Here is a 72,089-nt window from a genome sequence, read left to right as displayed (position 1 = left end):
TTGCTTAGCGTAAAACTCACTAGCTCAATGTTGCACATGGCAAGATTTAATTCTTTTTTGTCTTTTCATGCGTTGAGAATTGTATAATTTAAATCATTTAAAATTTATTGAGATTTGGTTTATGGTCCAAAATATATCCTATTATGGTAAATGTTCCATATGCAATTGAAAGGAATATGTTTTATACTGTATTTGACTGACACATGACTAGTCAAACTGGTCCATAGTGTTCTCAAAGTCATCTAATCATACTGATTTTATGCCTATTTGTTCTGAAGGAAACAAAGGTATTAATTGTATTAATTGTAATCGCACAATGTTTTGTTTTTTATTTCTTTTTTGATTTGTCTATTTCTCCTTGCTGTTCTCTGTTGTTGCTTCATATCTTTTGAAGCTATGTTATTAGATACATAAACATTTAGTATTGCTGTATCCTCTTACTGAATTACCCCATTTATCATCATGAAATGCTTGTTTCTTTATTACAGGTAATATTCTTACCTTTACTTCTGAAAGTAGTACCTGAAGCTTATTTTGATTGATATTAACACAAGCATTCTAGCTTTATTTGGTATTAAAATGTATCATTTTCCAACCTTCAATTTTAACCTATTTGTGTCTTTACATTTAAACCATATGTAGGCAACATATAATTTTTGCTTTATTAACCATTTTGACAATATTTGCCTTTATTGTGTAGTGTTTAGGCCATTTGCATTTAATGTGATTATTGATATAGTAGCTTAAGTTTATCATCTTGCTGAGTTTTTTTAACTTTTTTAATTTTAATTTTAGAGAGAGCAAGATTGTGCACGCATGGGGGAGGGGCAGAGGGAGAGCAAGCGAGAGAGAGAGAGAGAGAGAGAGAGAGAGAATCCCAAGCAGGCTCCATGCTCAGAACATGTCACAGACTTTGAGTCTGGAGTTCTCTCTTGTCCAGCAAGACTGTGGACACAGAATTAAATGTGAGAGAGGGTAATGGCTGGGATGAGACAAGAGCCCCGAGTAAGGGTCCTGGCTCCATTTTTATTAGGATCAGAAGGCTTACAAACATGATAGATGTGCAGAAAGAGACAATGAAACAGTGAACACTAATTCATGTGTGAGAGATAAAGGGGGTTTTGAAGATATCCAATGTGAGGGGCTTGGGTCAATACAAAACAAAATCCCGGGCCTGAGCAGATGGTTGTTTAGGAGCAGATGGTTGTTTATGGCAGGCATGAGGTGCCATGTCTGTTTATCTTAACTTGCCTAGGGAATAAGACAGATAGAGCCTGTTACCTCAGGGTCAACAAGGCACCTTTCTTTTGTTAATTAGTTCCACTGTAAGCAATTTCACCCTGCTATGGTTGTCTGTTTACCTGTTACCTATTCTGGAGCTGCTTTTGTACTATGCTAGGGGTTATTTAACCCTGTTTACCTACCTTGGATGTTTTCATCCTGTGGCTTCCTATTCCTATGCTTTTGTTCTATGCTGGGGGTACTTTTGCTCTGTTTACTTAATCTTGGATGCTTTAATCCTAAACCTTGTTAACTCATTAGTGCAGGCTCAGGGAATTCCTAAATTTATTCCCCATAAGCACTGAGACTGATGACTTGAGATCCCATGACCCTGGGATAATGACCTGAACTGAAGTCAAGAGTCACTCACTCAACTGACTGAGCCACCCATGCACCCCTAATCTTGCTATTTTTAATTTGGCTGTGATTTGGAAAATGAGAAAGCCCATAGGAAGAATGTCTCTCATAATTCTACCATCCAGTGAAAACTACGTTTAGTGCTATCATTTCATTCCTTGAGTGTATGCATATAGGAAAAAATATATTTTATTTCTGGTATATTATAGCATCATTCTATTTTTATGCAATATTTTGTTTAAGAATTGTATATTATACTAAAACACTTTGAAAATATCAAATTTTAAAATATTGATATTGAAAATATTAAATGAAATCGTAAGTTCACACTTTATATTATATCTGGCACAAACAGGCGTAAAACTATATATCTTTGTATTACTTTTTACTCATTTAAATTATGTCCAAACTTCATAAATATTACAAAGAAACTTCTTCCACAAAATTCACCCCTCTCATATCTTTGTATTTCTGTAGGATAAATTCCTAAGTGCTAAGTTACTAGTCAAATCTTTGAACTTTCTATACTGCCCAGGGTTTTATTTATTAAACATAAAGAAAAAAAATCTTAGGACCTTTGAGAGATGAAAATATTGAATTTTATTGTAAAGTCGGAAAAAAGAATTAGGAGAGCAGGTCACTGCTTTGAATACAAAGCAGAAAAAAGAAACAAAAAATTGAACTCTCACTTCCTTAGTTTCCGTCTACAGTGAAGACCAATGACTAGCCAATCCCTGATCTATGTCAGAGTCAAAAGCTGGCATCAGCACAGTTGTTACACTCCATGGACACTTTCTAAACATTGTTTGACTTATTTTTAATTTTACTGTTACTTTGCAATGTATATTTTCTCACATTCTTGAATCCATAATTTAATAGTAGTAGCCTGCTTACACCACAACATTCACCTAGAAACTTACTGAACTCTGTTCTTGCCTTTCATCACGATTTAGTTCAACTTCTAGGGTTTGAGTCATTTTATTGTTCATAGGGATTACCTATTTAAAGCCCTTTCATCACATTTTCTTTATCCTTCAACTCCAGTGCCCAACTATAGGGCTACATTTTGCATATTGTTAAAGATCCAGATCCAATGTAAGTCTAGATCTATGAAAGTACTTCCATATCCTCAGCTCCAAACAGTTATCTCTTAATATTTTTCTCTCTAGACTTATTTTTCAAAGTGACTTAAATCTCCTTTATTTTCTTTCATGGTAACTGCTTCTATTACATTTTCTTCCCTTTCTATTCATTCTTCTCTATCTTCTGACATGAGTCTTAGCCATACCAGCATCCTGGAATCACTTTTTCTTCCACTCTCTATCTCAGAAACACAGCAGAATTCCTGCCCTGAAACCATGTTAAACACCACTATTTGTCTCCTCTGTTCGTATATGATGTGGAAACGCAACCAAATGGATAGATTGATTCTTCCATAAAGGCACAGTCTCAAACCTCAGCAGAACCTTCAAGGCCAATCAGCAACCTATTTACTTTTCCATGATCAGCTCTAATGTGCTCTCCTCTTGAGGATTATTCTAAATCGTAATGAATCTTCATAAGTGCCATACTCAATCTCCACTCTATCATTCACAGCAGACAATTGTGCTTCTTATTATATGGAGAAAATTAAGACTATTGATGTGTTTTTCTTCAATGTCCCTCCTCCTACCTACAGAAAAGTATTAATTCTACAGGCCTGCTGCTAACCCACTCCTGCTCAGTAGGCCTTTTCTCTGCTTTATTGGTAATCTATGAGGAAATGGAAATCATATTTCTGTGGATGATGTGAAATAGCCTATAGTTTATGTATTAGAATTGAAATATGGAAAATAAAGTATAATGAATATACTGCTAACAGTATTCTGACTGTGCCCTTACCTACAGTTGAATACACATTTTATGGTTTCATACCATTGCCAATCTCATTTCTTCTAAATAATTGTGAAAAAGATGTAATTTTAGTTACAGAGCAGTCAGGAGCAATAAATTTAGCTTGGCCACCTTATAGAGCTACTGCAGATGACAGATAATGGCTCATGCCCAACCCTCTGACATGGTAACATTCAGCAGAAACAATGAACCATTCCCTTTCCTGTGTCTACGGATAGGCGCTTCCAAAAAACTTTTTTCCCCTCAAATCTGGATTTTACTAATTATACTGGGAGCTGGATTCTGAAGAAAATGATGAATACTTAACTACCGTTACCAATTTACATCATTTTTCTTCATTCTTACAATTTTTCTGTAATGGTGAATGAGAGCTAACCAAAATCCAAACTCACAGAGGTCAGTAGTCTTATGTTTTAACTTATAGTAAATAAAATTAGGTTCTGAAAGAAAATGCAGTTTCAGGTTTACATTAATTTTTCATGCAGGTATTTGGATAATTCTACTGATTCACTAGATATTTTATATAGTTATACATTATTCATAAATAAAAGAAAATGAAAGCCTCAGGGACTAGCATTATCTTAACTATAGCACACGCAAATAGATGTTTATTTATTTTTTGTGTGGCTTTATTTTTAATCTGATTCATTTATCAAACACAAAACAACAGATTTCTTATCCTATTTTCAAAGTAAACTGAAACCAATGATAACTCTTATTTGAAGAGAAAGTTGGGTAGTGCCTTTTTCAGAAATTTTACGTGTGTATTCTGGTCTCTGCTATATCACCAACCAGCCATTACCTTGAGTAAGTCAACTAATCTCTAAAGTACTTGGGTTCTTTATGAACAAATGAGAAAGTTGGCCTGGATAATCTCTGAGGTCCTATTCAGTTCTAACATTTCATGACTATATTTACTTTAATGTTTCCTGTGTGACAGTACCATCAATACACAAAAGGCACTGACATGAATACCTATTTTTATATGGAAAAAGCAAGCATATTTTTACTGGAATTCCAACCAAATCTGTGATGTAACCAGGAACACTGCAGAAGTTTCAACTATACACTAACACTTCTGTTTCAGTGTTAAAGTTTCTCATTTTCTTTGATCTTTGATGCTGCGATAGTGACATAAACTCCCATAAATGATTCATTATGTTATGCATTATTTAAAGGAGCAATTTTCTTTTTTTTTCTATTTAAGAACATAAAATCTGAAAAATACTACCCATAATACTTAAGCACCAGTAGGAAATACCTAAAGTCAAGTCACAGATACTATACTTTTTATTAAAGTAAACTTAGTAAATTCTAAGATCTAATTCCTCAGCATATTAATAATTTCCCAATATTCAATGAATAACTCTTTTAATGTACCTAATAAAAATTCAATATTTAGAATATTTGTATAACTTTTCCAAATGATCATGTCATGATGTTATAATGTACATGGCTAAAAGATGCATTCAAACTGCATAGATAGATAGATAGATAAATGGATTTTAATATAAGAGAGTATGAAAAGGTTATGGGAGGGGTTTCAGAATGCACACTGCAACCAACTATCACTTGTCAGTGTTGGTTTAGTAACAAAGATAAATATTCCCAATTATGTGAAAATGTTAAAATATAACTACGTTTTCCTTCTTATCTGGATAAAAATGAATTTTCTTCATATTATTCAGCCAAATATCATATTGAAACATATTTGAATGCAGAAGCAGATATTTGAACCTAGCTGTTTTTGTTAAGCCACACATTAAAGAGATTTACAAAAACTGAAAACAATGCCATGAAAAATAATATGACTTATTTATATTAACATGAAAAAAGGTTATTATTATCTTAAAATGAATTTGCTAAGATGTATTTTGTATTTTCTCAGTTTTTTTATAATATGTTATCAATATACAAGATACAAAAGCTTTTTGACATTCTAAAAAAATTAATATAAAGAAATCTTGAAACCAAAGAATTTCACAACCACTAACCTTCAGTCTAAAAGAATATTTTGTATAATTTGATATAGTATTTAATATGCAGAGGGTATAACAAAGAACCTGACATTTACATAAATATAGCATGCATATTAGCTATAATTATGTGCCATATATGATAGGTGTGTGACTAGAAATGCAGTAAAACATTGATATTTGCAAGAAGAACTGCCACAAACAGAAAGCTCACACTACTCGGTGAGCCATGCCTAATGAAGTCATCTCTGACCAGGCGTTCCAGATCTCTGACAGAAGCCATGTGACTAACTTTTCACAGTCAGGCTAACTTTTCACTCACAGGTATAGTAAATTCTCATACCTTTCAATGGTCTCAATAGTGGTTTCAATCTTTTCATTTAAATACTTAGATATATTTAGAATAGCTACTTTAAAGGCTATATCTGCTACTTCCAATGTCTCTGTCAAACTCTGAATCTGTTTTTGCTGACTTCTTCCAGTGGTATGGTTACAATTTCCTACTTTTCTTGTCTATAGTTTGTAGATGTTATATTATTAAGAGTTTTATTTTATTGTTCCGTTGTCTTCTTTGAATGTATAATGAGGTTTTTGTGGGAGTTTTTGTTTTGTTTTGTTTTGTTTTCCTCCAGAGGAAAACTAATTTACTATCAATCCTGTCATATTTTGTTTATGCCCATCCTCTGAAAACAGTGGCCTTCTGGAGTCTCTTGTACGCTGGGGAGATCAGTTAGGTCTTTACTCTGACTTGTTAGAACTCAAATGTTGGTGAGCACCATGCAGCTTTAGAATCTCTCCTCAGCTCAGAAGCCTGCATTGCCCTTTTCTGCTAGGCTTATCGCAGGATCTAGTGCTAAGCATGCATAATTTAATAGTCTGTCAAACAGTCACAGACATCATCGTATTGATGCTTGGTTCCCCTTTTGTGCAGTATTCTCCTCACTGGTGCCCAGTTCTACAAATTAGTCTTGTGAACTGCTCCAAACTTCTACTTCAGTTTCCTATATTTAATAAGTCTGTTGCTCACTGTTTGGGCACCACTTACCTGTTTTGTCATTTGGAAACTGACCTTTAGGCAGGAAAGTATGACTTTGGAGTTCACTCCATGTGCTATTCATCTCCTGATTATGGCAATCCTGCATTGTCTATTGTCTAATTCCTGAAAATAATTAACATCTATTTTTTTCCATTTCTAAAAATTTGATCTGAAGATGGTTATTTCCAATTGTTATCCAGTCATTGCTGGAGTGGATTCAGTTTTTTCATTGTAAAATTGTATATTGTTTTCAATTAAAAGTAGTTTTCAGGATTCTAGTTTCTAGATTACTATGATTGACTTATTTTTAAACATCGATATCAAATGTAATAAACTTCCCAAAGATAATTCAACTGGGATTAAATAGAACCTTTATTTTTTCTATGACCTAACGGTATAAAAATATATCTATTAATTCATACATATACACATATACATATATATGTGTATATACATGTATACATATATATACATATATATACATGTATAAATATACATATATATATACACATATATAATATATGTGTGTATATGTATATATACATATATATATACACATATATATGTGTGTATATGTATATATACATATATATATACACATATATAATATACATATGTGTATATATATATTCTCTTCCAAGTCTTTATTTAAATTTCAGTTAGTTAACATACAATATATTATTAATTTCAGGAGTAGAATTTAGTGATCTAGTGATTCATCACTTACATACAACACCCAGTGCTCATCACTACAAGTGCCCTCCTTAATACTTATCACCCTAATGTCATACTTAATAGATGTTAAAGGACTTTTAGCTGAGGCATGAAAATATGTTTCCAAAAACCCACATATAAACATTTTGAAGCTCACATTTTTGCAATATACTATTATAAGAACAATTTTGAAACAATCATAAAATAGAATAAACTTATCAAACATATTAGGCCAATTACAACAGCTTTAGATGAATAATTTGATATTTAGCTACTAGAGAGGACACTTACTAGCATTCACAAATATCCCGTTTTCATCACAGAAAGATATTAATCAGCCAACTTCAAGCATAGAAATAAGAACATTCCATGAAAAATTACTGGGAAAAAAAGGAAGAAAAAAAACCACCACAAACACTTAGCTATTCTCTGATGGCCAGGTCAAGATCCATTCTGGGAAGAAGAGACTACTGTTCTCATTGCTTAGCTATGCACCGAATGGAGTGGTAATTTTCAAGATACATGATATATATAAGGTCATGTGGATGGGGGAATGATGCCAGGAATAGAAACTATTTTAACTCTGATACCAGCACTGTGGCTTAATCTACTAGAGACAAACATCCAATGTTGCTTCCTCTCGGAGACTAGGATCAACAATGCAAAATGAAATTGCAAATTATTTGAAATTAACAATTTTCTAAAGACATTTTCTCGCTGTCCCCAAGGTGTAAAGACAGTTAAATTGTAAATATTTGGGGGGGTCCCGAAACATTGCAAAAATATATACTATTTATTTACAACTCCATTAGCTGATGTTGCTGTGTAATAAAAAGGCACAATTCATTGTGAATAGAGACAAAAAAAGAGTATTAATGGTTTTAAAATGTACAAAATATTTTGTTTCATTTAAAAAACAAACAGGAGTATCTAAATATACATGTTACTTGAATGTTATTACAAAATTAGATTTAAAATCTATCAAGCATTTCTCTTTCTTTCTTTCTTTTTTTTTAATTTTTTTTAGCAGCAGAACTCAAAATGGAAGAATAAGTGCCATGGAAAGAATCAGCAAAATGGCTAAGTTGTATAAATCTGGACAGTGGTTGAAATGTCCACATGTAGGATGTAGGTTACACAGCAAAGTGCTCATTCCAGACTCAGGTATTGAAAAATTTGGGGTCTGGGTGGTTTACTTGGTTAAGCATCTGACTTGGGCTCAGGTTATGATCTCGTAGTTCATGAGTTCAAGCCCGGCGTTGGACTCTGTGCTGTCAGCTCAGAGCCTGGAGCCTGCTTCAGATTCTGTCTCCCTCTCTCTCTGCTCCTCTCTCACTCACACTCTGTCTCTGTCTCTGTCTCTCTCTCTCTCAAAAAAATAAATAAACATTAAACAACCTCTAACAGTAGCTGTGTCTTCATCTCCAGAGGCAAGGGAAACAGAAGCAAAAATGAACTATTGGGACCTCATCAAAATAAAAATCTTCTGCAGAGCAAAGGAAACAATCAACAAAACTAAAAGGCAACAGACAGAATGGGAGAAGATATTTGCAAATGACATATCAGATAAAGGGTTAGTATCCAGAATCTATAAAGAGCTTATCAAACTCAACACCCAAAAACCAAATAATCTTTTGCCATGGGCCAAAAAAATAATCTTTTGCCATGGGCAAAAGACATGAAGAGACACTTCTCCAAAGAAGACATCCAGATGGCCAACAGACACATGAAAAAATGCTCAATTTCACTCATCATCAGGGAAATACAAATCAAACCACAATGAGATACCACCTTACACCTGCCAGAATGGCTAACATTAACAACTCAGGCAACAACAGATATTGGTGAGGATGTGGAGAAAGAGGATCTCTTTTGCAGTGCTGGTGGGAATGCAAATTAGTGCAGCCACTCTGGAAAACAGTATGGAGGTTCCTCAAAAAATTAAAAATAGAACTATCTTATGAACCAGCAATTGCACTACTAGGAATTTATCCAAGGGACACAGGTGTGCTGTCTCGAAGGGACACATGCACCCCGATGTTTATAGCAGTACTATCAATAGCCAAAGTATGGAAGGAGCCCAAATGTCCATCGATAGATGAATGGATAAAGAAGATGTGGTATATATATACAATGGAGTATTACTTGGCAATCAAAAAGAATGAAATCTTGCCATTTGCAACTACGTGGATGGAACTGGAGGGTATTATGCTAAGTGAAATTAGTCAGAGAAAGACAAATACCATGATTTCACTCATATGAGGACTTTAAGACACAGAACAGATGAACATAAGGGAAGGGAAGCAAAACTAATGTGAAAACAGGGAGGGGAACAAAACATAAGAGACTCTTAAATATGGAGAACAAACAGAGGGTTGTGGGAGGGGGGATGGGCTAAATGGGTAAGGAGCATCAAGGAATCTACCCCTGAAATTATTGTTGCACTATATGCTAACTAACTTGGATGTAAATTTAAAACAAACAAACAAACAAACAAACAAACAAAAAGAATAGCTGTGTCTTTAAAAAAAAGAAAGAAAATTTATTGAATAATTTAGAGTACAAAATAAAAAAGTGTGATTATTAGATTTTACAGGTACTTAAAGCATTGAAAATTGAGGTATTCGGTGATGATGATGATGATGATGATGATAGTAGCTACTGTTTATTACATGCTTCTGTGGCAGGCATTATACCAAGTGCTTTATGTGAATGTTCTATTTTAATACTCACGACGACTCTGTGGCATAGTTGCTAACATCAAAAACATTGTATAGTTGTGGAAATTTAAAAAGTTTCCCCAGCAAGTGGTGAAACAAGTGCCATAATCCAGAAACTCTCTCTTTTAAGATCCCAGACTCCTAAGGGCACTGCCTGTTGTGGCATATGCTTTTGGAAAGCTAAGACTGGAAAATAGGGGAAATAATAACTGTTAAAAAGAACACAGACCCAAAATAGAGTTACTTATGTTAAGGCCCCAAGTCAACAAACAAAACTTAATACCTAACTTAACTGTAATTTCAACCCCAACCTCACACCCCAAGTATGCAATCTCTAACCAGTCAATATGTAATTTCCTAGTCTTCACTAGGATGTGTATTGATAGCCCCTTTCCATTCCCATTAGGAGGGTAACCTTGCCTAAAAATACGCATTTTGTTTTGCTAATAATTTCCTTTTTTTTCCTTTCAATCTCAGCTTTAAAAACTTTCTTTTTTCTGCAGCTCCATAGAGCTCCTTTCTATTGGCTAGAAGAGATGCTGCGGGATTCATGAATGGTTCAATAAAGCCAATTTTATCTTTTAACCTACTCAGCTGGATTTTTTTGTTGTTTAATAATAACCAATCATCAAAAAAATTTAAAAGTGGATAGTAAAAACAAATCCAGCTTAATAAACAAGGGAGAGAACCTGCAAAAAATTAAGAGAGGACGAATTTTGCTGAAGTACAGCATACAAAACTCAAAAGATATAATAGACCATAAACATCAAAAATCAAATTATTTACACTTGAGTTTCCTAAACTGAGTAAATGGATATAGATCAGAGTGTTCATGTTATCTCTTGAAATTTTTTGTAAAACACAATGTAGGTGGGTAATACTTAAAATTTTTCAGAAGTAAAAATTTTGTAGCTCTCATCAGTTTCTGAAAGAAATACTATAGCATAAAATAGATAATTAATCTAACAACTTTTATTTTTCTTTAAAAATGGCTAATGTAAAGAATGGAATATGGGAAACAGAATAAAATAAAATTTTAAGAGAATGTAACAAAAAACCACAATAAATGTTGATCTTTAAGCTATTATCATACCCATGTGCCTGGAAATAATTATTTGAATGTCATAAGTCAGCTACTTAGACATAAAAACATCAAGAATATCTGACTCATTTTTTTGTGTGTCGTTTCATTTCAAAGGATGGAGTTTTTTTTCTTTAAAATAATTATATAATGGAATGGTGATTGGCCAAAGGTGCTTTTAATTTTTTTTTTTTCCTCAGGTTTGTAGACTAATGGGAGAAATATCTATCTTGGGCTCTCTTTTTAGTAGTTTTTGCTTGGTTTTCTGGTTTATGTTATATGATGCAGTAACGATTATCACTCTAAAATTGTGATATTTGTGCCTACATGTGACATGAATGCATTTCCCCAAAGGCTAACACAAAATATATTTATAAACTATGTAATTTCTAGTTCTATAACATTTTTCTATGAAAAAAATTATATATACATACAAAAAGAAATTAGTCATGCAATAAATGCATTAAGATACACACAGTTTCCAAAATTTCTTCCAAAGATGAACATGTGCATTTTAAAGTTTTTAACTGGTCTCTATTCTCATTAATTCGATAGTTTTATTTAATACTATATTTTTAATTTTTTTTAACGTGTATTTATTATTGAGAGACAGAGAGAGACAGAGCGTGAGCAGGGGAGGGGCAGAGAGAAAGGGAGACACAGAATCTGAAGCAGGCTCCAGCCTCTGGGCTGTCAGCACAGAGCCCTACACAGGGCTCAAACTCACAAACTGCGAGATCATGACCTGAGCTGAAGTCGGTCGCTTAACCGACTAAGCCACCCAGGCGCCCCTACTTAATACTATATTTAAATTGGCAAATATGTATATACTTCCTAGGTCCTTAAGTTTCACTGAATAAAATTTAAATTCAAAAATAAACCGGGGGTAAAATATGGGAATAACTAATACCCATAATTTATTTTTCTATATTATTCCCTTTTCAAGAGTTTTCAAATAGGTCTTTCTGTGTTATTTACTTTGTTCTGCGTTAATTCTGCACCTGTGCTTTTCATTATCAATTTGCTGGCTTTAATTTATGTTTTGAAAATTGTGTAATTGAATTTAAGCTTCATGACTATATAAAATAAGTTATTCAGATTGACTGCGAATATAGCTATATATTCATGAAAATAAATGTAAAGAAACATTTGATTGTTCAAACCTTAATTCTTTGAAATGCAGTGATTTGATTTCCCAAAGTAATATTTCCTGAATATTTTATGATATACAATTTTTAGATCTGTAAAGCTTAAGTAAATTATCTATGAAAGTGCCTTAAAAACTGGACTGGCAATGGAGAAGTTCATGCACTAAATAACTCATTTTCTCGTTGATCATATTAGCCAGATATCTGTCAAGTTTCTGTTTTACTTTGAACTCTTTAGACACAGCAATGCTGATTCATCATGCAAGGAATAAATATTAAATGCATTTCTTCTCTGCCGCAAGGCATTAGGAATAGCCAATTACATGCCATACAGATTAATGCAAATCAAAATTACAGGATGGATGTAACACTCCACTGATTTTATTTCAGTGCATCTATGGAAATAAAGCATTTCAGTGATTTCAGATGCCTTACCTACAAATATTCTGAATGCTTAACAGAATAGGGTGGGTGGAAAATGCTCACTATGAATATTAGATGAAAAGGGTTGTCTCTATTGTGGCTGTGATCATATTAGGTCCTGGAGGATATGCAAACACAACTTTCAGGGGAATTAAAAGGCCATTGATAACTAAACAAGGATTGTATTACTACTGCTACATTCCTTCTGCATTCCCTTGATCTTTCTAGATCTTTTGGCAATAATCGAAAGTGGGGGAAAAAAACTTGTTGTTAATTAAGAAATGATGGCAGGAGAAAAGAAGACTTTTTGATGTTTAACTAAAAAGACTGTACTAAGTGGGAAGGCCAGATGCTATAGATTAAGCATACAGCTACACTAAATCAACAATTCTCTTTGTTAAAATACCTTTTCTTTTCTGAGCCCATTTGGTAATGCTTGTCAAAACTCCCTGATGTTAACATTTTTGAATAGATAATTATTTTACAGATTTCATGCTTGTAATTTATTTAGGTGACTCTGTCACAGATGGAAGGGTTCTGATTTTGTACAAAGATATCTTTTTGTTGATTGATAGTAACACAGTCACTTGATTAGTTCTTTTTTGTTTTTTGTTTTGTTTTGTTTGGGTTTGGTTTTTGTCCTTTTTCATCGAAAGTAATGTCAAGACGTCTAATCTTTCTCTAAGAAAATGCAGAGGGTGGACAGTAGTAATTAAGATTCAGATCACACTTCCTTCTGGGCTTATGTAAAATCTTCAATTTCTGACGTATTTACTAAAATTTCTCCTCTCTCTTAGTTTGCTAATTACTAAGGACTGCTAGGTTGGCAGAGCTTTACTGTGATCGAAAGATTGTATTCAGTGGCAAGAAACAAACCAGGCAAGAAAAAGCTAGGTTTTGCTGCAGCAGGCATTATTTAATTTAGCTCTCTGGGGCTTCCAGAAAATCCTCCTCATTCTGGGCTGTTGTAAAGATTACCCTTCTGGAAACAAGAGAGAGAAGGGAAGAAATTTCAGATGTGGTTGTTTAGCTTTTCACACAAAAAAGTTACCTGCACTTTGCTCTTGTCTTCCTTTGCTTGATTATGTGGCTCTTAGGTTAGTGGTTTGATCTAAGCCTCTTTGATCTGATGGCTTTTTATTATTGATTATATTCAAAACACACCTGTAAGGTCATTGAATTAATTCATGTAAGGAGGGATAGAAGACAGAAATAATTTCAGTGTTGTAAAATAACATATAAAAAGAAATAAAAATATGAGGTGAATCCTTATAATTTTTTTAATTTAAAAAAAATTTTTTTTCAATATATGAAATTTATTGTCAAGTTAGTTTCCATACAACACCCAGTGCTCATCCCAAAAGGTGCCCTCCTCAATACCCATCACCCACCCTCCTCTCCCTCCCACCCCCCATCAACCCTCAGTTTGTTCTCAGTTTTTAACAGTCTCTTATGCTTTGGCTCTCTCCCACTCTAACCTCTTTTTTATTTTTTCCTTCCCCTCCCCCATGGGTTTCTGTTAAGTTTCTCAGGATCCACATAAGAGTGAAAACATATGGTTTCTGTCTTTCTCTGTACGACTTATTTCACTTAGCATCACACTCTCCAGTTCCATCCACGTTGCTACAAAGGGCCATATTTCATTCTTTCTCATTGCCATGTAGAACTCCATTGTGTATAGAAACCACATTTTCTTTATCCTTTCATCAGTTGATGGACATTTAGGCTCTTGCTGAAATTTGGCTATTGTTGAAAGTGCTGCTATAAACATTGAGGTACAAGTGCCCCTATGCATCAGCACTTCTGTATCCCTTGGGTAAATTCCTAGCAGTGCTATTGCTGGGTCATAGGGTAGATCTATTTTTAATTTTTTGAGGATCTTACACACTGTTTTCCAGAGCAGCTGTACCAGTTTGCATCCCCACCAACAGTGCAAGAGGGTTCCCGTTTCTCCACATCCTCTCCAGCATCTATAGTGTCCTGATTTGTTCATTTTGGCCCCTCTGACTGGCGTGAGGTGATATCTGAGTGTGGTTTTGATTTGTATTTCCCTGATGAGGAGCGACGTTGAGCATCTTTTCATGTGCCTGTTGGCCATCCGGATGTCTTCTTTAGAGAAGTATCTATTTATGTTTTCTGCCTATTTCTTCACTGGGTTATTTGTTTTTCGGGTGTGGAGTTTAGTAAGCTCTTTATAGATTTTGGATACTAGCCCTTTGTCCCATGTCATTTGCAAATATCTTTTCCCATTCCGTTGGTTGCCTTTTAGTTTTGTTGGTTGTTTCCTTTGCTGTGCAGAAACTTTTTATCTTCATGAGGTCCCAATAGTTCATTTTTGCTTTTAATTCCCTTGCCTTTGGGGATGTGTCAAGTAAGAGATTGCTACGGCTGAGGTCAGAGAGGTCTTTTCCTGCTTTCTCCTCTAAAGTTTTGATGGTTTCCTGTCTCACATTCAGGTCCTTTATCCATTTTGAGTTTATTTTTGTGAATGGTGTGAGAAAGTGCTCTAGTTTCAATCTTCTGCATGTTGCTGTCCAGTTCTCCCAGTACCATTTGTTAAAGAGACTGTCTTTTTTCCATTGGATGTTCTTTCCTGCTTTGTCAAAGATGAGTTGGCCATACGTTTGTGGGTCTAGTTCTGGGGTTTCTATTCTATTCCATTGGTCTATGTGTCTGTTTTTGTGCCAAAACCATGCTGTCTTGATGATTACAGCTTTGTAGTAGAGGCTAAAGTCTGGGATTGTGATGCCTCCTGCTTTGAGGTGAATCCTTATGTAACCTAAGAAGCAGAATGACAATTGCTTCCTGTAAAAGGAAGGGAGTGCAGACAAGAGTTTGTATTTCTAGAGTTATAGTATTATTTAGACTAGAGTTATAGTATTATATATACTATATGTAGAGTTATATATATATCTATATATAGAGAGAGAGTTTCTAGAGTTATAGTATTATTTAGAGTTATAGTATTATATAGACTTCTTTGTGTGGAAAACGGAGCCACTAACAGATATCTGAAGTCAAAAAAATGGGGCACTTGGGTAGCTCAGTTGGTTGAGTGTCTGACTTCGGCTCCTGTCATGATCTCACATTTCATGAGTTTGAGCCCAGCATCAGGCTTTTCTGCTGTCTTCACAGAGCCCACTTTGGATCCTCTGTTCCCCTCTCTCACTGTCCCTACCCTCCTCCTGTGTGCGCTCTCTCTCTCTCAAAAATAAAATAAACATTAACAAAAATCAAGAGAGAGGAGAATAAACGTGTTAGCTAGAATTGTAGGCATAATGGCCAAAGTAGACAAAAACACAAATATTCAAAAGAAATAAAGAGTAAAGAAGGACAGATTGTAGACTATAACATTTTCCTTAATCTGTGTATTCTTTTACAAATACCACACCATCTGAATTACTGTAGTTTTATAAAAAGGCTTGAAATCAACTAGTGTAAGTCCCTCTATTTTTTTTTAGTATTTTATTGATTATTCAAAGTCATTTATCTTTCCATAAAAACATTTGAATCATTTCACTGATATTTACAAAATAGTTTGCTGAAATTTTGATTGGAGTTGCATTGAATCCATAGATTAAGTTTGGAGAAACTGAGATCTTGACAATATTGAATCTTCCAATCCACAAATGTAGTATTTCTCCATTTGTTGAGATCTTGATTTTTTTTCCCCCACCGGAGTTTTGTAGCTTTCTGCATATAGATCCTATACATATTTGGTAGATTTGTACCCATTATTTCATTTTTCTTGGTGTTATAATTTGGAAAGTCAAATCCCAGATGTTCCTTGCTGGCATATAAAAAAGCAATTGACTTCTGTATACTAGCCTGCATTCTGACACTATTCTCTGGAGATTTTTGTCAATTCTTTCAGATTTCCTATATAGACAGTTATGTCACCTGTGAACAAAAATAGCTTGATTTCTCCTGCCCAATCTGTGTACTTTCTGTTTCATATTGCACGAGATGAGATTTCTTGTATGATGTTGAAGAACAGTAGTAAGAGGACACACCCTTGCCTTGTTCCTGATGTAAGAGGGAAGCATCCAATTTCTCACTACTAAGTATGGTTACCAGGTCGCTCGGTTTTGGTTCTTGTCCTAGATGCACCAAATAATTGAATATCCCAGACCAGAATGGGGGAATAGGGTTTATTGAGTAGATAAGTGTAGTGCACTTTCAAGAGTGGGAAGTGAGCCACTGCTGGAGCAAGAGTGGCAATAGCCCCAAGAAGCTCTAGCTGCATTCTCTTAAACCTGCTTTCTGCATATGTAAATTTGGCTTTGATTGACATTTTTGATCAACAGCAGGTGGTTATATAACATTTTGGCTTATGCACATGTGCCTACCCATGATGCATTCTATTATAATTGCATTTATTTATGTGTTGTATATTTATGTGTTTTTAATGAGCTTTTGCTGTGACCTTAAGGGTAAGTTGCACATTTTGTGTCTATGCTCAGCTCTCGAAAGTCCCCATGTAGCTTTTGAGCAAGTTCTGTGGCTAGACCTTTCTTGTTATGTTAGCCCTTAGAGGTGGCTCTGAAGGTTGTGACTATTAACCCTGGGTGGGGCGGGGCCGGGGGGGGGGGTGGCTCTGGTGTGTGGCCAGCATCTGCTTTATCCCTCCTTCCTCATGCCTAACTAACAGTATATGATGTTACCTGTGGGCTTTTCATAGATGCCCTTTATCAGGTTAAGGAAGTTCCCTCTACTCCTAGTTGGCTGAGGGTTTTTATTTAGAATGTACAAATGTATGTTGGATCTTGCCAAGTGTAAGATGTATTAGAGCATTCTCATTTAAAATGATTACTGATAGTTGTATTATCATCTATTCTGTTAGTTGCATTTGTTCTTTGTTTTCTTTTTCTCACTCTTTCCACATTCTCATTTTAACTATTTATATGATGACATTTTATCTCTCATTTTTTTCTTACTCAAATATAAGTAACATGAAGTGTTATATTAGTTTTGGGTGTACAATATAATTATTCAACATTTCTATGCATTACTCAGTGTTCTTCACGATAAGTGTACTCTAAGTTCCCTTTATTTCATCCATTCCTCCCACCTCCCTCTGGTAACCACCAGTTTATTCTCTCTTTTATTTTGTTTCTGTTTTTAAAAAATATATTTGTCCTAAAGTTTTCAATACATATTTATAGCTAATATAAGTCCTCCTTCAAGTAATATTATATCACTTTACACATAGTAAAGGTACCTTACAACAGTATTCCCACACCCTCCATTCCATCTCTTGTGACATTGTTTTTTATTTATTTTAGTTATTTATATAATTACCCAATGCATTGTCATTATTATTAATTTAAACAAACTGTTAACAATCAATTAAGAATAAGAAAATACCACCTCATACCCACAAGAATGGTTATATCAAGTATAAAACAAAAACCAGAACAAACACTGACAAGGATGTGGAAAATTTGGAATCCTTGTGCGTGGCTGGTGAGAATATAAAATGGTGCAGCTGCTATGGAAAACAGTATTGCAGTTACTCAAAAACTTAAAAATAGAATTACCATATGTTCCAGCATTTTCACTTCTGATATGTACCCAAAGGAATGGAAAGCAAGGAAATAAACAGATATTTGTACACTCGTTTTCATAGCAGTATTATTCACAATAGCCAAAAAAGTGAAAGCAACCCAGGTACTCATTGATAGATGAATGAATAAACAATGTGTGGTATACGCATACATACAATGAAATATTAGCCTTAAAAAGAAAAGAAATGCTGACATGTACTACAACATAGAAGAATCTTGTGGATATTATACTAAGTGAAATAATCCAGTCACAAAAAGACAAGTACTATATGATTCTACTTATTTAGGGAACCACCTAGAGTAGTTCAAATTTATACAGATGGAAAGTAGAGTTGTGGTTGTCTACTTGTGAGGCCAATGAGACTGGGAAGTTATTGCTTAATGGATGGATATAGAGTTTCAATTTTACAAAACGAAGTGAGTTCTAAAGATTGGCTATACAACAATGTGAATGTACTTACTACTACTGAATTGTACACTTAAAAATTTCTAGAAAATTTTATGTTATTATATTTTGCTACCATTTAAGCTTTTTAAAAAAGAATAAGAAAATAAAATATTTTATTTTATTGTTATTTATTTCTTCTCTGATGCTCTTCTTTTCTAATAATAGGCCTGAATCTTTTACCTATATCATTTTTCTTTCCTACCTGAAGAATTTTCTCCCATACCTGAAGAACTTGTAGTGTCTTTTGCAGGGTAGCTCTGCTGGTAATAAATTGTAATAGTTTTGATTCACGAAGAGATTATGTATTTCTCCGTCATTTCGAAGGATAATTTCACTGTAATTACAATTATAGATTGCAGTCCTTTTTTTAATCTTCTTTCAACTCTTTAAGTATTTTATTCCATTCTGTTCTTATTTGCATGGCTTCTGATGACAGTCATCTGCAATTCTTATCCTTGTTCCCCTACAAGTTAATTTTTTTGACTCCTTTGGTTTCCTCCAAGACTTTTTCTTTGCATTTGATTTTCTGCAGTTTGCATATTATATGCATGGGTACAGATTTATTTGTTTAGTATTTATACTGCATGATCTTCTCTAAAATTCCTGGTTTTGAGATATTGTTTCTGTCATTAATTTTGAAAACATTCTTGGTCATTAATATTTCATGGATTTCTTCTCTTCCCTCTTCTTCTGGTATTTCAATTATATATATGTTAAACATTTTGAAATTGCCCAAGAGTCCTTGGATATTCTGTTCTTTTTCTTGTGCACTCTTGTTTCTCCTTGCATTTTGGTTTGTATAGTTTCCAGTGATGTATCTTTAAGCTTACTGATTCTTTCCTTGATTGTGCCCAGTCTATAGATGAGCCCACCAAAGACATTCTTCATATATGTTACAGTTTTTTTTCTAGTATTATATTTGGATTGGTTTTGAGTTTTCATCTTTGCTTACATTTACCCATGTATTCTGGCATGTTGTCTGCAGTTATCATTATAAGCCTTAACATATTAATCATAGTTGTTTTATTTTTTAATTATTTGGAAATCATAGTTGTTTTAAATTTCTGATATAATATTCCCCCAGGTTTCATATTTGAGTCTTATTCTCTAGTCTGTGCTTTTTTCATGTCTTTTGGTATGCCATGTGTGTGTGTGTATATATATATATATATATATATATATATATATATATATATATATATATATATCCGGTTGTGAAAAGTCAGATATGATGTAATAGATAACAGGAACTGAGGTAAACAGAACTTTAATGTAAGATTTTATGTTAATCTGACCAGGAATTAGGCTGTGTTTAATATTTGCTGTAGCTCCAGGTACCAAATAATTCAAATCCTTCCAGTGTTTTTATTTTTGTCTCCATGATTTTCTTGGGCATCCCCTAAGAGCTCCTCTTTAGATAAGGTCTGTCTTACAGGTCTTTTAGCTGTAACCCACTGTTATTATATAGAAGCCCTTTGAGGTGGTGGTATGGTTCAGGGGAGGGAAAATGATCTCTTATATTATGATTATATCTCAGTTTTTAGTAGACCTGTGCCCTTGGGCTGTGTCTCTCAGTAGCCCCCTATCTGCCCCCACCCTTAGGTGAGATAGGAAGGCTAGAGGAGGCTGGATTCTTGCAACTGCCTTTCATTTAGATAGGTTAAATCTTTGGCAAGATTTTACCAAGGAGAGTAAGCTACTGTTATTGGTGTATTTCAAAATCCTTATTTTTTTCTCCTTCCTTCTGCTAGAGCCATAAGGGAATATTTCTTGGCTCTTCAACATGACAACTGGTAGGGTCTCTGGATGTGAAAGCCATGAATGTGTGGGGACCCCTAAGACTACGGTGTCTATGGGTTTCACATTTTCTTGCTAGTTCGCACTCAGTTTCCAGTAATTTGTCAAAATTTCCATATAAATCTTCCTGCCAATTAATGGCACCAGTGGTCTCTGGTCCAGGTTCATGAATGTTGATTGTGACTCTCTGTATTCACCTGTCTTTTCAGATATTGGAGTGGTGGTTTGCCTTGTGATATCAGTTCTCTGGTGCATCCAAGTCAGTGGTTTCCATTTTGCTCAGCTTGTGGTGTATGAATGGTAGTGATTTCTTTCAAGATCTTTACTGAGCTGAAACAAGAAGTCTTGATATAACTTTATATCCTTTTAGACTACCTGATTTGTTATGATAATCCTTTGTCAAAAAAAAAAATTGAGAGAGAATAAAGGTACCTAGTGGAGTAACAGATGATATAACAGAGTGAAACAGATGGTGTGACAGAGAGAAAATCATATGAAGAACTATTGATCATTTATTTTTTTTTCCCCTCAGCTTTTCTGTGTTATGGGAAATATACATTCCAGTGTTAATTCTTCTACTGGCTCTCTGTGTGAATTTCAGCAAGTTACATAATCTATCCTGAACTCAGTTTTCTCATGCATAAAATGAGTCACTTTTATTAAAGGACTCTAAGATATATCCTAGCTATAATACTCTAGGTTCTCTAATATATGAGTCATCACCTGCAAAGTGATTTATTTCTTTATTCAATCATTCATTCAACAAGTATTTATTGATTTTCAATTCTGTGCCAAGATAAACATCACAGTTAAGGTTCCTGTTTAGTACAATGTATATTCTATTGTGGAAAGATTGCACATAAAGTAAAAATTAAAAAAAAAAAACACATGAGAATGTAAGATAGTTACATCATTACCAAAATAGTAAAGACTTAACATGAAGCAATTGGGCTTATAGGAGTGAGGATGTGGACAGTAGTTGGTAGGTAGAGCAGTCAAAAAGCTATTCCAGGTCACATGTGAGCTGAAGCCTGCCATAGCAAGAAAGGATCAGCCAAGCAAAGTTAGGAACAGAGCATCCGTGACAGAAAGATCAAGAAGGGTAAGACTATGTATTAGAAATAAGTTTAATACATTTTTGTAAAGCAGTAAAAACAACAAACAAATGAACAAAAAACAAAAACTCATGTGGCTAAGAGTGGCAGGAAATGTGTGAAGAGAAAAAGCAGGAGCCAGTTTATATATAGAGAAGACAAATTTGGATTTAAATTCACATACAGTGGGAATTTTTTGGAACAACAACAACAAAAAAAGCAGCTATGCTCTTGCAATTTGGGCCCAAGAGATAATGGAATGAACTGGAGAGTAGAAACAAAGGCAGCTCAAGGTGAATGGTGCTGACATTTATTTTAGAATTAAAGGACATGGAAGTTTTGCATGTAAGTGATGAGAAAAGAAGTGATAAATGGCTTCTAAGTTTTGTCTTGAGCAGTTAGGTGGATTGAGGTGCCATTTAGTGAGATGTCAAGACAGAATGAGGAGTAAGTTCAGGAGGAAATAGACTTTTATTTGAGCTATGTTAGGTTTGTGATTCCTTTCAACACTAAGAAAAAAAAGTGAGAGATGTGAGGAAAATTGCAAAGACATCGGCAGCCCCTTTGCTAGGTGAGAATGCGTAGGGTGAAAACATCAGTGAGCAACAAAGGGGAGAAGATTGTGATCGAAATGTGAGGATGCCTACTGCAAAAACATTTTAAATAAAGTAAATGTGGGGAAAATTTAAAAGAATAAAAACCTATTTCAAGCGTTCCCTTCTAGAGAAGTGAACTATAGGGCAGAAATGGTAATTATGAATGAGCGCAGCTTAGATATCTGTGAAAATTATATGGAAATCAGAACTGAAGGACCTAAAATAAACTTAGAGACTGAACAGGAAGAGGTAAAGGTACTGTGTGTCTCCTCTGGGACAAATATGTTAAAGTTTAATTCAATAGGCATATAACCAACTCCAAAAAATGAAAGAAAACAAGGGACCAAATAGGAAAAATTTACAAAAGCAGGCATGAAGCCATTGCTTTCAGGGCATCCCAGCTGTCCTTTTTGCCTCTTCAGATGACTAAAGAGGCAGAAGCTGCAGCAGCCCTGGATCTTAACGGAAAGAACCATGTGAGCCATTTATGGGGAATTAGTCAGACTTTGTGGGAAGGACACCTGCACCAAGACCTCTGTGTTAACATTTGTTAAGCCAAATCAATACTTTCCATTCCTAAAAATAACACTTGAGGCCCAATATTGTTTCTTGCTAATTGTCATTCATTTAGATGAATGTAATTTTTCTTCTTAATTATAAATAAACAAATTTGGAATGTACATTTAAGACAATTCACTGAAACACCCTCATTTTTTTTAAACTAGCTGAGGTGCAACAAAAGAGCTGTACTAAAGCCACAGAGCTACTTACCGGGTAACTTTAATTCAGAATATAGGATTTCTAAACACCATGTTGGGATTTTTGAAAATGTATAGCCTTTCATTACAGGGAAATTCAGAAAGATTAAGAATATATATCTGTCCTTTATAGCCAACATTTTTATATGACTCATTCATCAAATTTGTTTTATAAATGATTTTTTTATTAAACCATAGAAAATTAATATATATATTTTTTCTTTGATTAAATGTGAATATTTAAACAATGGGACTTGAGAAAATGAGTGGCTTAATATTGTTGTCAGTTACTGGCAATGTACTGTATAGGGCTTTATTTTCAAAATTATTTTTTTATGTATACTGCTATCTTAGAGAGAAACATATATTTTCCAAGTCATCTTCTTTGGAGGGTGGCTAGTGTAATAAATCAATTAAAGGAGGTCACTCTTGATCTCTGCTTTGGGAAATACTTTTTTAAGGCTGCTATTTCTTCTAGATTTAATATTCATCAATAGTTTGTAAAAAGATGTATATATCCAAGGCTTTCAAGATGTGATCAATGCAAAGCTTTTCCTGAAGCAAACACCAATCTTATTAAAAAAAAATGATGTGAGACAGATTTTTATCCTAGCCCTGTGAAGCCAAGAAGATAGGTTTCTCTCAAACATTTCACCACATAGGGCCTGCATCATATAATTTTCATGGTTAGTAATGTAGGAAATGGTTCATGCTGCCAAATCTAATGAGTTATTTTCTAGAAATGGCATGTCTATATCAGGTTTTCAACTATAGCATACCTAAGAGTTGGAAATGTTTAATCCATGCAGCCTTTATAATACAAGGAGAATTGTGAGCATGCCTTGTAAATTCTGCTTCTCAATACTCAGCATAGCAGAGATGGAGTAATTAACTCTGCCTTTTACGTACGTTTTCTTTCGCATCTGAGTCAGTATCACGTTAATGTTTCTGTCTTAATGAGTTATAGCCTTTCTCCTGATAAATATGACTCTGGTTGCTCAGAGTATTTGAGATTGGTTAAGCTGAAGCTCATCCAGTGCTCCCGTATTTTTTTAGACAATCAGTTATTAGTATGGTGGTCCAAAATACTTAAGATGAATACATTCCATATAATTCACATAGTTTCTGGGGAATAAGAGATCCCTGGCATTGGTGATATTATTAAAATATGAAGGCCTTTCTTTTACTGTGGAATTTATAAACCTGAGCCTATATTTATGTTGGCAAATAAGTTTCTTTAACATGACAGTAACAACAAGCTATGCTTTTATTATAACTATATGTTAATTCTATAATATTAATGTGATATTAACTTATTTCAAAAGGAGTTATTGAAGAAACTCCATTTAAAGTTACACAGAGATTGCATAGGAAAGCAAAATAGCAGAGGTAAGGTAAATAAAAAAAGTAACACATATCAATAATTTAGGGTATTTGTAGGTGTGTTGCCGTTTTGAGTACATACATTAGAGTATGTCGTGGTCTTCAAAGATTTCTGGGAGGGAGATTAAGCAACTAAGAAAGTGATGTTTAAGTGTCAGGAGACCGGATTCTAGCACTACCCTACCATTCATTTATATTGCACTGAGAACATATTTATGTTCATCTGAAAAATGAAAAATAAATAAAAATGGTCTAGCACATGTCTAAGTTCCATTTTTTAATCTGAAATTTTGTAAATTAAAAAAAATCTGCATCTTTAACTCTCAACAAAAAGTGAATTACTTCCAGGAAACAATCATTTCTTTGAAAAACATCTACTGACCACTTTGGTTAGATACTGTATACATAGTGGTTCCAAACAAGGGTAAAATTTCAACTCTCAGGCAGCTTATAATCCTTACTGGAAACATCACCACATAGGTAATCATCCAATTATAATTGTGGGCAGTGCTTTTCACTTTTTCTCATTTCCCAGATATATAGTGAGTGTATATTATGTGCTAGAATCTGTGGTAGATGCTGGAAATAAAATGGTAAGCAAAAGAAAAATAAACAGACAAGCAAGAAAACAAAGAAATAAACAAGGTTCTTATTTTCATTGACAAAAGATTTCTGGATAAGAAACACATTAACCAGATCATTACACAAATAAATACAAAAGGACAAAGTGAGACAGGTGTTCTGAGTAAAAGGAACCCAATTATTTATGGTGGCATATTAACAACAATAAAAATGAAGCTGTGGTCCTAAGAAAGTTTTCTTAAAGGAAGTGAGATAGGCTATGAGTAGACATTAAGACAAAAAACGGGGCAGTTATCAGAATTTGATAGAGCGTGAGCAAAGGTCTTGTGATGAACAGTAACACAGCACATTGGAGAAACAGATAAAATGACACTGGAATTGACAGCAAGCAATTTTTTAAAAATGACTCAAAAAGATACCAGAGAGCAAAACTAACCTAGTGTACTGCATTGGGAGGGAGTCACTTTAAATCAGTTATAAAGTAAGTAAGAGTACAGAAAGAACATACCAGGAAGAATACAACAATTTTAGAAGATTTTGGGGAGAGAAGAAAGAAGAGCATTGTTATTAATATATAAAAGGATAAGGATATACCTAGAGTAGTCGTTTTCAACTATAGTGATTTGACCCTGATGGGACATTTGGCAATATCTGGGGATATTTTTTCACAACTAGGGCAATGCCACTAGAATCTAGTGAGTAGGGGACAGAGATGCCACTAAATATAATGCCAAGACAATTTCTCACAACAAGAAAAATATGGTACAAAATGCCAATACTTCCAAGGTTGTACAACCAAGAGCTAGAATGCTGACAGCTATGAGGATAAAGATATGAATTATGGTTTGAAATTTAGGAAGTAACCATGTTATTTTAGAATTTATAAGAAAGTCAATGTGTAACTATTGAATTTTCTGTAAAAGAGTGACAGTGAGAATTACACTTTTAAAATATTATTTTGACTAATATGATGAACAGATTATAGCAGGAGAAGATGAATTCAGAAATCATTACAGAAAGTTTCAATAATCCTAGTGAAAGGTAATATTAAATCCATCAACATTAGCCAAGTAATGTGGAGGAAAGTGGACAGATATGAGAGATATTTTTGAAAGGTCTCTGTGATGGACCAGACATGTGTTTCAAAGTAGGGAGTGTCTTCCATATTTCGGATTTGAGCAGCATGACACCTGGTGGTGACATTTCTTGAAGAGTTCTTAGAAGCTTGTATAAACGTTTTAGGGTAATTCTGCCTGTTTATGTTCTCTTCCAGAAAACCAGGATGGAAGAAATAAAGTAAAATTCTATAGAAACAGATGCAGACATAGGGCACAACTAAGAATTCTGACAAAAATATCCCAACTTAAGTTGTCACTCTTGATTTCAAAGAGATAGAAAACCACTAGTTTTCAGAAAAGAGGGGAATTAATTCAAATAACATGAAATGAATTTAAGAACTCATAACCTTGCTTTTCCTGTTTCTATCCACACAAAATATCAGATTGCTGCTCCCCTAACTCCCAAGTTTGTATGTCTACAGGTTAAGTAATTAATAGGAAAAGTTTAATATCTGTGAACCTGAAATACAAATTCCCAAAATACAATCTTACTGGTTAATTGGAAATAACTTATTCAGTCCTCACCTGGTCAACTATGGCTAGAATGGTTGGGTCATGCAGATGACATGTGGTTTCTGTAACACATGTTGTATAACACAACACATACATAGAGTAACATCCATTGATGCTACTATAGGTCTCATAAGGAAAAATTCTAGGTTGAGTAGATTGCACAAGTTGTCCAGGATCGTTGATCCATTGTTTTTACAGTCAACACTTTTTGACTTCTAGAGATGATTTGAACCCAATATAACCAAATTATTTCCTGTATAATTAAAAAATCTCCCTTCTCTAGTGTGACCTCTAGATACTGTATGTGGATTCAATGCTAGGAGATAGTATATGCAGATTACACCACTAAATAATGCCCATTTCTTCCCTTGTTGATAGATTTCAAGACAAATGTGACTCTTCATAATTTCACAAACTTTGTGTATAGGATTCCTCTTTTGTAACATTTCAGATTATCATGGTCTCACCTCTTTATTCCTATTCCCACTCATGCTGAAATGACTACTGTGAAGGCACAGACTAGCTACATGGAGTTTTGATATGACAGCACATTAACTCACATGCACTCTCAGAATTAGTAATCAGAGTGATCAACATCGCTAACACTCGATTCCACATTTCTAGCAGAAAATATCTATTTGCAATACAATATGGACTGGATTTTATAGGATTTATAGGATTTCTGAGGCTTCTACATTTGGAAGCAGTGGGTAGGGGTGATAGGGACAATAAATTTCTCAATACGTTAAAGAAGGAATCTTTAGCTGAGAAAGGCACCCAAGAATAAACCTTTAATACCCCAGAATGTGAGAACTATTATAAAATTTTATTCTCTTAAACAGGAAATATATTCATGATATCAAATATTAAAACATGCTTTGTTCCCAAATAAGTGAACACTGATTAGAAGATATAGTTTCCTACTTGTTTAAAGAAAAAAAAAACGTAAAACCTGATTTAGGACATTTAGACACTTATATAAGATTCTACTTATTTTTTTAATTTTTTTAAATTTTAATTTCAGGGTAGTTAACATATAGTGCTGTATTAGTTTCAGGTGGACAATATAGTGATTCAACAGTTCCATATATTACTCAGGGTTCATAATGATAAGTGTAATCCTAATCTCTTCACCTATTTCACCCAGCGCCCCATCCACTTCAGCTCTGATAACCATCTGTTTCTTCTCTATAGTTAAGAATCTGTTTTTTGGTTTCTATCTCTCTCTTTCCCCCTTGTTCATTTTATTTTTATTTCCACAGATGAGTGCAATCGTATGGTATTTGCCTTTCTGACTGACTCATTTTGCCTAGTGTTATACTGTCTAGATCCATGCATGGCATTCCAAATGGCAACATTGTGTTCATTTTTATGGCTGTAACATTCCATTGTATATATATACCACTTCTTCTTTATCCATTTATCTATCAGTGGACACTTGGGCTGTTTCCATTGTTTGACTGTTGTAAATAATGCTGCAATAAGCGTAGGGGTGGATATATCCCTTCAAATTAGTGTTTCTGCATTCTTTGGGTAAATACCCAGTACTGTGATTCCTGGATTATAGGGTAGTTCTATCTTTAATTTTTTAAGGAACTTCCATACTCTTTTCCAGAGTGGCTGCCCCAATTTGCATTTACACCAAGATGAGGTTCCATCTTCTCCATGTCCTTTGCAACACTTGTTGTTTCTTGTTTGTTTTATTTTAGCCACTCTGACAGGTGTGAGGTGGTATCTCATTGTGGTTTTGATTTACATATCCCGATTGTGAGTGATGTTGAGAATCTTTCATGTGTCTGTTGGCCATCTTTGGAGAGATGTCTGTTCATGTCTTCTACTCATTTTTAATTGTATAATTTGTGTTTTGTTGCCTGTTGTGTTGTTTGTTGTGTTGTGTTGTGTGTTTGTTCCGTATAGATTTTGAATAGTAACCCTCTATCAGATATGTCATTTGCGAATTTCTAATCCCATAGGTTGTCTTTTAGTTTTGATGGTTGTTTCCTTTGTTCTACAGAAGCTTTATATTTTAATGTAGTCCTAATGGTTTTTTGGTTATTTATTTTCCCTTGCCTCAAAAGACATATCTAGAAGGAAGCTGGTATGACCAACGTTAGAGAAATTGTTGCCTGTGCTCTCTTATAGGACTTTTATGGTTTGAGTTCTCACATTTAGTTTCTTAATCCATTTTGAGTTTACTTTTTTTTAAACTCAGTTTAGGACATTTAGGCACTTATGTATATTTCTACTTACTTTGGAAAATTTTCCATACCTACAAATGAAACAATCAATTATGTATGCATTATCAAAATACCGTAATATAGGTAATTGTATATTTTTTAACCTAAAAAAGATTTCTGAGCACCATATTTTCACTTGTTATAAGAAAAAACTAATGAGGAATGTCAGTAATTTTCAAAAGAAAGGGACTAATGCAAAAACGAAATAATGTTTTACAAGCTGGATATTTGGAACTCCTTTTCTCTCATCATTTTTATTTGTATTATTTTGTGCTCATGCATAAGTCAATAATTCATAAGTAGTTCTGGCATCATAAAAATTTCAGTTTTCATACAAACTACCTGCTTAGTGCATGTTGATAACAGAATTTTATAATCATCTCCCATAAATTTGCTTTCTGACATCTGAGTTAAAGTAACAAGTTGATGAAAGTTTTAGTTTCACTATGTACACCAAATTTGATGAAATATTTAACTGATAGAACTAATTGTTTTGTCTAGATTATGTCAAATTTTAGACTAATCTTACTATATAGACTTGATTTAATTGGCTTAATTCAGTCCATCAACTTTAAACTCCAGAAAATCAAATTACACCTTCTATATTATAAGAGTACAGCAAAAGCAATTATAAATTGCTTCTAGCTTGGAAGAGTTAACACAATTTTCACACTGTATTACTTCATCCAAAATTTTTTTTAATGGTAATACTGTTTTTGTTTTGTTTCTGTAGTCTCATTACTGTTTTTTTTTAGCTGAATTTGTTTTAAGCATAACACCAGTTAATTTTAACTTAATAATGTTACTATAGAAAGAAAGACAAAAATAGGAAGAAAGATCAAGCAAGGATGAATTGCCTTTTCTGCCGAACTCAGAGAAAAAGCACAAGAGAAAAGATCTTTGGAGTCAAGAGAACCAATTTGAAAATGCCTTTGTATTTTATTTTATAAACCAGTATAAACAGCAAGATTCTCTGTGATTTTTCTGAGAGTATGATTCAAAACACAAATACCTAAAGAGGTCAGGTGTGCATAAAATTGTCAAATCTGGGAAATACACGTGTGAGACAGAAATAGCTAACAGCTTCTATGGAGTCGTGAAAAGTGCTGGCCAGTGCCAAGGATCAGCTGGCAGTTTCTTTGTTTCCTCCATTTGTTGACCTTGGAATGGCCAGCTGTTTCAATGTTATCAAGATAAGACAGGAATTTAAATTTTTCTATAATATTTCTATATTCTAAATGTTGGCAAGTGATTCTCTTCCTCTCCCTTCTGTTTCCTTCTTTTCCTTCACTGCTATTTTCTTTTCCTTTCCTTCTTTTCATTTCTTTTCTTTTCCCTTTACCTTCATCTTCCCTTTCCCTTTCCCTTCCTTCCTTCTTCCCACATCCCTCATACCCTCCCTCTCTTCTTTCCTCCCTCCCTCCTTCCCAACATTCCTTTCTTTCCTCCTGCCCTCCTTCCTCTATGTATCTTTTTTCTTTTTTCTATTGTTAATATTTCTAATATTTTCCAGGCCAAATACAAAAAAATGCAGACTACAAAGTAGATGGAATAATATTCCATACAATTTCATGTAACCATTGAGAAAATTCAATGTTGGATCATTAAAATAATGAGACATTTACTTAACTAATTATTCATACAATTGAGTTAAAGGCTGTGATAATGACAGTAAACACCAATAAGTATATTATATAGCTTGCAAGTTTAGGCATCATGCTGGCCTTCAGTAATGACACTAACAACCAATCACTATGTATTATGCTAGTCTTGATCACTACTTTGTTCTCAAATTATTTCTTTTTCATCCCATCATCTACTCTTCCCTTCTACCCAAATAGGGACAAGATTGAATAAACAGTGTTTAATTATATATATCCCAATTTGTTATTTGCAAATACCTCTGCTTAGAATAAGCTTAAGGACAGACACAGAAATCAAATTTCCCAGTCTCACCATAGACTTACTGGAGTAGAATTCCCAGGGTTGGGGTCAACCTGGATAGGCTGGATAAGCACCCTTTCTAAAGGTCATAAGGAGAATTATATGTATAAACGGTTGTGGCATCCCTTGTTAGAACAATGTATTATTTTAGTTTTCTATTGATGAGTCATGTTTTAAAATGAAAATAAACAGTAACAAAATATTTATATTTTGGTACTAATATGTCTAAAATTTTAATTAAAATAAATAATTTTTATTTTTTTAACTTTTTTAAATGTTCATTTATTTTGAAAGAGAGAGACAGACAGACAGACAGCAGAGGAGGGGTAGAGAGAGAGGGAGACACAGAACCCAAAACACGCTCTAGGCTCTGAGCTGTCACCACAGAGCCCAATGTGGGACTCAAATTCACAAACTGTGAGATCATGACCTGAGTCAAAGTCAGACTTAATTGACTGAGCCACTCAGGTGGCCCCAAATAAATACTTTTTAAAGAAAACAACAATAAACAATGAAATTGCAAAAGTAGATCAAAATGCAAAATAATGTTTATTATATATATATATATATATGTATATATATGTATATATACATATATATACATATATATATATATATATATATATTTATTTCTAAGGTTTATAAAGTTTTGAAATTATAAGCATTCAAACTTTAAATGCAGAGATCCTAAATAGCCAAAGCAAACTTTAAAATGAAAAACTAAGTGGAGGACTCACACTTCCTGATTTCAACAATTATTACAAAGCTACAGTAATCAGAACAATATGGTATTGGCATAAAGACAGACCTGCAGACCAAAGTAACAGAATAGAAAGCTTAGGTTTAAACCCTCACATACATAGTCAAAGAATTTTTGATAAAAAATAGCATTATTAAATGGTAAATGGACAGCTTTTCAACAATTAAGTTGGGAAAACTAGATACTCACATATAAAAGAATGAAGTTGGACCTTATCATATGCCATATACAAAAATTGAAATAGATCAAAGAAATAAACATAAGAGCTAAAACTGTAAAACTCTTATAAGAAAATGTAGGGGAAAGGTCCAATCCATGTCCAATCCATGACATTGGATTTAACAATGATTTCTTGGATATGACACCAAAAGCATAGGAAAAAAGAAAAAAAAAATTAATGAAGCTACATCAGAATTGAAAACTTTAGACACCAAAGGACACAACAGAGTGAAAAGACAACCCATGGAATAGAATAAAATACTTATAAATCATATGTTTGCTAAGAGGTTAATATCCAAAATAAATAAAGAACTCCCATAACTCAACAACAACAACAAAAAAAACATTAAAAAATAGATTAAGGTCTGAATAAAATTTCTCCAAATGATCAATAAGCACATGAAAGATATTTAACACTATTAATTATTAGGGCAATGCAAATCAAAATCACATTGAGATATCACTTGATATCCAACAGGATGGCTGTTATTTAAAAAAAAAATGAGAAAATAACAAGTGTTGGTAAGGAATTAGAACACTTGTGACCTATTGGTGGGATGCCAATTGGTGCAGGTGCTGTGGAAAATAGTATGATAGCTACTCAAAACATTAAAAATAGAATTATCAAATGATCCAGCAATTTACTTCTGGTGTGTGCCCCAAATAATATAATATGAGGAATTTAACAGACATTTGTATAGTCATGTTCATAGCAGCATGATTCACAACAGCTAAAAGATGGAAGCAATCCATGTAATCATCAACAGATGAATGGATAAACCAAGTCTGGAATACATACAATGGAATATTACTCAGCTTTTAAAAGGAAGGAGATTCTGACACATGCTACATGAATGAATTTTGAAGACATATAAGGGAAATAAGCCAATCATCAAAGGACAAATATTGTATGATTCCACCTGCATGAATGAGGTAACTAGAGTTGTCACATGCATAGAGACAAAGTAGAACAGTGGTTGTCAGGAAATGGGGAGAAAGAAAAATAAAAAGTAAATGTTTAATGAATACAGAGTTTCAGTTTTGCAATAGTAAAAGAATTCTGGAGGTGGATGATGTTGATGGTTGTAGAACAATATGAGTGTACTCAATGTTACTGAACACTACATAAATAAATGGTTAAAATCAAATTTTATGTGATGTGAATTTCACAAAAATTTAAATATATAAAAATTAAATTAAAAATGCATATTTAAGTAGAACAGTGCAAATGAAGCATTGCAAATAAAAATATATGCTAAATATCCCTGATGAACACAGATTCAAAAATTCTCAATGAGATATTAGCAAATAAAATGTAACAGTACATTAAAAGAATTATTCACCATGTTCAAGTGGGACTTATTCTTGGGCTACAAGGGAATGGTTCAATATTTGCAAGTCAATGTGTTACACCACATTAATAAAAGAAAATATAGAACAATACAATCCTAGGGCATGCAAGCTGGTGCAACCACTCTGGAAAACAGTATGGAGGTTCCTCAAAAAACTAAAAATAGAACTACCCTATGACCCAGCAATTGCACTACTAGGCATTTTTCCAAGGGATACAGGAGTGCTGCTTCAAAGGGACACATGCACCCCCATGTTTATAGCAGCACTATCAACAATAGTCAAAGTATGGAAAGAGCCCAAATGTCCATCGATGGATGAATGGATAAAGAAAATGTGGTATATATATACAATGGAGTATTACTCGGCAATCAAAAAGAATCAAATCTTGCCATTTGCAAAAATGTGGATGGAACTGAGGATATTATGTTAAGTGAAATTAGTCAGAGAAAGACAAAAATCATATGACTTCACTCATATGAGGACTTTAAGAGACAAAGCAGATGAACACAAGGGAAGGGAAGCAAAAATAATATAAAAACAGGGAGGGGGACAAAACAGAAGAGACTCATAAATATGGAGAACAAACTGAGGGTTACAGGAGGGGTTATGGGAGGGGAGATGTGCTAAATGGGTAAGGGGCACTAAGGAATCTACTCCTGAAATCATTGTTGCACTATATGCTAACTAATTTGAATGTAGATTTAAAAAAATAAAAAAATAAAACAAGTTAAAAAAAAAAAAAAAGAACCAAAGGATCCTCTCAATACATGAAGAAAAACATTTGAAAAAAATACAGCACCCATTATTGATAAAAACCATCAACAAAGTACGGTTAGAGGGAACATACTTCAGCATGATAAAGGCCATATATGAAAGACCCACAGCCAATATTATCTTCAATGGGGAAAAATTAAGAGCTTTTCCTCTACAGTCAGGAACAAAACAGGGATATTCACTCTCCCCATTTTTATTTAACATAGTACTGGAAGTCTTAGCCTCAGCAATCAAACAACAACAACACAACAACAACAACAAAAAAGTAAAAGAAACCAAATCAGCAAGGAAGAGGTCAAATTTTCATTATTTGTAGAGGACAGGATACTCTGTGTAGAAAACCTGAAAACTCCACCAAAAAATTACTGGAACTGATACACAAATTCAGGAAAGTCGCAGGATATAAAAGTCAACCTACAGAAGTTTGTTGCATTTATACACACCAATGATGAACAGCAGAAAAAGAAATCAAGGAATCACTCCCAGTTGCAAGTGCACCAAAAACCATAATGTACCTAGGAATGAACCTAACCAAAGAAGTAAAATATCTGTACTTTGAAAACTATAGAACTCTTCTGAAAGAAATTGAAGAAGACACAAAGAAATGGAAAAACATTCCATGCACATAGATTAGAAGAACAAATATTGCTCTCCAAATATTACTTTCCAAAGCAAACTACACATTTAATGCAATCCCTATCAAAATGCTACCAGCATTGTTCAGAGAGTTAGGACAATCCTAAAATTTGTATGGAACCACAGAAGACCTCAAATAGCCAAAGCAATCTTGGAAAAGCAAAGCAAAGCTGGAGGTATCACTATTATGGACTGTAAGCTATATTACAAAGCTATATTCATCAAGACAGTATGATACTGGAACAAAAACAGATACATGGATCAATGGAACAGAAGAGAAAACCCAGAAATAGACCTACAACTATATGGTCAACTAATCTTTGACAGAGCAAGAAAGACTATCCAATACAAAAAAAAAAAAAAAAAAAAAAAAAAAAGTGTCTTCAACAAATGGTGTTGGGAAACTGGACAGCAACATGCAAAAGAATGAAATTGGACCACTTTATTAAACCATACACAAAAATAAATTCAAAATGGATGAAAGACCTAAATGTGAAACAGGAAACCATCAAAATCCTATTGGGGAACACAGGCAGCAATATCTCTGATCTTGGCGAGAGCAACTTCTTACTAGACATGTCTCTGGAGGCAAGGCAAACAAAAGCAAGCAAAAGTGAACTATTGGGACTTCATCAAGATAAAAATCTTCTGCAGCAAAGGAAACAATCAACAAAATTAAAAAGCAGACTATGGAATGTGAGAAGTTATTTACACATGGCCTATCTGATAAAAGGTTAGTATCCAAAATCTATAAATAACTTATCAAACTGAACACCCAAAAAAACATGTAATCCAGTTAACAAACGGGCAGAAAGGATACCTGGGTGGCTCAGTTGGTTAGAAGTCCGACTCTTGGTTTCAGCTCAGGTCATGATCTCACTGTGTGCTGACAGTGCAGAGCCTGCTTAGGATTTTCTCTCTCCCCCTCTCCTTTCCCCTCCCCTGCTCACTCTCTTTCTCTCTCTCTCTCTCAAAATAAATAAGCATTAAAAACAAACAAACAAACAAAAAATAAATGAAGACATGAACAGACACTTTTCCAAGGAAGACATACAGATGGCTAACAGACACATGAAAAGATGTTCAACGTCACTCATCATCAGGGAAATACAAACCAAAACCACAATGAGATACCATCTGACACCTGTCAAAAAGGTTAAAATTAACAACACAGGAAACAACAGATGTTGGTGAGAATGCAGAGAAAGTAGAACACTTTTACACTGTTGGTGGGAATACAAACTGGTGCAGCCACTCTGGAAAACATTATGAAGTTTCCTCAAAAGGTTAAAAATAGAACTACCCTATGACCCTCAATTGCACTACTAGGTATTTACCCCAAGGTCACAAAAATACTGATTCAAAGAGGCATATGCATCCCAATGTTTAACAGCATTATCAACAATAGCCAAACTATGGAAAGAGCCAAAATATCCGCTGACTGATGAATGGATAAAGAAAAATTGGTGTGTGTGTGTGTGTGTGTGTGTGTGTGTGTCTTTGTGTGTATGAAATGAAAGGGCCAATGTATAAATGCTCCTCTCTCCTATCACCACTCTCTCTTTAAAATAAACAAAATAAAAGAAATAAAAAATTAATTATTTTAGAAAATATAATTAGAAATACCATTTCCAAACAACTATACCTAATCATATGAAAATTATAGTAATGAAGGTATCATGACTTTATGACCATGTTGATTTGGATAATTACAATAGTTTTCAGTTACGATTGAATGTTATTTTGTAAAAGACAAAAAATTTCAACCTCAGTTGACTTGAGTTGTTTTGTTAAGAATTTTGGATAAACTTTTTGTTGTCCGAATATATATGTAATGGAATATTAATGGCATCAAAGTGGTTAACCTCTTTTAAGCAGTTAGGTTAAACTCTTTTAAACTGTTCCTTTAACACTTCACCTTAAATTCTGAATTTCTTAAGCATCACAATAAAATAGAACTAATGAGCATGGGTTTTGTAGATAAATGTGATTTTGAATCCTGGATATGCGCTTTTTTAAAGCTTATTTAAAGAGAGAGGAAGAGAGCATGAGCACATGCAGCACACAAGCGGGGGAGGGGCAGAGAGAGAAAAAGAACCCAGAGGTTCTGCACTGTCAGCATCAATGTGTGGCTCCATCTCACCAACCATGAGATCATAACCTGAGCCAAAATCAAGAGTCAGATGCTTAACCAACTGAGCCATGTAGGCGCCTCCTGGATATGCTTATTAGTGATCTTCAGCCAGTCATTCACAGGTTCTGAAACTCATATTTTCATTCTTTCTCTCTGTCAATATACCTACCTTGAAGATTTACAACAAATAAAGTGATGGTGTTAAAAATGTCTAACATAGCACTTGCTAATGGCCAGTGCTAAATAAATGGAAGCTGGTGGTAGTGAGGACAAAGAAGATGTTAGTGATGGTAATAATAATGGCAGTGGTGATTGTTAATTGACTTGCTTACAGTGTTTTTCAAATCTATTAATACAAATTTAAAGTTGCAAAATCATTGATAACTACATAATTACCAAGGTCTTGTTACACATATACTAAAGATTAGCCCCATCTCCTCAGAATTCAAGAGACAACAGGGTAGGGAATAATAGGGTGAAAAATCAGAACTTTTATTAGCTAAAGAAAGATTCTTAAAATACACCAAAATTAAGTCAGGTCATTTTTCAGAAAAAAGTCACTTAAAGTCAGGGTAGAGATCATGGTGGGGTCAAGTTGATATTCTTGATATAAGCAGATTTTAAAAAAGAAAGTTGAAAATAGGATCCAGGATTCAGAAAGCCAGAAGAAAGGAGTAGGAGGTAATTAATTTAATGTGTATTTATTCTGTATCTGCCATTCAAAATAGTTTAATAGAGTCTATGAGAAATACAGTGGGGAAAAATAAGTAACACTTGATTATAAGTAGCTAACACCACAGTATAGAAGAAAGGCCAGATCAAGTTCTTTAGCTTACAGTTTGAGAGATATAGAAGCAGAAACTTGGACAGATGATTTAAATGACAAGCAAAAGATCAGACTTGGGAAAATGAGTGAAGGGCAGGGAGCATTAGTGAGCCAGTGGAGCACAGCATTTAATACATTGCTCTTCTTTCCATGCACATAAAGAGTTATAGTTTAGAGTACCTTAGGCTATGTGAAATTTGAGTAGGTTAAATAAAAGACAGCATCTTTTCCCCAAGAAAACAATTGTTCACAGTATTTTTCATCTTGTTTCTGATACATGCATTCACATGGAGAGAGAGAGAGAGAGAGAGAGAGAGAGAGAGAGAGAGAGAATATCTTCAAATAAATTGGATCATTCATTCTAACTTAGATACCAAGAATGTTTTTCCTCTGAGATTTTATTGAAAACCTTAGAAGACTAAAGTATCTTCAGTTAACTTGTTAATCTTGTTTCTGTATACCTTTTAAAAAATTAGATTACCAAATGGAATGAAATATATATCTATTAAATCAGCTCCCTATAGCCATCCTTGTAAATTTCCCTCTATGACCTAAATTTCTATATGTATTCTGTTCTACAATTTCTACTCTGAAAATGATAGCTGTACAGTCCAAATGAATCTATGATTCGGTTGAAATAAAATAAAACAAAAAATGAAATAAAATTTAAGTTAATAAGCATATTATATTTTTTTCAAGGAAATAAACTTTCTTCTTCCATTTAGTCTATTATTTTTTAAGAAAAGATTTCTAAAATATTAGTATATTCTATATATTATGTACATTTGAAGACTTTTCTTCTGCTGATCACTTTGTTTATGAATGTCGTTTAAAAATTTTATGTATACATGTATACATTTACATGTTTGTATGTATTTTTGCCTTGTTTCAGAGTGCCATGTGTAAAATAATTGGCAGCTGCTTCTGCCAACTCTGAATTTTTTGCCTTGTCCCTGTCTCAAACACTAGGAGGATACTCTCCCACTTTTATTCTATTTAATCATAGTCTGAAGGTATTATCTTATGAACCTTTCAAGTAAAGATATCATCCCAGTTATTAGTCTAATGATTCTCCAGAGAGAGTTCAAAAATAATTTGAAATCTTATTTAAAACTTACTATTCAGCTATAACATAGTGACTTTTTTATTGAAACATAAATATAAAATTGTACTATAAAGCATTGATAAGCTCTGTTAACTTCAAGATTGCAGTGAACTATGTATAACTGTAAATCATGACTTCTGCTATAATATCTGCGAACATGGAGGTATTCTTTGGTTTGGTTTCATAGAGCTTTCTATATCATCTTTAATATTCAAAAATATAACAAATTCCCAATCCTAGCCATACAAATTTGATGCATGTTTATTTTTTATATTTTTCCCAATCACACTGATACATGTTTAATATATAGAGTCTAATTAGTTTTTTTAAAGAATAAACAACATATGACATAAATGGCTTCAACCATATTCAACTTCATTTTATTCTTTTTAATCCAGTTTTAAAAGCATTTGTAGTTAAACACATATAAATAGACATATACCTACTTACCAAGGTAAATGTACATTTATTAATTTTATTGATCTCGAATGTAGCTACATTTCTGCTAGAGTAACATTTAATAATCTCCATATTCAATGGATATGTCAAAATTTTATATTCAAATTTATCTTGGTCACCACCAATTTTTATAACATATGTTTGTAACAAAAATGCTAATCAACTGTGCTCATTTTTTCACTGAAGAAAGCACAAGAGAAAATCAACATATGTTAGAAAAGAAAAACATCAGAGAACACATGAGAAACATTTTGTGAGGAAGATTAGAATTGGATTCTTAAATGCCTGTGGAAACTATACTCTGGAATTCTTTAAAATAAAATTAAAATTCTTATTTATTTTAATAAATAATATACTTTCCTGAGAAAGGCAACCATGTATAATTTTATACTTGGCATAGACATTTTCTTCTGCTTTTCGAAAGTTTACCTTATGCATTTCACTTTTACAAAAGACCGACATTTGTATCTGCTTTTGCTAACCGTAAGAAATCTGAAGAGTATTTTTGCGTTCATGATAAAAGGTGAAAAGCAAAAATATCATTTAGCATTTGCTTTTCCTTCGGCCATTGTAGTAGCAGCACGCACTCTGAGCAGTGAGAGTGGTACCACCAAGCTCCTTCCCTAGGAACTCCACTAATCAACTCAGCACCAAGCCTCTGCAGCTTTGAATGGTTTCTGTGAGCATCTGTGTTTTATTTCCATTTTTTGTGTGTGTGCATCTGTAAGCAGGATGTGTCCTGAGGTAACAAAAAAGTCTAAAAGAAATTTTGGGGGAGTCTGGAACCATTCAAAAAATATTGGTAATTATTTCTTTACTTAACACCATTTTGTCTCATGAAAGCCTTCACAGAAATGCTTTCCTTTCAGATAGTGAGGGAAACCTGTATATAGTTCACAGACACCATTTCATTGGGCCTGTCCACGGCATTGTGGGGCAGGAAGCTCAGAGTATTTGGGGATTTTTAAGGCGGTACATTGACATTCGGTAAGGTTGTGACCTATGAACGGAGGCTAATACTAAAGCAGGACCTAGATATAATTTTTGTGTAAGTGCTGAGTGATGTTTCCATTTCTTAGACACTTCAAGGAGAGAGAAAAAATGTAAATAAATAATTCATCTCTTGGATTGTTCCCAGTAAGAGGAGCTAACTAAAGTAACTTGACTTTCTATCTACTGCAAATTCTCATTTAATTTGGCCTCCTAAATGGCTCTTGGATCTGCACACTTCTCCCACAGTTTCACTCATCTTGTTGCATTACCATATTTGGATTACTATGAAGTCCTCCTAACCTGACCCTGGTGGTGGTTTTCTCCCCTTTTGTTAATATATTCTTCACATTCTAGACACAGCTATTTCAACATCTATTGAGATGTCAATTCAATAGATGTTCCTCATTGTTGTTGTGAAAAAATGCAATCACTGCCTAAATTTCTGAAAATGAAATTTCCTTTTAGACAGATCGAACGTTGACAGTGTATGTACTGTCTCCTCTGGAAGCAGTGGTGCTATGATTCTTTGGTATGAGATTTTTTTCAGCAAGTTATAAAGGACAAGCCATAAAACTGAAGTTAATGCAAACTATTTATTTCCTCTGAGTAGGAAAAAATAATTTAGAAAGGACAGAGCACTATAATTTCATATAAAATGTTAAATTTGTCAACACTGAAGAAAAACACCTCATAGTGTTTAATTTTAATAACTAGTTATCTCACATCACTTAGATTTATAGAACACATTTATACTTACTGTATTATGCTAAATATAAACAGGAATTAAAAATCATTTAAATGGTAATTGTAAATATTTGATTGACTATGCAAAATCTTTTGTGACACATACAAGTACCGTAGCAATGATACACTGGTAAATCTTTGCAGCAGTTGAATTCACTATGCATGAAACAACACAATCTTATTTTTGAAAATTTGGAGCAAACTACAGTGATCAATAAATTATTTCCAGCCACAAAAGAAACACAATAAATCTCTGTTGAATGATGTAGTGCATGATATTTTGCATTGTTTTCCTTCAGGGACTCAAGTGTGAGTTGCACAAATGAAAAATGAACTGTTCTGTAGCATCTTTCTATTACAGAAATACTACTATAGTTATTAATTTGTAAATCAACACAGTACACCAAAAAAGGGGAAATAAGCTGAAAATAAAGACTGAGCTATTTGTCCCTCATAAACTTTTATGGAATAAAAGAAATAATGTGAAAATAAACACCTAAGCAAATGAATAATTACACAAGTAAAATTGACTTTTCAACAGAAGAATATTTCTTATTGTATCTAGCCAAAATAAATCTAATTTCAGGTTGGTCTACGGAATAAATGGAGAAACAATTTTGAGTTTTAGGCAAAGCCATTTGGGTCCTTTCCTTACCCCTTTTCCCTAGGAAGATCTGTCACATAAACTTTTGTAGTGAACAATATGATGTGTCAATCAGATCACAATTCAGGAACCACACACCCAGCTGCTGTAAGGGCAGCCTCAGCTGTCAGCCCCTTCCAATATAAATGAAGACAATGACCTTGCCCAAGGTGGTGTTCCCTTCCTGGGATGGTTTGCATTCAATGAGAGATTAATGTTGGGATATGAAGCCCCAGCATCAGAGCTCCCAATGACAGCTGAGGACTTTGTGTGTCTGTGCTGTAGCAATACTTCTCCCCATTTTCAATCCTGTTTTCTTCCTGTCCCTTTCAGAGGTGTTTACACCAGGAGTAGTCCCTAATACATTGCTTGCATATTAACCTCCAACTCACAGGCTGCTTTGTAGGAGTTCAACCAAGAAAATGTCCATTTTGTACATTCCAATACATGATAGTCTTGGTATGTATAATTTAAAGAATGTATGTTTTGAAATGAGCTAGTCATCTGCGGTCTGATCTTTGGAGAGCACTATAGTTATAGATAGTTGCTAGCCTCAGGGATGCCAAAAGTAACAAAGTATGTTTTTCCTATCAGACAAAACATATGCAGATTGCCTAAGGAATTATTATTACTATTATTATTTTTATTCTCCAATACATTATAGATCTGCTTTTAAGTACTTGAAAACCAATCCATTAAGCCAATTAATGCTTTGCTAAAATTATCAGGATGAATAAGGTACTAAGGAAATCAGACAAAAATGGTTCTAATTATGGGTTTGTTACTAACTGAGTGAGTGACCTTAGGCTAGTCACTTAATTGCTCTGGGTTTCAATGTTCTCTTCAATAAAATGAGCATTCGAACCAAGACAGTATACATCCTGTTTCAAGGAGGATTAACAAGGAAAGGATAATCCAGAAGGAAGAGGTAAATACATAAAATATATCTGCATGTTCAGTCAAATAATAGAATGTTTATCCAAATGCCATGAAAAAGGACTTGGAGGTGGTTACTGAGGGGGCAAAAGGCTTTGAGGGTGGTGGGGAACAAATTCTTACATGCGCACTGTAACAGATATCCTATAATGTAACGCCATCACTGGAAAGCATTGCCTAGTTTCAGAACCAAATTCTCCAGTCTTTGGGTACCCAGGTTAGCTATGGAAGTAAATTTTCTCTGAGGGAAAATAACCAGATTTTAAGAAGTTGTTGCACTTTCTCCAAATGTTGTCTTCCTTTCTCCTGGCTCAATAAAGAGAATAGGAAGGTGTTAGGGGATTGTGGAAGCACAAAATGAAAAGAGTTGGGATCTCTGAATCACTGTGTGGATAAAGGCAGACTGCCAACCAGAGACACTGCCATTGTACCACTGTTCCACTAATAATCATTACTCAAAGTCTAAAATTATTTTTTTCAATATTCGTTCCTCAACTCCTACTCTTCTTGTTCTACCATGAGGGACAATTATATAAAAGAAAATAACTCATTAATTATGTGTAAGCCTTCAAATAAGGCATTATTCTTTTATCTTCTTTTATTTTCTGTTATTGACTTTTTTCTTTTCTACTCATGACAAAAATTAGAGCCATCTTGATTTGATTGTACCACATGTAACATGTATAGCTCTATATACAATTTTGTAACAGTACTTTTATTTCATTACTTTCTAAATAATGTTCTTTGTCAAAATATAAACTACGTAAAAATGAAATATTTGTATATTTTTCTATTCTGTAGATTTATCATAATTTATTAAATAAATCTTTGAGAATGAATTTTCAGGTCATTTTTAATTATTAGTTATGTATATTATCTTGAGATTAAGTTTCTTGAACAACTTTAAAGCAATATCTGATCACAGCTTATCAGTAGGTTGAATAGCAATTTGAATATTAGATAAGTCTGACAAAATTGATTTTTATTTTGCTGTGAAATCAGAACATTCAACAACATAAATACAATTTCCTTTAGATAAATTGTCTAACCTTAAGTATCTCTCGTTTTCTCTGTTTTTTAACAACTACTCATAGCTTAGGCAAATAATACACAAAGTGTTCAACCCTTAAATACAATTGATATATAGTCACAGGAAAAAATGTAGCCATTGTATTTTATTCAGTAAACTTTCACTGTTAATTAATAGATGTGTTTATAATGTATGGGATGCCATTACGATTAAGGATTTTTAGGCAACTTACTATACTGAAATATCTAAATACAGAAAAGAACAAAAATCTAGGTGAGAAAACAATTTGTGAGTCTAAAAAAATAGAAACAAATTAATAATATTACAAGGAACAAAGGGTGCTAACATGACTGAATTTAATATTTAAAATGTGCCTATGTTTCCACGTAGCCAGGGTAAAAAAAAAAAAGCTAAATCATAAATCTCACTATTTTTCATGAAGAACGTAGGCAAGATTATCTAGATAGGCAATCCTCACTGTAAATTTTAGTGAAAATTTTTATTTATAATTTTATTCTTATATAGGAATCATTGAGAAACAATAGAAAAACCTCGGCTACTCTGATATTCTCTGGAGGTATATATTCCTATTATGATGCCTGTGGATAATCAACACCGAAGTATATTTACATTTCAACCAAATACTTTTAAAATTCAAAGACAGTAATTTATACTCAGAGTCATTTTTTAGCAAGTAATATAAAATGATCTTTTGGGAAGATCATTTGAGCAAAGGGACTAAGACATGGCTATCTCCTTACTAACATATTCTTTTGTCTACAGGAGTACATACTTTATGCAAAGATCACTCCCATGGTTAATGAATAATGGAAGTAAGCTACCTCAGAAGAGATAAGGATAATTAGTAGATTATGGAGTCTTGGTATTTCATTATTTTGAATATATCTAAGGTCAGCTACATGAATCTATGTGGAAATCCAAATGGAATAAATGAGAAGGGGGTAGAGATTTTTGTTTGTTTAGAAAATAATTTTGGACCTTTAAAATTAACCAGAAACTTTTAAAATAGTACTATAGTGTATAGTACAATTAAAATTTATGCCATTTATTAGTTTGCCACTTAAAAATAAGTCATTAATAATACTGTACTTTCTAAGCATTATATCCAGTGAAAAGGTAAGATTATAAATATAAATTAAATATAAGTGGATATAAATATAAATATATAATAAAGGTATCAAACTCAAGGTGATAAATTATTAATCATTTAATTTAACATCAACAATGTAGAGCTATTATGAAAAGAAAGAATACAGTCAAGATTCTCAGATGCAAGTATAAAGTATAAATTAGAGGCACCATGCAATGCAATTGTCCTTTTCTCCTGCCAAATATTTTTTAGACTGTTGATTTTCATCTGAGATATACATATTTAAGTGGGTGTAACGAATTAGCAGAGACATCACTAAAAATATATACCCAGATTATCAAATAGCTGAGAAATAAAACCAGTAGAACATGCTTGAGGAATTAGATTTTGTTCAAACCAATTGGGAGAAAAGACTGAGAGGAGATTAAATACACTATCTAATGATACAACAGATCTGGTAAACGTGAATGGACAGTGAAGTTTGATTTGCTGAGCCCTCTGCCTTTACAAATAAAAACAGTTGAAGTTGGTGTTAACTAATTCTTAGGTTTTAAAAATTATTCATTCCTTCTTTTAACAAAGAATATCTACTATATCAAACACAGTAATTATCACTTGGAGAATAAAAATTATTAAACTTGGCCCCTAAACATATATGGCTCCCATTCTAAAAAGAGATACAGAAATAAGCTCACAATTGGAACCAAGGGCTATAGGTTGTTGAGAAAACAAATATGGGGCATCCAGCCTCCCCTTTCTTTACTCCTTATCTATATGTCCCAATCCATTCTTCAGATTTACATTTTTAAGAGTTAATCACCTCCTATGGTACCCTTGTATTGCATCCTCTAATTATTAGTATGGAATTTTTCTCATTGCATTTAGAATAAACTCAATACCGCTTTTCCTTTCCTGACAGCCTCATGGGATTTCCTTCTGCATAAGTCTCCCTCCTCACCTGATACTATTCTTCCCTTTGCCTTCTAGACACATTGGGTTTCTTTTGCTGTTTCCAGATACATCAGACATCTCTTAGGCCCTCTGGAATTGTTCTCTCTGCCTGCACCTTCATTGCTCAGATTGTCCCATGGCCACCTCCCACTAACAATTCAGGTGGAGCACTTGGTTGGCTCAGTCAGTTAAGAGGCCGACTCTTGATTTCAGCTCATTTTCTCATGGTTAGTGAGATGGAGCCCTATGTCAGGCTCTGCACTGGCAGTGCAAATCCTGCTTGGGATTCTCTCTACCTCTCTCTCAGCTCATCCCTGCCCCTCTCAAAATAAAAAAATAAATAAAAATGGTTTAAAAAAATTCAGATGCAATTCAGGTGATGCTGCACAGAAGGATTTATACAGATCATCCCCTCCAAAGTTGTCCAGTTTTCTAATGACTAATGTATTTTTACAACTTTGTTTTTTTTGTAGCACTTATTAGTATATGAAATATTTGTATGCATTCATTTACTACTTTGTGATTTGACTCTCTCCATTAAAATTTAATTTTCTTGATAGCTTAGACCTGGTATGTCTGTTTCACTATCTTATCCTCAGCTATTAAAAGAATTTTGGGCATATATATATAAAGCACTTAATAAAAAAAAATGTTGAAGTATTCAGTGAATGAGTGAGGACAAATACAAAGCCCACATGAGGCATAAGCTGAGTTTCAAAGAATGAGTAGAATTTAACCAAAAATACAGTCCTCCTTAGTTAATTATAATATTATATCAATATCAGTTCATTGAATGTTACAAATGTGTAATACTAACATAAAATGTTAATGACAGGAAATTGGGTGTGGGACATATGCGAACTCTCTGTACTGTCTTTTCAATTTTTCTGTATATCTAAAAGTGTCTAAACAATAAAGTCTATATAAAACAAAGTCATATACACATGCAAAAAAGTGGTGGAAATACCGTGTCATGGCAAAAGGTCAAATGGTGTTGAGAGTGTCTCCAACCATTTCAATATAAAATCTTGTGGTTTTACTCAGAGAGATAATGATATAATTAGTTTCAGTTTGGATTACCCAGAAGTAAATCCTGAGGTAAGCTTTCATGTGATAAGTAGTAGGAATTAGTCCTACTGGAATAACTGGTGGGGAGGAGAGAAGTCAAACTAGGAAGAAAAAAATGAGCACATGGGCCTCCTGAGCAAAATCTCCTGGAAAGTACCTAGGTGCCACAGGAGAGACCCAGAGACAGTGTGAGTCATCTTTTAGAATATCTTTAGGAAAACCAAGCTAGATGGAGAATTTACACACCACTGTTATTGGTTATACCTGCTCAAGGTAAAATCAGGTTCTCCAAATTTCCATAAATGTGCCACTATGATGAGGCAGACAAGTTTGGGCAGCTTGAATGCTACCTTCAGACAAAAACACAGGTTCTGGCTATTGGGAGTGCAAACATCTTAAAAGCCATTAAAGGTAAAAAGGTCTAAGGAGGCTTATGGAACACTGACACTGATTTGATTGTAAAGATTAACATCTTTGAACTACCTACTTAAATCCTACTAGTCTATATACCCTAGATTATTTCAGAAGAAAGATTCCTAGTGAAAGCAATCTTATAGGTCCAATTGGCTTTACCATCTGAATTACCTTACATGGCTAATTGCAGTAGTACATTTTTCTTCTTCTATGTTAATCACTGTCAAACTTTAGAATACATCACATTGCTGTGCTTGCCCCTGGAGTTTCTGATTCAGTAGGTTCGGAGTGGGGCTTAGAGTTTGTATTTATGAAGTTCTCAGGTGACACTGACATTGCTAATCTGAAGAATCACCATTCTCTTGTTATAGATTCCAAAACTATTATTAATGGTTATTTTGAGTACTAATGAGTATTATAAGCTATGAATGTGCTTGTTTTGTATTAAAGAACAATATTGGTTTTAGTAATTGTGGAGTCTTCTAATGTTTCGTCATATCAAAAAGAAACCCCTCTGATTTAATTTTAATGATTGGAATATATTTTATAATTTTGTAATATATCCTATTAAGATAAACGATTGCATGGCTTTTTGTTTGTTTCATTTTTACAAATACCTTGCCAGTATGTAAGAAATATAAGAGATTGCAAATGCAATAGCTAAATGTGTATTGAAATAAATCATATGTTTACTGACAAAAGCTACTGACTCTTGGATTATAATAGGTTAAATAGTACACATACAAAAAAATATGAAACCAACCAGAGATACATTGTAAGAAAATGCAAGACCAAACAATTACATATTTTATTCCTTAGTGGAATCTCAATAGATTGTGAATTTTTGGTGGCTCTAGTAGGGAATACATTTTCTATAAATTCTTAAATTAGGAGAATTAGTAGATTAATGTAGCATTTTACTTTCACTTGAAATACTGGGTAAACTTCTATTTCAGGTCAAAAATAAATTAATTTAGTAAACTGTATTTTGAGTATTAGAAAAATATGTGCATTAACCAAACTGCCTAAAAATAAGTTTCTACTTTTACAAACCCTAGGCTTCAAAGATAAGACCCAGAGTTACTTATAAATAATTACTCTGAAAAATTATAGTTTCTTTTAAACAAAAACTAGCTATAGTGAAATCATCCATAAATATTATTACAACAAAGCTGCCATAGAGCAAAATCTTACATAGTGCTTTGCATGAATAAAGGATTTTTTAAGTATTGGGCTTCTTTATTACTCATTTAAGAATGTGTTTTAGGGGCGCCTGGGTGGCTCAGTTGGTCAAGCATCTGAGTTAGTTTTGGCTCAGGTCATGATCTCATAGTTTCTGAGTTTGACCTCCATCCACATCAGGCTCCATGCTGACAGTGTGGAGCCTGCTTGGGATTCTCTCTCCCTCTCTCTCTCTCTCTCTGTCCCTCCCCTGCTTGCTCTGTCTCTCTCTTGCTCAAAAATAAATAAACAAAATTTAAAAAAATTGTGTTTTAAAGTAGTCTTGTTCTTTTAATTATCTGACTCTTTGTACCATTTGAATCTTCAGCTGCAGACTTGACCGTGCGGTGTAACCTCAGTTTGGCGGTAGGCCTTGGTTACCTTTTTTTTTTTTTTTTCGTCCATGAGCAAGTGAATACAGATATTTGTTCAATATTTCAAGAAGTTTTATTAATGCTTGTTATACAATAATACATATTATTAACTCTACTATATATCATTTGAATATATTAGAATTGAGGTAAGGTTGCATTTTTAACAATAATTCCAAGTTTAATGGCAACTTTAAGGGATTCCCTCTTAACTCATGAATTAATATTGATTCATGGGGGGCGTGACAGCTATTCAACATTCTCCATAGGCAGAAAGAAATACAATTTGAGCAAAATTCTGTGAACTACAAGGAATATTAGAAATATATAATTAAGATCAGAATCCTAATCACTCTATAGAATAAACTATTTAAAATCTCCACTATTTACATGCCATTTCTCCCATATACTTCAGCTTTTTTTTCAGAAAAATGAAGGTAGGAAAAAATAAAAACATAGATCTCCGAAGACCCAGGTCCACCGTACCAGAAGTAATACAATGAACCTCAGCTACTTTAAGCTCATCTCTTGTTAAGAGCATCAGCTCACTTTCCTTAAGTGTGCCCAGGCAGGCACAAGGATTGAGGGATTGAAAACATGCATAAATCAGCAGAGCATCTCAGGGACTCTACAGAGCTCGCTTAGCTTCCGACAGTTTGCAGACTTTACTTGACTAATGTTTATTACCAGCACAGTGACTTGATCAGAACCTACTGTCCCTACTGGGAAGTTTCCAATCACATAATACTCTTTGTTTCCCTGAAAGATGGTAATTACCTTTAACATAAAAATATACATCGTGAATCCTGCATAGGGATGTATAGAGAAAATCATCCCCTATCCACTTTGGCAGTCACACATTTGGGCACCTTGAATTGCAATATTCTCTGATACATTCCCACCTCAACACTTTGAACTTCAGATTTCATTTTTTTCCAGGAATAACCAATAGAAATACATTTTTAACATCCCACATCCTCATTCTTTCTGAATCTCTTCTTTACACTTAGTGTCAGTTTAAACCCACTTGTTTTCAATTTACTCTTCTAATTCCTGACCCTTCTTCTATTGTCAATATGTATGCCTAGGTCAACCTTGCTCTGACACCTTGGATTGCTCTCCCCATTCAATCTCATCACTCAATAACCAATTGCTACCTGTTCCTCATTAGCATTTTTGACATGATGCAAACTGGATTATAGAGAAATAAAAAATATATATATTAGCTTTGACTGGGTTAGAGAGAAGTATGTGAGGATAGGAGGCTTCCTAAGGCCAATTGGAGACTGGTCTATGTGAATGTGGGTTTAAAACGAAAACAAATGGATGAAAAGAAACAAACTATACAGAAAAAAAAAATAGTGCTAATATTGAGGTGCCTACATTATACGGTTTTGATAGTTATTTCTTTTTTTTTTTAATTTTTAAATTTTTTTTAACGTTTATTTATTTTTGAGACAGAGAGAGACAGAGCATGAACGGGGGAGGGTCAGAGAGAGGGAGACACAGAATCTGAAACAGGCTCCAGGCTCTGAGCTGTCAGCACAGAGCCTGACGTGGGACTTGAACTCATGGACCGCGAGATCATGACCTGAGCTGAAGTTGGCGCTTAACCGACTGAGCCACCCAGGCGCCCCATTGATAGTTATTTCTTATTTAAATTAATCCTTTTGGAATTACAATAAAATTATAATAGAAAAACTTGGCCTTTTTTTCTCATGAATAATCACAGTTAATAGTTCCTTTTCTTTCCTTGAGAAATATTACAGGAGTAAACAATCTTTATTCTTAATAGAAATATACATGGGATTATAAACACATAATGTTAAGTATATTTTTTCATACCTAAAGAATATTTTCATAGTAACACATAAAGTTGTATCCCATCATATTGAATGACTACCATGTATTCCACAATACTACTATGTGATTCATAATTATTGATCCAGTTCCAAATTAATAAAAATTGAGCATTTCAAGTATTTCTCCCTCTCAAGAATGTAAATTCTCCATTGAAGATTATTGTACTTGAGAATACCCATAGAATAAATTCCTAAAAGTTGATTTGCTGGGGCCAATGATTATGTCTTGGGTCTATCCCCCTTAAATTTTCTCATGGGTGGTTTCTTGACATGCAGGTCTCAAATGTCATCCTCTAAGGCCTGCATGGACAACATGATAACTGTCTTTCCTATCTGTTTTATTTCCATCACTGCACTTATTGCTAGGTGACATAACATCTTATTAGTCATTGTTGGCTGACTTCTTTGCTCTCTACCCCTAGAATGCAAGTGTTCTGAGAACAGAGACTGTTTATGACTCATTCGTCATTGTATATTGAGCCCAGAGTAAACAGGTCAACAAATAGTTGTTAAATAAATAAAATGATTACTATTAATGTCATGTTAACATATCACAATATTTTATTTGCTACTAAGAGATAATAAACAGAAATAAGCATGTTGAGTGTTTTGAGTTTCAGTCCTTGTGTCTCTTCCCATTATTCACTATGTAGGTGACCTCAAGTAATTTTATGGCTTTAAATATGATTTATACACAAATGACTCCTAAATGCACATTACTGGCTCAAATACAAACTTCAAAGTCATATAATGCACTCTGTAAAACAACTACTCCACCTGGACACTGAGTAGGCACCTCAAAATTAACATATCTAAAAGCAAACTACTACTTATTATGTTGCCATCTGTTCCTCCCACAAGCTTTCCCGTGTCAGTAAATGACAACCTCATTCTTCTTGTTGCTCAGGATAAAATCCTTGGTAATGTCCTTGTCTCCTCATATATAAGCCATCAGCAAATCCTGCTGGTATTCCTTCAAGAATCCATGAAAAATTCATTCTGGAATCTATGCCACCACTTATCACCTCCATTAACCAGCATCCCTGTACAAACCACAATCATCTTCCATATGGATTAACACAAAAGCCTCTTAACTGGTCTCCCTGCTATGCCCTTGTTCCCCTACAAGTTCTCAAACAAGTAGTCAGCAGATAGTTTTTAAACCTAGGTCAGGTCATATCAATCCTCTGCTAAAAATGAAGATTAACATCACACCAATAATAACTCCAGCCAATATCTGTTTCCCTGAATAGGATACTACGAGAAGGACACATCACCTTTCTAGTATTTTCTCCAAAATTCATAACCTCAGTCTAATCATGAGAAAACATCAAACAGAAATTGAGTGACATTCTACAAATTACCTGTATGGTATTTTTCAAACATGTCAAGGTCATGAAAGAAAATGAAGAATAGTCACTTACCACAGATTGGATGAGACATCACCAACACATGGTATACTGGATTGCATCCTGAAACAGAAAAAGTGCATTAGTAAAGCAAATGGGGAAATCTGAATGAAGTCTGTAGTTTAAAGTGTATAGTTGACAGCATTGTCCCAATGATAATTTTTTAACTTTGATAAAAGTATCATGCTTATTTAAGTTGTTAACATTAGAGGAAACTGGGGAAACGTATATGGAAATAATTTTATCTTTACAATTTTTCTGAAAATCTAAATTTATTTTAAAATTAAAAGTTAAGAAAATCTTTTGGGAACTTCACATCCCACTTAAAAAACAAACAGGAAAGATATTTTAGGGTACCTACACATTTGGCCTCTCTTCGCTTGCCTTTTCCCAGAAACTCTTACCACAGCTTTTACTTATTTCTCTTCATACATCCAATTACTCTGCTCAAGGAATAGCCTTCATTTTTTTAAACCATCAAGAAATTCAGGTTTCAGGTCATTTACAGTTTTGGAATTTCTTCCCTTAATTATTCACAAACCTCTCTTCCTCATACCTCTCAGGGAGGTCTCTGCTCAAATGTAACCTTAAGACTGAAACCTTTCCTGACCATTGTTCAAAAACTACCTATTCCTCAAAAACCTCACTAGCAGTCACTATTCAATTTACTCCACTTTATTCTTCTTCATGGCACCAGTCAATATCTAAGTAGGAATTTATTTATGTGTGTCTTCATTATTCTCTCCTGCTACTCTGTGAGACCAAGAGCTTGTTTTATTCACTCTTATATATTTTCAGTTTTTACAATTTTCTCTGCCATGTAATAGACAATCAATAAAGATTTGTTGTGGGGCGCCTGGGTGGCTCAGTCGGTTGAGTGTCCGACTTCAGCTCAGGTCACGATCTCATGGTCTGTGGGTTCGAGCCCCGTGTTGGGCTCTGGGCTGATGGCCCAGAGCCTGGAGCCTGCTTCCGATTCTGTGTCTCCCTCTCTCTCTGCCCCTTCCCCCGTTCATGCTCTGTCTCTCTCTGTCTCAGAAATAAATAAAAGTTAAAAAAAAAAAAAAAAAAAAAAGATTTGTTGTTACTGTAAGTCTCACTTATACATGGGAAGTCAAACGCATAGAAACAGAGAATAGATTGGTGGTTGCCAGAAAGTAGGAGGTAGGGAGAAACGAGGAGATGTTGGTCAAAGTGTACATACACACTTTCAGTTACAAGATGAATAAGTTCTGGGGATCTAATGTGCTGCACAGTGACTACAGTTAAACTGTATTGTATGCTTGGAAGTTGCTAAAAGAGTAGATTTTAAAAGTTCCTTACCACCCCCACCGTCCCATCACACACAAGATAACTGTGAGGTGAGGGATGTGTTAACAAACCTTGTTGTGGTAATAAGGTAACAACCTTATTTTGGTAATCTTATGTGGTAATTTTGCAATATATACATGCATTAAATCACCACACCATATACCTTAAACTTATATAATGTCATATGTCAATAATAGTTCAATAAAGCCAAAAGATAAATATTTGTTGAATGTATAAGTGAAAAAAACAAATGAGTTGATTTGGCTGGAAAATTACAAAAAAAAAAAAAAAAAAACAGAATGATTTCAAATCTAAAAATTATAATTATACTAATTTATTTTCCATTTATATATATTAATATATGTACCACGTTACATATATATATGTGTGTGTGTGTGTGTGTGTGTGTATATATACATATATATGTTCTTTAAGACATTTATATATAACATGTTCTCTAAGACAACTACAATTGAAGAGTCCAAACTAGCATCTGTATTATCATACACCTTTAATAATTTGTAGGAAAAATGAGTACATGGACACATGAATGAAAAATATGGGTCCAGTTTCTCTTCTTGTACTCACAAGAGTTTAATTATGTGCAATTATTCATTTTATGTAGAGTTCCAAGTGACAGGCACATTTCAAAATGAGGTAATTAAATTCAATAGCAATATAAGAAAAAAATCATCCCTCATCAATAGCTGTTTTATTTCAGTTACTCATAGAATGCTTTCAAAAGAGTGCTTTTCAGAACATTAGTAACTTTTAAGAATAATAACTGCATGTGTAAATGAACCAAATAATGAATTGTTTTACTAAATTCCCTAGTTTTTGCTCTATGATTCTGCAGGGAAGTTCTACGGCATGCTGAAAAACAGCCGTTGAAGAGGATTTCAGTAATGTAAAATTACACTGTGAAGTAAAAGCGTATCATATCGGTATGAAGTTTTAGTGTACTCTGGAGTTACCTCAGAATCACAAAGCAATTAGCCAATAATGTTAAAAAGTTATGCCTAATTTAACTAATGGTTAATGGAGCCTAGTAAAACTGTCAGAGTTGATGAGCCCAGGGAGATTTTGTTCAGGAACACACAGTAAAGTCAGGGCCCTTTATCTCCTTTCAGAGTTTAATCAGTATCTGGAATGATAGGCTTTTGTAGAGATATGCCAAAAATATGGGTTTTGTTTTTAATCTTTACGAAATTTACGTGTGAATAGGAACTAAAAAGAAGGCAGAGATTTGCCACTAAGTACATTGTATAGGTCACAAAACCATGCTTAGGCAGTCTCTAAGAAAACATAGTTTTCTATGACTACTAGAAGCTTTAATAGATATAAATAAGATCTTTCTCTCCTTTACAGTTTGAAAATACAGCAATAACTATACTTGTGATTTATTGAATGACAATGAAATGCAATTAAATAAAAGAGTGTTTGAAGTGATATGAAAGGGAATATAGAGGAGACAGATTTGCAGAACTAAGTCTTTCAAACAGGTTAGAAAAAATGGCAGTGTCTTCTAGACAATAGTTTTGAAGTCCCTAGCTAAAGGGCAATGCACCGTTCTTTACGAGCTTCATGTTTTATTCATTAAATGGTTTGAGCTTGTAGAAGAAGTTATGTGTTTTCACAAAGTTTATGTTATAGATCCTTTACTCCAGGAAAACTCCGCTCCCTACTGTGAGAAATTCACTTGTTTCCAAAGTACCAAATTTAAGTAATGCATGAGAATGTGGACTTATGTACCAAAGAGAGAGGAAAAAATTCTACACAAGGAACTGAAAAAGACAGTCTTTAAAAAAATGCACCAATTAGCTAAAATATATCAGCAAAGTTTTGGAACATTCTAGTTCACTGCTAAAAGAAAATTCCATTTGTTCCTTGTCTTCTATCAAGAACTTTTTATAGGTTCTGATAAAACTTCTGTGACAAATTGATTGCATGTGAAGATATTGAGAGCAATTGTGATAACCAGCACATTTGAAATAACAAAAGGATCAACTTGGTTCCCAGTTTCTACCATAAAAACACACTGCACCAAAAGTTCGATTTAATATAGAAATAGAGACAATATTATCAATGACATAGCAGGAATCAAATTATTAATAGTAAAGAAATCAGAATTTCTTTAATTTCATAATAAAGGCTTCTAAAATCTAATAGCATTAGCCAAAATAATTTTATGAATAATTCAAAATACAAATGCAATATATTATTAATTTCCACATGAAAAATTATGTATCTATGTATATTGAACTTTAGTGAGTATGTACAATCTGCAAAGGTCTATGTGTATCACTGTGGCGAGGTGAACAAAAATGTTTGTGGTTTGTGTTCTGAATGAGTAAAAAATTTTACATATATATTTTTAAAAGTCAGACTGTAAGAAGTCTTAGTATAGTCAGACTGTAATAATTGCTAGTGTGGATTCTAAATTTATTGTGATTATAGTTAAAGAGAGGTTGATTCTTTTTTTTTAATTTTTTTTTTTAATGTTTATTTATTTTTGAGACAGAGAGAGACAGAGCATGAATGGGGGAGGGTCAGAGAGAGGGAGACACAGAATCTGAAACAGGCTCCAGGCTCTGAGCTGTCAGCACAGAGCCCGACGCAGGGCTCGAACTCACGGACCACAAGATCATGACCTGAGCCGAAGTCGGCCGCTTAACAGACTGAGCCACCCAGGCGCCCCAAAGAGAGGTTGATTCTAACAAAGAAATCTATGGTCTCAATGTATACGTCCCTCCAAAATTCACATGTTGAAATCCTACCCCCAAAAGGTGATAGTATATAGGGGCTTTAAGAGATGATTAGTTCATGAAGGTGGGGCCCTCATGCATGGAATTAGTCTCTTTATAAAAGAGCCCCTGAGGGAGTTTGCTCACTCCTTCTAATGTATAAGTACCCAGTGAGAAATCTTTGACTGGGAGAGGGCCCTCACCTGACCATACCAGCACCCTAATCTCCACTTCTAGGCTGCGGTACTGTGAGTGACAAATTCTTGCGGTTGTAAGCTACGTAGTCTGTGGTATTTTATTCGGCAGTGGAATGGACTGCAATATGGAGAAACTGCAAAGCCTTAAGGAACTTAAAGAAGGTGGAGTCTGGGTAGAATTTCAGAAGGTGAATGTGATGAGAAAAAATACATTAAGCCATTTTGTTAACAGCAACTCATCTATTCATTCATTTAATAAGACAAATAAGAAATAACCTGTTTCACAGGCAGCACAGTGTGCACTGGAGATGCAAAAACAAGTAAATTAGACAAGGTATTTGCACTTAAGATGATCACAGTTTAGAGAGAATAGCAGACAAATTGAAAATAAGCAATATAACATTTTCACTTCAGCCATAAAAGTACAAATGATTTATTATTAATGGATAGGGGTGAAGCTCATAGCCAAGCTTGAGGTTGTCAAATTAGCTTTTCAGAGGATTAATAAGAGTTATAAAAGTTAAATAAATTTAGTCACACAACAGACAGAGGGAAGTTATAGGTAAAGACACAGTATACTAGGGTATACTGTGGTATATGGTAAACAACAACATAAGAAGCCTAAGATATTAATGGAGCAGAGATTACAAGTCATGTTGCTTTGAGAGAAGATGACAGGGGAAGGTGTGGAAAACACAATCCTACAGCCGCTGGTAGGTCAGCAAAAGTGAAATGCATAGGCATACAAGGCTCACTTAATTTGAGAAGGGACACAAGTTAGCTATTTAAGGGAAATGCTCCACTTGGAGGTAGAGTACATAGAACCTTCCCAGGACCTTCTTTTTCCATCTAGATGACACTCTTAGGATTGTTGAGCTTGTGTCGCCTTATGGATAGGAAAGGGGCTACACAGAAGGCCTTCTGAGCCTACTCAAATTTGGGCTTTTACTCTAGCCATGTCACTGGCATCCTGATCTCAAATTCTGCCCTTATGCAACAATGCTACTGGCATCCCTCCAGTTTCCCACACTTGGAACCGAATTATTTACTCATCTCCAACTTTCCCAATGTGTCCCCAGATATAAAGTTACCAAGTCTTACCAATCTTGTTTCTTAAACATTTCTCTAAACGCTCCACTTACTTACCAGCATCTCTATAGTTTTTGCCATCCTCACCTTTCCTGTGACTTTCATTCCCTGCTGACTCATTTCTGTGTCTTAAATCTTAATTCTTTAAATTTATTTTGCACCAGATAGCCAGAGTAATTTTTCTAAAATACAAAATTGAATATGATAATCCCACACACAAATCTTTTGATTAAATGTGCCTTAATCTTAGCTGGGTCACCTCGAAGAAGGTGCTTTTAAAGGCTTGGACCTTCTGAATAAGTAAGAAGAAAATACGTACAAGCCATATTTTTTCATATAAAAATTCAGGAAATTCACAGAACTGATGCTCATACATTGATGTATTATGATGGGTATATGACCTCCATACTAAAAAAACACTTTTTCAGTGACTTGCCATGGCTCGGGATAAAATCAGGACCATACAGTTTGCCTTAAGAAGTCCCCAATTCTATCCTGATTCATCTCTCACTACTTTCCTCTGCATTTAAATGAGCCTTACACTAAATTCACAAAATTTACTCATAATTTTCCCAAACTCTGTAATTTTATTCCAACATCAGAACCTACCTACACTTTGTTAAGGCCTTTGTTTAAAAGTTCTCCCTAGACTATTTCTGTTCTAATTTTCCTGTCTGATCCACATATCAGCTGTCATTATATTTACTTGATTATTACATGTCTTCTAAGCCTTAAGCTCTACTTTTGTATCCACTGTCATGTATTGTGTCTCGTGCTCTATAGGTTATCAATATTATTTGTAAAATAAATGAATATTGGTATAATAAACGGTAATGCATTAGTTAGTGTTACCTTCCAAACTGCAATATAACAAATAGGTCCAAATTGCAATGGCCTACAATAAAATATTATTTCACAATCTTGGGGCTATTTGTCAGCTAGGATTTAACAAGTCTTATCTGTCTTGGATAGGCAAGCCTGGACTCCTGGCTTAAGGTTGGTTTTAAAGTATGCATTTCCAGTGGAAGTGATGTCCACTTACTGGGGTAAAAATTGGCTCTTGATATGTGTATGGGATTTTAGATATTATGATGATCTGTGTTCGTCCAAATGGCCACAATATAGAAACAAAAATAGTATACTTGTGGTATTAGGATTTGTGGTATTAGGATATCATAAGTGGGAGGAGGCATTTAGGGAAAAAATATCGAAAGAATTTCCTTAATAATATAATAAAGGTGGACATATACTAGTTTAGGTTTTTCCGTGTGTTTTCATTATATAATCCATGGTGAATGGGAAACAGTAGCATACTTCTCTTTAAGACAGAGACCAGAAGCTCCAAAAAGTCAAGCCAAATCACTCATACACATTCAAAGGCCCCATGTGCATTATTTTTGCTCAAATTCTATTGAAGAGAGCAAATCACAAACCCAATATTTAAAGGGGCAATAAAGTTTACTCTGAGTATTCTAGAAGGGAGGTCTGTAAATAACCTAAGCAAAGGGCATGGACTTACAATTACCTTATAAACATGAATGGAGAATTAGATACAATAATCCAATCTACCACATATGAATTCTGGAATTCTAGAATGAATATAAACAATTTTAAAAGCTGTCAGTCTTGGGCACAAGTATTTGAGATAGGAACATATAAAAAAAATAGGGCTGAAATTTGCAAAACAAAAAATTTCCTTCTGTCACCTTTGTTTTCTTCTTGGACTAGCATTCTGACAGTCTGACTGTACAAAATCTTGTCAGTTGACAGTTTACAGTGTTTTGAATTTATTGAGCTTTCATGTGAAATCTGAAGTGTTTGCAAAATGTCTCCATTTTAAGCTACACTAAATAATTCAATAGTTAAATTATATAAATGAAAAATAATGGATCATGGAGCTTAATTTCATTATCAGTTTTATCATTTAAAAACATTAACAGAAAACTTTTTAAAATGTTTTATTACTTTTTTAATTAAAAAAATTTATTTTGAGAGACAGTGTGTGTGAGCAGGGTAGGGGCAGAGAGAGAGGGAGAGAGAGAATACCAAGTAGGCTTCACATTGTCAGAGCAGAGCCTGATGCAGGGCTCAAACTTACAAACCATGAGATAATGACCTGAGCCAAAACCAAGAGTTGGAGCCAAAACCAAGAGTTGGAGAGCTGGAGTCATTTAAGTCTCCAGGCATTTTCCTGGGTAAAAAAGACTTCTATATAGCATGTCTTTATGACTGAAATAATCATGTCTGTATGCATAAATTACTATGACATGATATCATAGGTAAAGTTACTAGATGGTCTAGGTTATCCATCAATAAGGTGGAAATAGATACATCATAGACAATAAACTCAGACCAATCAAGACTTACACACTGAAAAAAAGAGCTTCTTAACTTCACATATACCATAAGAAGAGTACCAAAGTATTTTTTTTAGGGACTTGGAAAAAGTCATTGATTATAAAAGTGAACACTTAAGCAATTCTAAATCAATGAATGATGATGATGATGATGATACATCCACAATACTAAAGTAATTTTGGGATTAAAATGAAGCCAAAAACTGGAACAAAAACTTTTGATTATTTCAGACAGACAACTATGTAAAGGAAATTTACAAAGTAAAACACATTTTGGAATCAAACACTGACTACAAGTTACAATGTGGCTAATGATGCAAACTCTAAAGTCAGTTGCCTGGGTTGTGTTCTAATTCTACTTAACTATTCATGGAAAGATTCCCTTTCCTCATCTAAAACTCAAGAGTAAGTATCCAACAAGTAGTATTTATTCTTATTTAATTACTAGATTTCATCCTCTAACCTCCTGGAGCAGTATGCACAAATTTTCTCTGTAAAGGGACACATAGCAAATATTTTCAACTTTGTGGAACATACTGTCTCTGTTACAACTACTCAGCTCTATCACTGTCCTGTGAAAACAGTCACAAAAAGTACGTAACGAATCAGTGTAGCTGTGTTCAAAAGAACAATGGGAACAAAGTAGCAAATAAACAATCATACCTAAGAATTGTGTCTGGGAAAGAAAGACATGGACAAGGTAGAAATTTACCCTCCTTTAATGTTTAAGCAATTAAGATTCAAAGATTTTTTTCTTACCATAGTTTAACCAATTTATCCTTTCTACATACTTTATCTTAATAACTGGAAAGAAAAAAAAAATGACATGGAGACAGTAGGTGCTGTTTGTAAGAAAATAAGAAAGTCCTATTTTCACTTAGGAGGTGAAGTTATTTTTTAAGAATAAAGATTGAAGTTTTTGCTTGGAACATTTGAGGAGGGTAGAAAATATGAACATCTTTTTCTTTTTTTGAAAATATGAACATTCTTACTGTGTAAGAGAAGAGACAGTTAAATGGAAATAATGAGACTCATGGCCAATTATTACTGAGTTAGTAGCTAGGCTATAATGCTACAGATTTGTGGAGATACTTTTATTTTTAAGTTTATTTATTTATTTTGATAGAGGGAGAGACAGAGCGCAGGAGAGGCAGAGAGAGAGGGAGAGAGAGAGAATCCCAAGCAGGCTCTGCACTGTCCGTGTGGAGCCCAATGTGGGACTTGAACTCATGAACTGTGAGATCATGACCTGGGCTTAAATCAAGAGTCACACATGTAACCTACTGGGCCAGACAGGCACCCCAGAGATACCTTTATTTTAATGTGTGCATGTGAGTGTGTGTGTATAAGCATGTGGTGTGTGTGTGTGCGTGTGCGTGTGTGTGTGTGTGTACTGAGTATCACTTATTAGCCCCAGTGTGAGCACACGAAATTCAAACATCTATTTGATTTAGTGTTGATGTCTCTCCAGGTCAACATGAGGAAATGACATGAGGTCATGGACAGGAGAGCCAGAAGGATTCCAAAACTGGCAAGAGAATGGTTTAAAATTTAATAATCCTAAAATTGAAACTAACAAGGATGGACAGGAAGCTCTGTAGGAATTTATAAATTAGTAAAATAAAAGTGGTCAATAATATAAAAGGTAAATTGTGTCTGATATAACAGAGGAATGGAAGGATGAAAGCTTGTAATCAGCAAGTGTTGGATGATTTCAGGTAAAGAACATCTCTTGAATGTTACTCAAGGGTATAAGTTTACGGATCTGAAAGTGGTTTTGAGCAGGGAGGAAGGCACCATTTCTTTCCTCTTTCAGACATGTGGGGCAAGGAAGGTTAAGCACCACTCGAAAGACTGAGGACTTTATTATTCTCCATCCAAGAAGCCACTGGGTAGATAGCATAGAATTAAGAAAATTTCTCCTAGAAGAGAAATAAACAAGAGGCATTACACCAGATGAGTTATTTCCACAAATTCATGAAATTCAGAGGCATATGAGAGCGTGTTGATTGATAGAAGATGGCATGAAAGATCATCTGCTCAAGAAAGCTCTGCAGGGGCACCTGGGTGGCTTAGTTGGTTAAGCATGTGACTCTTCATTTTGGCTCAGGCCATGATCTCAGTTTGTAGGTTCAAGCCCTGCATCAGGTTGTGTACTGACAGCTAGAAGCCTGCTCCAGATTCTCTCTCTCCCTCTCTCTCCACCCCTCCCCCACTCATGTTTTTTTTTCTCTCTCTCTCTCAAAATAAATAAATAAAAAACTTCAAAATAAAAAAAGAAGGTACTGCAGTGGAGGTGAGCCAATCTTACTGAGAACTCAGGTGGACTCTGTTTTCAGAGTTCCTGGGTACATAAAATTGAGAGAAAAAAGCAGCTATAAATAGGGGTTTAAAAATGGGCATATCTGTCAGCTGTGAAATAGCCACATGATTGAACCAAAAACTGTTTTGAGAATAGTTATACCAGTCTGTCCCCTTCTCTGCCTACTTCCCTCCTCAACACTTGAGGACAGCAGCCAGGCGTTTGCATTTAACTATAAAAAACTTGAGGGTAATTTAAAGGAACTGTCAAGAGAGAACTCGGCTTTTTGGCAAAAAGTGATCACTCCCACACAAAGACATTCAAAGGGACCCAACACCCATCTCTCCTTCAACACACCCAAAAGAAGAACGAAAGCCCTGCCAACCTTCTCTTTAGTCACAGATCCACTGCAGGAAAAGACATAAATATCAATGAAGTAAATCTATTAAGAATTATAGTAATTAGCATAGTATCTTGTTGTTTCAGATTGATAAAAGTAACATTTAAGAGAAAAATGAGGATTATTTGACAAGTTTAAAAATCTAAATAGTCCAGAAGATATTGCCTCCAAAAAGCCAGTAAAATGTTAACAAGAAAAAACTATATAGTTTAATCAGAGGGCAAGAAAAAGTTTTTAGAAAGTAAAAATGTGAATGCAAAAAATAATAGATGTGTTTCAAATGAGTTATTTTAAAAAATGTATAGCTAATGAAGATGAGAATCTTCACCATGAAAGTACTCATGAAGTCCAATACAGGGCATCTGGTGGCTCGGATAGTTAAACATCTGACTTGGGCTCAGGTCACCATCTCAGTTTGTGAGTTTGAGGCCTGCCTGAGGCTCTGTGCTGACAGCTCAGAGCCTGGAGTCCGCTTTAAATCTGTGTCTCCATCTCTCTCTGCCCCTCCCCAGCTCAAAAATAAGTAAACACTCTCTCTCTCAAAAATAAATAAACATTTAAAAAAATACCAACATAGTATGAGAAACCAGACCAAACCAATGAATCACATCTAGCAACTTCCTTTGGATACTTCAGTCTTCATTTGGAGACTTCAAAAAGATACAAAAGATTCTTTTATCTTTCAGAAAGAAAAAAAAAAAGCAGGCCTCTTAGAAAGAAAGCACATTAGAATTCATTTATCTGAAAAATGTATGTTAGAGGAAAATGGAAAATGAATTCCAGTCTGGAAAATTATTTTGATTGCAGAATTCAATACTCAGTAAATCAATGATAAAAACAGATATATTCCATTAATTATCAATAAAGATATTTGACAGATATACAGACTATCAGGAATGTTACTTTTCTTCTACCTTTTCTGGAATACATTAATTGAGGTAGTGTTCAGGAAAAGGAAGAGGAGAATAGGAAAGAAGTGATAGCTTCTGTGATGCTCTTGCCCTGACTGGTGAGAATAGTGAACTGAGGCCTTAGTGTGATAGATCTTTAGTAGGGCTGAGAGAAAATCCTGAACAGATTATAGCTGAAAATTGTAACCTCCCTTGGGAAACTACCACCAGGAAGAAAACAATTCTGAATACTAAAGAGAATGCTAGAAATACTGATTACTGTTGAGACTATGATGAAAGCTATAGCTTGTTCATCAAGAGAAGAGAAAGTCAAATGAAAACTTCAAGAGAAACAAGAGTTGCAAAAGCATACCATAGTCCAAGTAGAAAGCAAAATGAAATGTTGCATGATTTTGAACAAATATTATAGTGCTTAACGACTCAGATTAGGCTAAACCAGGCTACACAGTTCATACACATCTGACATCTCAGGGGCTTAACAAATAGATTTATGTGCTATTATTCAGGGTTTGCCCTTGGGCTCATTGGTTCTATAGTGTGGCTGCTTTCCAAATGGTGGGTGACTCAGGGATTCACATTGCTTCACCTCACTATCATATCATCTAGAACACATGGGATGCAGATCACTGAAATGAGAGGAATGTGCTGGAGGGCTACAATAATGTTGTCCTATTCACTGGGAGTATCTGGTTTCATGTTCCTAACTGTAAAAAATCTGGGACATGAAGGGAGCATATACACACTCAGTGAAGAATAAATGCTTCTACCACAGAGTGTAGACTCTGAGTATCAATTTGACCTTGACACCAGAAAATTTCTTGTCTAAGTGCTACAGAGAATCTTGCTTTGGACCTGCAGAGAAGAAAATTAATCTCAGCATATTTATTGGATCTGTCACAGCCAGTATTATTGTAGCCATAATAAGATAAGCATTCTTTATTGCTTACACTGTAGCGCATAGAAAAATGGCTTATTTATAATTTTTAAGCAAAATGTAACATAAAAGTAGTTTTATGTTATAAAAGTAAAATCATAGTTGTCAAGATGGGAGTTAGCAGGGAGAGGTCAATAGAAGGAAAATTATTAATATCTACATTTCACAGTTTAGGGGATTAAAAATACTCCTGAAATTTAATGGAGCCAGAGATAAAAGATGTAAGTCAGGGGTAGAGATAACCAACTGAAAAACTACTGTAGAATGTGTGAACAATTTTAAGAACAAAGTAGGAATAAAGATGACAAGATATATGTTAAAAAAACCTGAGTCCTTTCATTGTGGGGGACAACAGATGTTTTTTTTAATGTGATTAAGAAAGATAAAAGATATTATTTAAGTTACAGAAGAAAGCAAAAAAAATTAAAAATGAAAATGTTTAAAATCTTTTCTATAGCAAGTGAAACTGAAGGGCAAGAGGGTGAGTTTGAAGACTGTACTGTTTATTATAAATGTTTCTACGGCATTTAATTAAAACGGGGTGACTTGGGGCTTCTGTTATGCAGATGGATTTCTGAGGTCCTAAAGCGAGGACAGTGAGTGGTAAGAACCCATTCCTTTTCATGAGAATTATTACTCATCCACAAGGCCCACAGGATAGTTCTCTGATTTTTAGCTCATCACCCACTTTCTGGTTCTAAGAAAAACAGAATAAGTTCAAAAGTGAGGACCTGATACAGATATTTCAGTTTCCTGATATAAAGAACTAGCATATTCTCTCCTTTCTTCATGGTCAAGGGTAATGATATTACCCTTCTGTCTGAAGTGAGACTTCAAGAGTATAACTCCAAAATTTTTGGTTTTGTGTTCTTTGGGTGACTTGAAAAAATCCAGCCTTAGTAAAAGGCTGCAGCTGTAGTGAGGCAACTCCAGAAGAGAATGTTTTTGTGAGTCGTGCCATCAAAGGAGGAATTGAGGGAAAGTCACAATAGAATAGTTTGCCCACTTCAGGGAATGGTGGAACTATTCTTTTACCCCATCTGGCAAGTCTCCCAGGAGCCAAAATCACCCTGTACAAGAAAAAGGCAGTATTTGACTGTGTGTTGCTCAAGAGAGCACCCTCCCAGCATTGTCATGTGTCAAATAAGACCTTGTTCTTTTCTTTTTATCTCTCTCCCTATTGTGTCCCTGGAGGAAATAGAAGCAGCTTGAATAACCAGGGGATAGGAGTGAAAGAACAAGACAAAAGGACAGGTCTTGTGACATTCATTTTCATCATAAGTTAAGGAGTCAGGGTCAGTCCAGAGCAGAGAGATGGATGTGAAGATGTAACTGAGATATGAGATAAAAGTTTGATTTAGATCGGACTGGGTTTCTTCACACTTAAACAAGACCTAGAATTCTTTGATGGGGTACAGCTTCCTTGTCATCCTTAATTGGTGTTGGCAAAGAGGGAAACTGATATTAACAGTGGATGAGATAGGGTGTCATTCCCATTTCATATCAAGTAACCCTCCTTAGAATTTTATTTTTCCTTTGAAGATGAAGCAGCTTCTATATTTATAACCTTGACAATCTTAAGACTTGCATTTTGAATCCATATTCAGTTGTTTTGTTTCTTTTAAATTCTTTTTTTTGAGGCTTTTGATGCCCAAAATATTATGCATTCTCTAGATGTTTTGAGGTAGGCTTTGTATTTTACCTTATTCATAGCATACCGATTCATTGTTCATTTTTGAAAATTTTTACTATTCTTTTAATTAGCCAACTTCCCTGCTTTATCACTTATCAGAATAGAAATAAGTATATTGTCAATGTTGTATGTATATAAATATGTGTGTGTTTGTGCCTAATTGTAAAAATAATTCATATTTGGAAGAGTTTAGAGGACACAAACTTCAGTCAGCAACACTGTACTAATCATTATTTCATCATAAATGTTTAGTTGTAACAATTGTATTTTTGATTTCTACAATACCAGAGCAGGTATGTTTTAAGATCTATTTTTATCCATTTGTTCAACAAACACTTAGTGAACTCATTGTTAGGCACACAGAATACCAGGCAAACCACAGACACATTTATTGCCCTAAGATAAATAACAGTCTAGGGTAAATAGGAATACTAAAATAAATACACAAATACTAATAATTGCAAACATATGTTTTAAAAAACACAAAGGAAAAGCACTGGGTGTCTTAAAGAGTAGTTATCAGCACTGCAACCTCATGCATGAATAAGATTAATGAGACAAGGGGTAAAAGTATCAGAGGTATTTCATGAATGCATTCATTCTTTGTGCAGATATTCTGAGGTCAAAACATACACTTCACATGAGAGGAGCAGTAAGATTAGATTTCATAACTCTCTACCAAAATTAATATTTTCAAATGTGTTTCCCAACATTTCTATCATACATGAGCCCCATGTGTTTCTAGTTGTAATAAACAATACCCAGAGAGATTACTTCTGCTTCAAAAATAATATTTCTGTGATTTCATCTGAGCTTGATGGTTTTGGAAAATAAAACCCAGAGGCTCCTGGGTGGCTTGGTCAGTTACGTGTCCAGCTCTTGGTTTTGGCTCAGGTCATGATCTCATGGTTCAGGGGGTAGAGTCCTACATCAGGTTCCACACTGACAATGCAGAGCCTGCTTGGGATTCTTCCTCTCTCTCTCTCTCTCTCTCTCTCTCTCTCTCTCTCTCTCTCTCTCTCTCTTTTTCTCTCTCTCTCTCCCCCTCTCTTTGCCTTTCCCCAGCTCATATTGTCTCTCTCTCTCTCTCTCTCTTTCTGTCTCTCTCTTTCAAAATAAATAAATAAACTAAAAAAAAAAGAAAGAAAAAGAAAACCCAGAGAAATGAATATATCATGTTGAAGGCAGGACACATGTTTACATCAGAAATTTTGTGGCTACAATAATCTTTGGTCCTGACAATATAGACATGTTCATTTTCAACACACATTGATGCCTCAGAATAAGCTAGATGAAACTAGACAAAATGTGACTGTGACTTTTTTCTCCTTTCTCTATTTATTCTCTATTTGGTTTAATGTGCTGGCAAAAGAGCGATTGCAAATATGCATTATGTACAACACTATGATAATCCTTGCTAAAGAGCATTACTAAAACCAGCTGAAAACAAATAAATTGAAAGAGCAAAAAGTAATCACATTAATGATTTTTTTAAATAAAATACTTGAACTAAGTACAATAAAGAGTATTTACATTTAACAGTATTAAAATTAAGAACTTTGAATTCAATCATCTTATTCTTGCAGGTAATATCAATGATCCAATTACTTATGGTAATAGTAAACCTTCTCCACTCTTTAGAGTTGTTTATAAGACTTGATCAAGTGGGTGTTAGTAAAGACCTTTGCATTCTATGTTGCACTTGAAATTTCATTTGAACACATTTATAAGAAGCCTTTTAATGTACTTGCTATTAAGTTTATATTTTCAAAGTCCAGATGAGGAATAAAAGGATGTTCTACATGCTTGAAGAAAACAGATTCTGTTTCTCTTAATCTTTTGGAAAGTTGAAAGAAAAAAAAGTAACACATGCCTGAATTTCCCAGATAGTGACTTGTACTGTTCATTTTACCTTTTTTTTTTTCTTTTTTAAAATCATTGTTCAGTGGCCCCTGTTGTTTTTTTTTTCTGTTTCTGAATGAATTTTTAATAATTTGTCACATATCTGCAGTAACAATTATCACAAAGGATATATTAGTGAGTAGAGCCAAACTTAGGTCTAGATTTATTATAATGATTTCAGCCCTAGTATTTTGTATGTTTCATCTGCATCACAGTAAAGGATACATAACTATCTGAAAGTCATAAGCAGAAAACCACACAAGTCTACCAAACTGTAGTCATTTCAATCACAGCTTATGAAAAATTCAGAAAGCAGAGTTGCCAAATATTATCTTTTGAATTATAGAAACAAATACTACAGACATTTCCAAAATCTCTACTCTGGTTTGAATTGATTTAAAATTTATAGTGAGAAAAACTCCTCCAGTAATATACAGACTCTATGTAAAAAAATGTAAAAAGAAAGAAAAAAACAGCATCAAGTCTTATGTTTTGCTCTTTTTTTCTGTTTTTGAGCATAGTCTGCCAAATTGTTTTAATAATGTTCAATGATGATCATAAGTACTAAAACAGCATTTGTGGTCTTGACCATAGCTGGGACACAAGAAGGCTATTTCTGGTTACCCCTATAAAATAAATACATATGGAAATTCTATAGTCAGCACACGTGGTATTGCAAATACAGGCTAGATTAAGATTGAAAATTTCAAACCCAAAAGTGTCCTTGGAATGGAATGAATCTCCTGATTCTCCACATTCTATTTTTAGTATCAGTCTAATTATGTCTTTGATATCAATCTTTGTTTTCCCTTAAAAGAGTGGAGGAATCAGATCTTATTAACCATATAGAAAAAACACAAGAGGAAGAGGGCAGCAGAAGAGGAGGAGAGAAGGGGAAGGAGAAATCCCAGAAACAATGGCCTGATATCAGAGGAGTGATATCCAATATTCCTTAATGTTATTTGAACAGAATATAATTGTGCAGAGTAACTAACAAATACAAAAACTCAAAACAAAGCAAAATAAAAACAAAAACAAAAACCTTTGACTCTAGGTATCTTGGTACTAGAAACTTCTGCCTCTGTTCAAGCATAGAGTTAGCCCGAGTTTGGTAAAAACTGAAAATCACCATGATGGCATAACTAAGTAGAAATACTCAAGTTCTATACTTTCATATATGTATTTTTCTTTATGTATATTATGCTTCATTAAGTAGTTAAGAAAGGATACTGCTGTGCAGCATATTCTGTATAACAATATATTAATATTATTTTCTAATAGTGTACTTATAAATTCTCTCAATAATGCTAAATTTACATTGATTCTATAAGTGAATTTCTTTAAATTGACCAACAAAATGTATCCATATCTCTTTTTACTATTTAAACCCTATCTACTTGTCAGTGACTTGATTATCTTTATCTACTGGTCTGATGGCTGCAAAGCTTAAGTTCTCAAATTTGATTCATGTTAATAGGTATCCAGCATATTTTGTTAACTCCATTCTACACCTTAAAAGTTGGCCAATTTTAAATGATCATATGCATGCCTTTATCTCATTCATTTTTGCATATTTAATCATTGTCTAGACTACATTTTATCATTAGCCGTCTCCATGATTTGAGATGTCACTGAGTTTCAAGTGTTCAAATAATATTAGAAGAAAAAAATGAACTGCCGTTTTATTACGGTAAGATGATAAATGATACAATGGAGATGTGCTCTAAAAATACAAGTGGTAAACAAAATACAGCAGAATTTGTTCTCACAGGTAAACTTTTAACATATATATATATATATATATATATATATATATAAAATTTTATATATTTTAGTCATAAAGTACAGTTTCAAAATTTGGCAAAATAAAGCTATGTTTTCAAACAATAGGTGTAAATATGATTTTTTTTAAATCCAGACAAAAGGATTTATAATTTTTAATGACTATAGAAGAAAAATTTGACAAGCTAAAAAATATGTATATTAAACTGCTTCATTGCAAATTAAATTAAAAAACTATTGCACAGTATTTGAATATTGTGCTAAAAATAGTATGCTCTAAGTTTTTAGAGAAAGTGTTAAAATGGTACAATAATTTTGGAAAGAAATTTTAAATTTGGTGATATGTAATCATTTTTATATTTTCAACTAAAGACTCACAACAACTTGCTACTGTTTGTAACAAGTTGTGGCAGTATATTTTATGAGCTACGGAGTGGCTCTATGTTTTGACCCAATAATTTCATTGTGTCAAAATTTACTATTAGGAAGTTATATAATAAGCAGAAAAAGCTAAATAATTGAACATATTCATGGCAGTATGATTTATAATAACTAAAATTTAGAACACAAAGATATACGATAAAATGTATTTTTACATGAATTCAATATATATGTGTTTAGAAACTATGGGTTTCTAACTGTATAGATAGAAATACATGGTTAGAAACTGAATGTTGCAAAATAAGGACAATTTTTAGGATATATTAAGTATAAGTCTTAGACTACAATGACGCTATTATTATTGCAACAGCTAAGGACATACGCATAAACCTAGGTAAGGATAGGAAAAGAAGGTGAAAATATTATTTTGTGAGGTTCTTGCTTTCCTTTTCTTCATATTATATTGCAAATATCAGAGATAAAATTTATTGAGTGCTTGTATTTTACCAAGAGCTATATTTATGTTATTTTATTGATGCTCAGCTGAGGATTCATATTAAAATTATAATACAACCATTTTTTCCCTTCCTTTCTTAATGGTATACACAATAATGGTACATTTTCAATTGATGGGGATTTAGGTGATATTAAATATTGCCTGTGGTATGGCTTTAAAAAATTTTTTTCAATGTTTATTTATTTTTGGGAGAGAGAGAGAGCGCGAGCAGGGGAAGGGGCAGAGAGAACGGGAGACACAGAATCCAAGGCAGGCTCCAGCTTCTGAGCTGTCAGCACAGAGCCCGATGCAGGGCTTGAACTCACAAACTGTGAAATCATGACCTGAGCTGATGTTGGTCACTTAACCAATTGAGCCACCCAGGCCCCCCAGCCTGTGGTTTTATTTTTATTTTCTAGTAAGGCTCAGAGAGATTTACTATTTTGCTAAAGATCATATTGTCAATTATGTGGTTATGTAATTATGTAACACGGTTACGTGAATCAAGTCATACTTAGTTTCAAAGCCTTCTCTTTTTTCACCAAGAGGAAATGAGAAATAAATAAATAAGTCCTACATACTATAGACTTTTCTATAAAGAAGGCATGCAGGACCTGCCAACATATATCTGTGTCTATGATCTTTTACTTATATGTCAAACAAGTATTTTTGTTATCAACACACACACACACACACACATATACACACAACACATATACACACACATTTCATTCACTTTTGTGAATATTTTATATAGGTATTTTAAAGGCAAATCAGGAGAAAGTACACCAGAAAGTGCTAGCACATTCTTTTTTAAATTGTGTGATCCTAATTTATTTCATTCACTTCAAATCACATTTGCCCAAACTTCCATATTTTGATTATAAATATTTTAATAAATTATGATATCTTTTTAAAAGATCGTCACTTCTTAACTAATGTATTATACTCTTGAACATTGATTTTCCTTTTTGTATTTGCTCCAAGAGCAAGCTTGGCTTATGTCTTCTAAGACACTTAACCAATATGAGCTGTAATGAGTAAACTGTCTACCTTTTTTTGGGGGGGGTGGGGGTGTGGAGGGGTTGTTTCTTTGTGGGGAAAGGGAGCAGTGTGAACTCATCACCAAAGGTTATGGCAAAATAATGCTGCTCAATAAATGCATACAAGATGAAATAATAAATAGATGTTAAGCTCCCTAAAACTGTATGGTCTTATGTTTAGTTTCAGTATGATGTTATAGCCTGAACCAAATCTAAAACTAAATACAAAAAAAAAAAAAATACTGAAACTTATGTCTTTGATGAAATCTCTTGAAGACAAGAAGGAAGATAATACAGCGCAGCACACAGCCAGCCTTCTAAAAACACTGTTTTATATTTTCCCCTAAATTCTTTTTTTAATGTTTATTTAATTTTTAAGAGAGAGAAAGTGAATGGGGGAAGGGCAGAGAGAGAGGCAGACAGAGGATCTGAAGCAGGCTCTGTGCTGTCAGCAGAAAACCCAAGACAGGGCTTGAACCCGTGAAATGTGAGATCTTGACCTGTGCTAAAGTCAGAGGCAAAACTGACTGAGCCACCCAGATGCCCCTCCTCTAAATTCTTATACAGCATGAGTACTCATACAAACCTCTCTTCTCTTAAACTCTTAACACTTGCTGAACTTTTCTCTCAAGCTAACTTAGTCTTCCTTACTCTATACCATTTTGTGTACTTTAAATATCCTATGTTTTTAAGGTGTAAATTAATCTAGTCTTTGTACCTGGACAATTTTATTCTTCATCCACTACCATGAACTGCACATCAAAAGTTTAGATATAAGTAGGTAGATAAGAAACAAAAACACTTAGTATGTATGGGAAAAATATATGCTAACAAGTTTTCATTTTGTCCAAGTCACAGAACA

The sequence above is a fragment of the Panthera leo genome, chromosome B2 (assembly GCF_018350215.1).
Source record: "Panthera leo isolate Ple1 chromosome B2, P.leo_Ple1_pat1.1, whole genome shotgun sequence".
NCBI classification, from domain to species: Eukaryota; Metazoa; Chordata; class Mammalia; order Carnivora; family Felidae; genus Panthera; species Panthera leo.
Note: the sequence above shows the minus strand (reverse complement) of the source record.